General features: G+C 42.3%; 1 long non-coding RNA gene and 1 other non-coding gene across 2 annotated transcripts; one reads left to right on the top strand and one right to left on the bottom strand.

Annotated features, from left to right (window-relative positions):
* The first annotated feature begins 14,776 nt into the window (after positions 1-14,776).
* trnai-aau (transfer RNA isoleucine (anticodon AAU)) lies at positions 14,777-14,850 on the top strand. Its single transcript has one exon. It is a non-coding gene; the product is annotated as a tRNA-Ile (tRNA).
* Positions 14,851-22,683: 7,833 nt separating this feature from the next.
* Positions 22,684-35,362, bottom strand: LOC140493958 (uncharacterized). The gene is made up of 3 exons (XR_011963797.1): positions 35,306-35,362; positions 34,564-34,670; positions 22,684-22,729 (listed from the first exon to the last, which is right to left on the bottom strand). It is a non-coding gene; the product is annotated as an uncharacterized lncRNA (long non-coding RNA).
* Between the last annotated feature and the right edge of the window lie 36,727 nt (positions 35,363-72,089).

A 72,089-nucleotide genomic window follows, 5' to 3' on the forward strand; every position in this document is an offset into this window, starting at 1 on the left:
TTTTAAATGTTGTAATTGTGCCAGCCTCCACACCTTCCTCTGGCAGCTCATTACACACAACCACCCTCTACATGAAAATGTTGCCCATTGGATCCCTTTTATGTCTTTCCCATCTCACCTTAAACCTTTGCCGTCTAGTTTTCGGCTGCATTACCGTAGGGAAAAGACCTTGGCTATTCACTCTAACCATTGCACCCATGATTTTAACAACCTCTAAAGTCAATCCTCATCCTCGGATGCTCCAGGGAAAACAGCCATAGGCTATTCAGCCTCTACCTGTAGCTTAAACACTCCAGTCCTGGCAACATTGTTGTAAACCCTTTCTGAACCCTTTCAGGTTTCACAACATCCTTCCTACAGCAGGTAGAATAGAATTGCATACGGTATTCTAAAAGTGGTCTAACCTTTGTCCTGTACAGATGTAACCCATTCTCCTAACTCACATACACAATACACTGACCAATAACATGCCAAATACTTTCTTCACTATTCTATCTACCTGCAAATCCACTTTCAAGGAACTATAAACCTATACTCTGAGGTCACTTTGTTCAGCACCGCTCCCCATAACTTGACCATTAAATGTATAAGTCCTGCCCTGATTTGCCTTTCCCATATGCAGCATCTCACATTTATCTAAGTTAAACTCTGTCGGCCACTCCTCGGTCCATTGGCTCATCTGATCAAGATCCTGTCGTAATCTGAGGTAATCTTATTTCTTGGCCATTATACCTCCAATTTTGGTGTCATCTGCAAACTTACGAACTATATCTCCGATGTTCATATGCAAACCATTTATATACATGATGAAAAGTAGCAGAATCAGCACCGATCCTTGTGGCACTCCACTGGTCACAGGCCTCCAGTCTGAAAAACAACCCTCCACCACAACCCTCTGTCCTCTACTTTTAAGCCAATTCTGTATCCAACTGGCTAATTCCCCCTGTATTCCATGTGACCTAACCTTGCTAACCAGTCTCCCATGCAGAACCTTGTCGAATGCCTAATTGAATTCTGTATAGATCACATCCAGCGTTCAGCCCACATCAATCCTCTCCGTTACTTCTAAACAAAAAATAATCAAGTTAGTGAGCCATGATTTTCCAGGCACAATCCAATTTGCCTATCCTGATAAAGCGCTTTTGCCCAATACATCTATTTTCCTGCTCCTCAGATGCTGCCTGACCTGCTGTGCTTTTCAAGCACCACTCTAATCTAGACTCTCATCTCCAGCATTTACAGCCCTCACATTGTTCTATCCCTAATGTATCTTTCCAAATACATGTAAATCCTCTACCTCATGATTCCCTCCAAAAACTTGCCTACCACCGATATCAGGTTCACCAATCTATAGTTCCCGAGCTCTTCCTTTCCATTTTGTTTAATAGCACAACTTTAGTCAAACTCATGAATTCCAGCATTTCACCTGTGGCTATTCATGATAAAAACATCTCAGCAAGGAGCCCTGCAATCAATTTCTGATCCTCCTACAGAGTTATTGGGTTCACATTATCAGGACCCGTGAGGTTGTTTTTTTACACAGCATGTGGTTCATGTAGAGAGTGAACTTCCTGAGGATGTGATGGATTATGGGTAAAGTTACAGCATTTAAAATGCACTTGATTAAGGACAAGAATAAGCGAATGTTTGGATAAATCTGGACCAAGCGCAGGCAGATGGGACTGGTTTAGTTTGGAATTATTGTCAGCATGGACTGTATGGGCCGATAGGTCTGTTTGCAAATACCCTGTATAACTTGATGAGTCTATGTGTATTTACATATCCAAGTATGTATCTGCATGTTTCTGTTGTGTTTGTCTATTCCCGTGTGTCTACATATGTTGCTGTGTACCATTGTGTGCATGTCTATCTCTCTGTGCTTGTTAGATGTGTTCCTGCATTAGTGTGTGGATCTCTGTCTCTGCATCTCTGTGGAATTGGAACTCTTGTTGCTTTTGGTGTGAATCACTGAAACGGGGTCAAAACCGTTCTCCCTTCCTCTCCCTTTCCCTCTTTGCTTTAAAGTGATCAATCCCACACTCTGCTAGTCTGGTTTAGGTCTTTTCAATCCTTTCTCACATGTAAGGTTACTTGTAAGAGTAAGACATTAAAAATTGCAAGTTACAGGAAGTGCATTAAAATTAATCTCATCGCCTTGCAATATGGCTACTCGGATTTGCTTGGATATAATTGCAATGGAAATATGCTTTAATGAGTATACTGTGTATTGAAAATACTACCCAGTGACAAAACGTTTCGCATTAGAGAAGGAGAGCAGACATTTGTGCACATTAAACTGTTCCTCTCTGAGGGCTTCAGTCCAATGACAATCCTGTCCACACCAACTGTGTGTGTGTGTGTGTGTGTGTGTGTGTGTGTGTGTGTGTGTGTGTGTGTGCAATCAAAGTTTAGATTGGATTGTGCTGTGAACTACTGCCCTCTCTCTCCCTCCCAAACTGAATCCCTGATGGTTTACACACTTTACCACCACGATTACAGTGACGTCGGAGGTGGGAGGTGGGAAGTGTGGGATGGGGTTTGGAGTGCAACAGAGATTGACAACAACAGAAAGCTCAGCAGCTCTGGAAGCATCTTTGGACAGAAATGAAATTTGACGTTTTGGATCGAGTGACCCTTACTCAGAACTCGTGTCGGGGGACATTACATCACTTGAAACACCACAGAGACTGCCAGATTCGCCACACACAGATACACACACGAATATACACACATAGAGGCACTTGCTGTTCATTGACACTACAGACATGGAGAGTGTCAGTATTTCTCTCGCTCCATGGTAACCTTGTCAATATTTCAGTCGTTTTGTCTGGTGTGTGTCAGTATTTCTGTGTGGAGTGTGACTGTAGGACAATTTCAATCTTTGCAGATATCAAACTTGGAAGAATTGTAAAGTTTGTTGAGGACAGCATGGAAGTCCAACAGGAAAGTTATATTTTGGTGTAGTGTTCAGGCGTATGGCAAATGCTGATCAAAGCAGAACAGTGTGAGGTGATGCTCTTTGGTAGGAAGGACATTGAAAGGTAACATTAAACAGGCTATACTGTTATGAGGGAGGTGCAAAAGCAGAGGGTGCTGGATGTATGAGCACAGATTATCGAAGAAGTCAGGACAAGTGGAGGTAGCGGAAAATCTCACAAATTAGTGTCAGTATCTGAGCTGTTTACAGGAGGAAGGAGTCACCGTGCCTGCTTCCTGGGAGGTGGTGGAGATGGTGTGTTGTGAGTCCACCCTCATGCCCACCGACACTGTGGGGATTCTATTTGTAACAGCTCAACACAAAAGGGAGATGGCATCAGGGCCATGGCTTCCAAGTTGTGCCGGTGGGAAAAGGAGCTGCCAGTGGGTTTAAGGAGAGAATTTCCCTTCACTGAACATTGCTCCTTACTCGATCGGTGGGACGTAGATGTTTCAGAATCTCCACACGAGGCATCCCGGTCCTCTCCGGCTCCTACCAGGGTCCTCCCCACATGGCGGGGGGAGGGGGGTGAGGGAATGGACATCGGGCACTCCACCACACGGCTTGCCCCTTTCTGTCCAATTCCAGGCTGTTTCTCCTAGAATGGGAGAAGGGGAGGGAGCGAGGGTAGGAGTGGGTGGCACTGTTGTTAGTGCTGGTGTAGGTAGGGGGAGATATGGTGAGGTGCCCGGAGGGAGTCAGTCCATAGTGTTGTATCCATGTAGTGTTATTAGTGTCGGGGGGGGGGTGGATAGTGGGGGGAGAGAGAGGGTGTGTGTGTGTGTGAGAGAGAGAGAGAGAGAGAGAGAGAGAGACGGGGGAAGGTGCTGCATGCAGCAGTGAGAGTGGTGGACCATGAGCCTTGTTCGGGGTCGGTGCTATAACAGATATACAGTGAGTGTGAGGGAGCAGAGAGAATAGAGTGACACTGACCCTGACAGAGCGGGGAAGGTTTTCGATGCTTGTCCTGTATTGCTGGTTATTTCTTCAGACCGCAGATACTGCACTGAGCTAGGTGGAGAGCTCAGACCATGCTCGGTGGGTCTGGTGGTGTGGCCTGCCTCTGGGAAGAGCAAGGCCCCCCTCTGTACTAGACCATCCAGTAGGACCTCCGTTCCCCTGTCGACAAACCGTCTTGTAATTTCCCATTATCTGCAATATTCGGGGTAAACTGTGCAGGGCAGCTCCAAACTGAGAAAGCTCAACCTTGTGCCTATTGGCCTTTTAAAGATGGCACCAGTGCCAGGGATCACGGAATATCCAGGGGTATCTGGGCGATGGTGAATACCTCCAGACATGATGGGTGGGAGAATAGGGTTGGCATTGTATGAGAAGGACACCATGGGGTGGGGATTAATGAGAAAAGTTTGATAAGATAGCACCAGGAAACTAGCTCGGCTTTGTGCAGTCGATCCCTCTGTCACACTCAGTGAAAATGGCTAGGGGACGAATTATTGTTAGATTCAATCCAATGAGTCGAATAAACTGCTGACCCCACAAACAGTAACAAAGCTGCATTTGCTTATCCAATACTCTCCATCACACAGAACGAGCTAAACATGAACTACGCTTGGGAAATAAGGCAGGTCAGGTGACTGAGATATCAGTTAGGACGCACCTTTGGACAAATAATCATAATTCCGTTAGTTTTAAAATAGAGATGGAAAAGGAGATTGGAGTAAGGCCAATTTTGATGATATTAGCAAGAACTTCCAAACTGGATTTGGACAGAGTTTCGCAAATAACGGGCCAACTGTGAAGATTGAAGCCTTCAAAAATGAGATGTCAAGAGCCCAGACACAGTATGTCCCTGTTAGGGTGAAGGGTAAGGCTGGTAAGTGTAAGGAATGCTGGAGGACTGGAGAAATTGAGGGTCTGGTCACGGATAAGAGGGAAACATATTTCAGGTAGAGAGAGGAGGAATCGAGGGTTTTCAGTATTCATTCACGGGATGAGAGTATCGCTGGTTGGGCCTGCATTTATTGCCGATTACTAATTGCCTAGAGGGCAGTTAAGAGTCATACACATTATTGTCGATCTGGAGTCACGTGTAACCAATGACAGGTGAGGGTGGCAGTTTACTGACTTCAAGAACATCAGCGAACCAGGTGGGTTTTTTCCAAAAATCGAAAATGTCTTTGTCATCATCATTAGCCTCTTAATTCCAGATTTAAAGTCAATGTCCAGTGAGTCTAAAGCCAGTAGGAGTATACTTAAGCGGGATATAAGGAGGCCATAATGGGGACATGAGATAGCTTTGCCAAATAGGGTTAAGGAAAATCCAAATGTACTCTACCCATACATTTAGGAGAAAAGAGTAACTCCAGAGAGTTTTGGGCCATCTAAAGATTAGCAATGCTGCCGATTTGCGAAACCACAGGAGATGGAGGCGACACTGAACAAGCATTTTGACTGTTCAGAAGGATATGGAAGCCAGAGAACTTAACAGTGGTATCGTGAAAAGTGTTTGCATTACAGAGGAGGAGATGTTGGACTTCGTAAAGCCTGTAAAGGTGGGAAAATCCCCAGGACCTGATCAGGTGTACCCGAGAACTAGGGAAGTGATTGTTGGGCCCCTTGCTGGGATATTTGTATTGTCAATTGCCACAGGTGAGGTACCGGGAGATAGGAGATTTGATAACTTGTTGGAATTACTAAAACCATTTAAGAAGGATGGTAAGGAAAAGCCGGTGAGGCTGACGTCAGTGGAGGGCAAATTGTTGGTGAGGATTATGTGGCACAAGGTTTATATGTATTTTGAATGGCAAGGACTGATAAGGGATAGGTAACAAGGCTTGAAGCATGGGGAATCGTGTCTCGCTAAATTGACGGAGATTTATTTTGAAGAAGTGACTAAGAGGGTTCATTGAGGCCGAGAGGTGCACCTTGTCGACATGGACTTCAGTCAAACATTTGACCCTTTCCACATGGCAGACTGGTTAACAAGTTTAGTTCACATGGAAGACATGGAGAACTAGCCACGTGAATATAAAATTGGCTCGAAGGTAAGAGACAGAGGGTGGTGGTGAAGGGTTGCTTTTCCAACAGGAGGTCTGTGACCAGTGGTGTTCGACAAATATCCGTGCTGGGTCCAGTATTTTCACGATTTATGTAAATCATTTGGATGCGAACATAGCAGCGATAATTGGTAAAATTGCAGATGACATCAAAATTGATGGTTGAGTGGACAGCAAGGTTTACCTCAGAATAAAATGGGATCCTGGTCAGATGGGCTGATGGGCTGAGGCGTGGCAAATGGTGTTTAATTTAGATAAATGTGAGGTGCTGCATTTTGGAAATGCAAATCAGGAAAGGACGTATACACTTAATGGTAAGGTTCTGCGGGGTGTTCCTGATCCATGAGACCTTGCAATCCAGGTTCATAGTTCATTGAAAGTAGAAGCGCAGGTAGGTAGGATAGTGAAGAAGGCATTTGGTATGCTTGCCTTTACTGGCTAGTGCTTTGAATTGGGAGGTCACGTTGCTGCTGTACAGCACCTAGTTGGGACAGTTTTGCAGTATTGCATTCAATTCGCGTTTCCCTCCTATCGGAAAGATATTATGAATATTGAAGCGAGTCAGAAAAGATTTACAAGGTAGTTGCCAGAATTTGAGCAATAGGGAGAGGGTGAGTACGTTGGGGTGATTTTTCCTGGAGCGTGAGGGGCACGTATAGGGTGAATCGCCAAGGTCTTTTCCCCAAACCTAGAGGACATGGATTTCTGGTGAGAGGGGTAAGATTTAAAAATGACCGAAGGAGCAACTTTTTCCAACAGAGGTTGGTGCATGTTTGGAATGAGCTTCCAGTGGCGATGGAGGAGGTTGTTACACTTACAACATTTAAAAGACATTTGAATGGGTACATGAAGAGTAAGGGTTTACAATGATATGGGCCAAATGTTGGCAAATGGGACTAGTTTAATTTGGGATATCTGATCGACATGGACGAGTTAGACTGAAGGATCTGTTTCCGTGCTGCATATCTCCAAGACTCCATGTCCCTGTCTGACCTCACTCCAATATCCCATTAATTATTCATTCCCGGAAATACCAGTTTATGTTGTGAGATGCCATCCAAATGCCTTCACTTCAGCATTCTGAAACCTGTGAACACATCCTCCCATAGCACTGTATCTAAGTCTCTCTCTCTGTCTATTTCCCAAATCCCTCCCATTTGTTGCTATTTAAAACTGTTGCTATTTAAACCCTGACATCCAGTTTTAGTTGTCCAGTTTTAATGTGAATAACTGTTCCATATCTTCCTCTTACCTTGAATGTTGCTCACCCGAGAGCATCAGTTTCTAACATTAAGATGCTTAAAAACAATGTGAAAAATGCATAGCTTGCATTTTCTTTGACTTCCAAGTATCCTTTCCTGTGCTCCATTTTGAATCGTAGGTTTCGAGCAGTTTTCAGGCACATGTTTGTAACTTGCTCTGTGCCTATCCATTGAATGCCTGTGTTAATCACTCGCTGCTGATCGTGTGCTCAGTAACATGAGGAATCCCCTCAACTGTTACTGATTCAGACCAGGTTTCCTACTTGCAGTTGAGTGTCATTTGACTTAATTCTAGTTTTGGTACATTCGTGGAAATGTTGAGCACCGTTTCCTGGAGACTGTGCTTTAAACAGCTGTGGGACATTCAGGAAGACCAGAGACTTTGGTGACCTACTCTGGATGGGTCATGGGGGCTGCAGTTAGGGCATCTGGGTCTGCAACATGAACAACGAATGGAGCAGACGCTGCAGAGAGCGGAATGAGGAAATCACAATCAGATCAGCCGTGGTCTTAGAGAATGTTGGAGCAGGATTGAATGGCTCGCTCATGCAACTTTTTCAGATATTTCTGTCTGAAACAAGACAATTCCCCTTCTCTCCCAGTGACCCATACTGATGGGGAGTGAGTCACCTCCTTGTGTTCCTGCGTAACAGGACCCTGGGGCCTCACTCTCCCTCTGATTTCTCCCGTTCCAGTCCTGAGCAGTTGAGTGACTGCCTCCTGTCTTTGTGTCCCAATCTCGAGCAGGTGAGGGACTGCCTCCTGTTCCTGTATCCCAATATCGAGCAGTTGAGTGACTGCCTCCTGTTCCTGAGTCCCAGTATCGAGCAGTTGAGGGACGGCCTTCTATTCCTGTGTCCCAATCTCGAGCAGTTGAGTGACTCCCTCCTGTTCCTGTATCCCAGTCTCGAGCAGTTGAATGAGTCCCTCCTGTTCCTGTGTCCCAGTCTCGAGCAGTTGAGTGACTCCCTCCTGATCCTGTGTTCCAGGCTCGAGCAGTTGAGTGACTGCCTCCTGTTTTTCCCTGTTTCTGAGCAGCAGTTTTAAAGCTCTGAATGATGTCTCAAGGTTATGCAAGGACTTGATAACAGGGCATTTCCAACTAGGAGCAGCATTACAGAAAGGTATCTAGAATCTTCCCCACCAGACATCTTTTGCAGCCGGTATGTTATTGTATCCCAGTCCCATAAAGAAACAGGGCAAAACATATACAATCCAGCTGTGTTCCAGCAATACTCCCACATTCAGGGAAGAAAGATTAAAAAGATTGGAAGATTTATAATTGATCCCTCAGCAAACCTTATCCATTCCATTCAAACTGAGTAGATTTTTCCTTTCATTGTGATATGTAACATGATGTATGGAATTGGTTAACTGAATGTGATTGTTTGTTGATTGTGATTAATGTCAGTCTCCGTTGATTATAACTATCCCACTGGAGGGTTTCTATCTTTGAATGATAAATGGGCTCTGTTCAATATGTTATCCCATGGTATGAGTGGGAGCAACACGGACAGCACTAACAGGGATCACCAGCTCCAGAGAGAAGGGGAAGAGAGATCAGAATCTGAGAACATTAGACAGGAATGTTCCAACAATGGACAGGAGTTTATCTGGTTATGTTTCAATTCTTTCTACATATTATTGGTAGCTATTATCACCGCGGATCAAATATGCACTTTACATTATTCAATATTTTTATTATCCTATCCTGGCTATTGTTGGAGTCCCTGGTAAGTTTCGCTGTCTATTTATTATTTGCATGAACCATGTGCGACTGTATTACTCTTGTTTTCAATTACTCTACTCTGTAAACATTCACTCTCCAAACCCGCAGGAACAACAACAGTGAACTTGTTTCAGTCTTTCTCTCCGTCTTTAGTTCTGACACTGCACCTTGTGGGGTGACCTACTCAGTTTCAGCTATGAACCAGGATTCATTGCATCACTGCCCTTGCTATTTAAATATTGAAAGCTTGGAGGTCACTATCTTCTGTTCTGGATACAAATTCCATTTCCTTCCTCTGACTCCATCTTACCCCTGGTCAATAACTGAGGCTGAAACAGATGAGTCACATCTATGGTGATGCTTTTAGCCACGAGCTGATTACAGACACCATATCCTAACCATTTCTAATTTTAACTATCAACACCTGCAGAATATACTTCACTGGTTCATCCCATCTGCTATTTTAATTTTGAGCTATGAAATACTCTTAATGAAGCCAATAATCTGCTGCTGACTCTCCCAGCTTCAAACTTGCCAAAGCAAATTTGAGTCTGATACTCCATGGCTTGCATTTAAACGCAGAATAAATCCCATCATTCCTGTACGGATTGATTTATATTGTTTTTGGTTCTGGCAATGCCTTTCCTTTAATATTCACAACATCGACGTCACCTCTGTCTATGACACTGTTCTCAGTCTCCCTCTGTAAATTACACAAACTCCTGTCAGTTGTTCACATTTAATCTGATTTCCTCCATGTCTGTTCTCTCTCAAACAACAAATGCCATATCTACTGTCGCCAATACACACAGACACATATACACACGCGCGCACGCACACACACACACGCGCACACACGAACACACACACAAAATCTCTCGCCTTATACTGGTGCAGTGGAGATGCAGAACCATACATTTGTCATTCACTGCATGGGTTGCAAATCTTCCTGTGCAAGTCTGAAATGCAGTGCACGTATAGTCGTAATATACTGGCAAAGATTTGCAAGGCTCCCCATGCCGAGCATGTATTCGAGTTTATAGAGTAGTCCACTTGCATGGTCGGCACAGCTCTCCATTCTGGCTGGTACCTTGCTCCAGTTTATTGTGTCTGGGATAGTTCTGTGAGGCAGATTCAGAATTTGATATAACTAACCATTTCAACTAATCTGGCAATAATTCTGCAATCATCTGGCTATAATGAATGTTTCCATTCTTGTAATTGGACCCACCATTGTCTCACTTCCCTGTCTCCTTATCCATTTTTTTCACAACATGTTATCAGTTAATTCATTGTTTGTTTTTCTGTGCCTTTCCCTGGTGTTGTTTTGTGGCTCCCGAATGTATCGAGTGTTGGTATTGTGAAGCTCAGAAACAATGAAATGGTATGTGGGGGGCTGTTGTTCCATGTTGTGTAGTGGGATCCAGCAGCGTTGAGACATGCCTTTGAAAGTTGGTCTGTGCCTGTCCACTGAAAGACTGTTGGTCCCTCTCAGATGACCGTGTGGTCAGTAACATGAGGAAGCCCCTTGGGTATTATTGTAAAGGACCAGGCGTCTAACTTGTAGCTGTGGGGCTTCTGACTGACTCCTCTTACTGAAAGGTTAGTGGAGGTGTTGCGGATGGTTCACTGGAGGTTGTGCTGTGAGCTGCCTCAGACATTCAGGGAGACTTGAGGAGTTGGTGACCCAACTCTGGATGGAGGAATGGGAGTGTATTGACAGCATCTGGGTCTGTAACATGAACAACAAATGGAGCAGAGGCTGCAGAGAGGGGAAGCTCTGAAACCATGGTGAGAGTGTGTGTGGGGAAGTGGATCTATCAAATCTGTCTGTGTGTTAACAAGGACACATGCATTCTCTCGCTCTACCCCTTAAATACACCCATGCACTCTCTCCCTCCCCTCCCACCACTCAAATACACTCCCCCCTCTCTCACACGCAGGCATACCCTGTCTCTCACCCCCTCACGTAGACACTCCACCTCGCTGTCAAACACACACATCTGCTTGAATGCAAACACACGCACGCACACACACACACACACATCTGAGCTGAATTTGCATTTGCCGATTTGTATTTGCAGATGCATTATATTTTGTCAAAAAATATATAAATTGTATACAGTCAGTCAATGCGGTATTTTATAAACTCCTACTTTGGACATAAACCCAGACTGACTCCACGTGAAGACACAGACACACTCCAAACAATACCTCACTGTAAAATACATTGCCCGATTGGAGGGTTCACCTCCTTTACATCGATAATACCTGAAGGTGTCTCCAGGCAATGACTTGAAATAAATTCTCTGCTTTGCATATTAAACAATCAAAACCTTAATCTCGATTCTAACTGATTAAAGATTTAGGAACCATTTCGATGTGTTCAATTCATGCACATGAGTTGCACAACCTTTTGATCTTTCCTCATAAATCCTGTTTCTAAGATCTTCTCTCTTTAACACCTGATGAATGAGCAGCGCTATGGAAGCTTGTGTTTTTAACTGAACCCGTTGGACGATAACCTGGTGCCGTGTGATGTTTGACCTTGTCCAACTCAGTCCAAAGCCAGCACTTCCATGTCATGGTTTTTTATTGGTTAGCCAATATTTTCTCCAAGCAAATAAATTTTCCTAACTCCGTGTGCTCTTGTATTTTATATTAATCCTTTGTCAGGCACTTTATGCATTGCCTTCTGAAAGTCCAGCTATAATACATAATTCGGATCCCCTTTGTTCACCTTGTTTGTCGCATTTAAAAAAAATTAAATAAATCATTCAAACAAGATTTACCCGTAATAAAACCATGTCGACTGTGATGGATTGTGCTTTGACTTTGAAAGTCTCTTGTTAATTTCTTCATAACTGAAATAAACAACTTGCCTTCAGTCCCAATCGTTTACTCATACCTTTCCATTCCCGAGTGAAGTTTTTTATTTGAAGTTGTTCCATTTCCATAACCTCGACAGTCCCTTTCACAATTCGTTGTGGCAGGAACGAGGCTTTAAAAGATCGGCTCCAATTGCTGTTTAAGAGGCATGAGTGGCTGATTGGACTCATTCTGTTCCTGCTTTACTCACTCGATGGGCTGAATGTCCTCCTGGTGTTGCTACATTATAAACTCGATGGATTGCATGCCCTGCGCCTATTCCTGACCAAACGGCTCAAGATCTCAATGTCCTCCTCCTGTTGCTCAATGACAGGTTTGGAGATGTATGGACGCTCCCTTCTGTTATGCCACGTTTTGAGGGTTGAATTGTGCAGGCAGGCTGTATTGCCCACAAAGGTAGCTAAGTGGTTAGCACTGCTGCCTCCCAACACTAGATATATGGGTTCAATTTCAGTCTCGGTCACTATCTGTGTGGAGTTTGCACATTCGCCCTGTCCCTGCAAGTAATCCCATCGGGTACTCCAGTTTGCTCCCGCAGTCCCAAATTGTGCAGGTTAACTGGACTACTCATGGAAAATGTCAGGAGTGCAGAGATTGTGCTGGGGGGATGAGGGTTTGCATGGGATGGTTTTCAGCATATCAGTGTGGAGTCGATGGGTGAAATGGCCTGTTTCAACACTATAGGGATTCTATGAATAACACCTTTGTTGCAGAAATCATTTGAGGTAATAATCTCTGAGTTAATTCCAATGTGATTTCCTCAATGAGGAGATTAATTCTAAGCACATCACTGGTTAGAGCGTGGTGCTAATAACGCCAAGGTCGTGGGTTCGATCCCCACACTGACCACATGTAGCGCTTGTGTTGTTGCTGTGTTTCCAAACAACGTGCCCTACAAAGCCGGAAGCGTCATCTGCGCAAGAAAACATTTGACAGGGAGAGACGCACGACTTGATCGCCGTACCCGTGATGACTGGTGGATGTTGTCTGTAGCAAATCAACCAGTCTCAGTTGTTTTCACCAACAAATGCAAAACATGAAATATGTGCAGTATTCGGCAGACCTGGCACAGTCTCGGAGGAGAACCAGAGTTCAGCCTTCTCTTCAAATCAAAGATTCGTTCATGTTATATTCCTGGATCTCTGTTAATACTTGTCACATGACTTCCAGAGGGAATTCCCTCGCTTGCTCACCTCTCATGCATCGACACTGGAGTTATCATATCACCAGCAATATCATAGAGCCATTAATAAAAGCAAATTACTGCGGATGCTGGAATCTGAAACCAAAAGAGAAAATGCTGGAAAATCTCAGCAGGTCTGGCACCATCTGCAAGGAGAGAAAAGAGCTGACGTTTCGAGTCTAACTGATTAAAGATAAAGATAAAAACAAAGGGGGAGTATTATGGAGCTATTTATACCACGCTGAGAGAAGGTGAGTCAAGGCTCCAGATGCAAAGGTGATAATGACAGTGCATGGAGAGATTAAAGGGAGATTAAGAGGCGTGAATGACCCAGGCTGAAGCCAGAGCGATGTGACAAAATATGTGAGGGATGGGTGAAGCAGAGACAAAATGGAAAACAGGGGAGACGGGTAGCAAAGCGGGAAGAGGAGAGCAAAAAGGTATTGAGAGAGTGGGGAGCGAGAGAAAGAGAGACAGTCAAGAAATAAGAAGTACAGAACAGTGAAAAAAAAACACAACTAAAAAAGTTAAATAAAATAATTGAAATAAAATTACCTGAAGTTGTTTGAATTCAACAACTTCAGACAATTTTACTTCTTTTTTTCATTTATCTTTTTTTATCATTTCACCTGCACTATCATAGAGCCATTAGATATGGACAGCACTGAAAACACAGTCTTCGGTCGCACTCGTCCATTCCGAACAGATATCCTCAACTGATCCAGCCGCGATTGCATGCACTTGACCCATTTCTCTCTCAACCCTTCCTATTCAAGTACACGTCCAGATTCCTTAACAGTATTGGAATTATACCATCCATCACCAGCTCGTCTGGTAACTTATTCCAGAAACGCACCACCCTCTGCGTGCAGCCGTTGCCCCTCACTGCCTTTCGAATTCTCACCCTCCCACACCAGATTTATACCCTCTAGTTCTGAACTGCCCCACCTGAGCGAAAGGAACTTGTCTATTTACCCGATTCATTCCCCTCATGACTGAAAAACCTCCGTAAGATCAGCTCCCAGCCTCTGACGCGCCAGGCGAAATAGTGAGCGAGTGTTCAGCCTGTAAACGTTTGCACCTTTTCCATTTACAAATGTAGGATGATGTAGCATGCTGTCTGAAGCAATCATTTTAGCAGCTGACCTGTCGCTGACAAACTCTGCAGGAAGGACTGACAACTTGCGAAATATGCTGTCAAACGAAGATTTCATAAGCAACATGTGTCATTGAGCAAAAAAAGGGAATTGACTTCTGAGCTGTTGCTGACACCAAAGCAACTGCGTCGTTCGGGAGCAGAAAGAACCCCACTGATAGATTACAATTCAAATGCATTTGGCATAAGGTTCGTAGCAGTTAATCAGCAGCACATAACCCTGACTCCAAAGGTCTGTGAGTATCCAGAAGAACAGTGAGCGATCGTTGAAGGTACGGTTCTCCAGACGAAATTTGTCAACGTGAGAAGCTGCAGCTGAGCTGGTGGCGTTGCGATTGAAATTGCATGCGTCCGGACATTGTGCTTAATTTTAGATATCAGAGCAAATGGTTAACTCGAGTATGCGCGTTCCGAAAAGTCAATGTTTTTTTTGTTGAAAAGCTTTGCAACGAAAGGAAATACTTCAGGCTATCGTGCGATCGATGAGAAGCAGAAAATGCAGAGCAGCCGTGGTTGTGGGCACCGGCAATATAGGCATTTGCTTTCGGTGGCTCGCCTGCGTTGGTCGGTTAGCTCAGCTGGTTAGAGCGTGGTGCTAATAACGCCAAGGTCGTGGGTCCGATCCCCACACTGACCACATACAGCGCTTGTGTGGTTGCTGTGTTTCCAAACAATGTGCTCCACAAAGCCGGAAGCGCCATCTGCGGAATAAAACCTTTGACAGGGTTAGACGCACGACTTGATCGCCGTACCCGTGATGACTACAGCAAAACAACCAGTCTCAGTTGTTTTCACCAACAAATGCAAGACATGAAATATGTGCAGTATTCGGCAGACCTGGCACAGTCTCGGAGGAGAACCAGAGTTCAGGCTTCAATGAATCAAAGATTCGTTCGTGTTATTTTCCTGGATCTCTGTTAATACTCGTCACACGACTTCCAGAGGCAATTCGTTCGCTTGCTCACCTCTCATGCATCGACACTGGAGTTATCATATCACCAGCAATATCATAGAGCCATTCATAAAAGCAAATTGCTGCGGATGCTGGAATCTGAAACCAAAAGAGAAAATTCTGGAAAATCTCAGCAGGTCTGGCGCCATCTGCAAGGAGAGAAAAGAGCTGACGTTTCGAGTCTAACTGATTAAAGACAAAGATAAAAACAAAGGGGGAGTATTATGGAGCTATTTATACCACGCTGAGAGAAGGTGAGTCAAGGCTCCAGATGCAAAGGTGATAATGACAGTGCATGGAGAGATTAAAGGGAGATTAAGAGGCGTGAATGACCCAGGCTGGAGCCAGCGCTATGTGACAAAATATGTGAGGGATGGGTGAAGCAGAGACAAAATGGAAAACAGGGGAGAAGGGTAGCAAAGCGGGAAGAGGAGAGGAAAAATGTATTGAGAGCGTGGGGAGCGAGAGAAAGAGAGACAGTCAAGAAATAAGAGGTACAGAACAGTGAAAAAAAAACACAAATAAAAAAGATAAATAAAATAATTGAAATAAAATTACCTGAAGTTGTTTGAATTCAACAACTTCAGACAATTTTACTTCTTTTTTTTTATTTATCTTTTTTATCATTTCACCTGCACTATCATAGAGCCATTAGATATGGACAGCACTGAAAACACAGTCTTCGGTCGCACTCGTCCATTCCGAACAGATATCCTCAACTGATCCAGCCGCGATTGCATGCACTTGACCCATTTCTCTCTCAACCCTTCCTATTCAAGTACACGTCCAGATTCCTTAACAGTATTGGAATTATACCATCCATCACCAGCTCGTCTGGTAACTTATTCCAGAAACGCACCACCCTCTGCGTGCAGCCGTTGCCCCTCACTGCCTTTCGAATTCTCACCCTCCCACACCAGATTTATACCCTCTAGTTCTGAACTGCCCCACCTGAGCGAAAGGAACTTGTCTATTTACCCGATTCATTCCCATCATGATTGAAAAAACCTCCGTAAGATCAGCTCCCAGCCTCTGACGCGCCAGGCGAAATAGTGAGCGAGTGTTCAGATTGTAAACGTTTGCACATTTTCCATTTTCAAATGTACGGTGTAGCATGCTGTCTGAAGCAATCATTTTAGCAGCTGACCTGTCGCGGACAAACTCTGCAGGAAGGCCTGATAACTTGCTAAATATGCTGTCAAACGAAGATTGCATAAGCAACATGAGTCATTTAGCAAAACGTGCAATTGACTTCTGAGCTGTTGCTGACACCAAAGCAACTGCGTCGTTCGGGAGCAGAAAGAACCCCACTGATAGATTACAATTCCAATGCATTTGGCATAAGGTTCGTAGCAGTTAATCAGCAGCACATAACCCTGACTCCAAAGGTCTGTGAGTATCCAGAAGAACAGTGAGCGATCGGTGAAGGTACGGTTCTCCAGACGAAATTGGTCAACGTGAGAAGCTGCAGCTGAGCTGGTGGCGTTGCGATTGAAATTGCATGCGTCCGGACATTGCGCTTAATTTTAGATATCAGAGCAAATGGTTAACTCGAGTATGCGCGTTCCGAAAAGTCAATGTTTTTTTTGTTGAAAAGCTTTGCAACGAAAGGAAATACTTCAGACTAACGTGCGATCGAGGAGAAGCAGAAAATGCAGAGCAGCCGTAGTTGTGAGCACCGGCGCTATTGGAATTTGCTTTCGCTGCGCAGCTCTGCTCCAGCCAGCGCAAGTTTAGTGGGGGGCGTGAACCCACGACCGTGGCGTTATGTGAACAACGGTCTAACCAGCTGAGCTAACCGACGAACACGTGCTACTGCGCGAAAGCAAACACCTTTATTGCCAGCGCTCTCAATCACTGTGTCAAGGATTCCTGCCCGCGGGGAGCCACCAGGCACTCTTGATAAACTTTGAGATGTGAGCCTGTCGGGAAGAGGTCGTCTTTCTAGTAGTTATGGGGGCAGCACGGTCATCGCTGAATTTTAAATAAAAGAAAGTAGGAATGTCAACACAGTCAATTACTGTTTCCGGGGTTAAAGGGGAAGGATTTACTGTTCCAGTATTTGAACCTATGATAATAGAAGGACCTAAGGATACAGTTACAGGGGAACTGTTGTATATCCCTGATATAGGAAGTAACTAACTAGGGAGAGATTTAATTACCCTCTTAGGACCGGAGATTGGCATTCAGGAAAAAGAATTAGTTGTACAAATGGCAATGTTGACAGAAGATGTGGAGAGAGAGGTAGACCCTATTATATGGGCTAGAGAAGGGAATCGTGGAAAAATACAGATCCGTCCCAGAGAAATAAGTTGAAAAAGGAAAGTGGATGTTTTTTATGAGCGACAATATCCCATTTCCACAGAAGGTAAACGAGGACTGCAGCCAGTAATTGAGGTGCTAGAGATGGCCTGTTGGAGCCATGTATGTCTCCTTATAATATCCTAATTCTACCAGTGCGAAAATCCGATCGAAGTTATCGATTGGTACAGGATTTGAGAAGATTGAATTGTACGTAATTAAGTATGATCCCTCATGACCACAATTTAAAGGATGCCTTTTGGGAGGAAAGTAGGAATTTTTTGCCTTTGAATGGAAGATCCCAAAAAAGGACGGAAACAGCAGTACTGGTGGACCGTGCTCTGCCAGGGGTTTACGCAACCCCCGAATTTATTTGGACAGATGTTAGAACAAATATTGGAGAAAGTTAGCAGCCCCAAACCCTGTTGCCATATGTAGACGACCTCTTAGTAACAGGAAAAAGCAGAGAAAGAGTAGTAGAAGCACCGAAAAAAAATTGAATTTCCTTGGTCAGCAGGGACTGCGAGTATCTAAAAACAAATTACAATATGTGGAGCGAGAAGTGAAATACTTGGGACATTTAGTTCGTGAGGGAAGCGAAAGGGAAGCCTGGAATAATAAAGGGAATAGTGGGGATTCCGCTGCCCAGGAATAAACGGGAATATCATAATGTTTGGGTTTTAAGGGGATATTGCAGATTGTGGATTTATTCTTATGCACAAAAGACGAATAAATTATATCTCAAACTATTAGAGGAGGAACCAAAGTGTCTGAGTTGGGAAGAGAAGGAAAAAGAACTATTTAAGAATTCAAAAGAGATCTGATCCATGCCCCCGTGTCCGCCTTACCTTCTCGAGATAAACCTTTCCATCTCTTTGATACCGTAGATAAGTGAGCGGCTTTGGGAGTATTAACCCAGAGGTGGGGAGGAATGAAACAGCCAGTAGCATATCTTTCGAAGCTTTTGGATCCAGTATCACCGGGGGTGGCCTGAGTGTGTGCAGGCCGTGGCTGCTACTGCACTGTTGGTGGAAGAAAGCAGGAAGCTTATACTTGGGGGACCCCAAATAGTAAGCACCACACACCAAGTGAGAACGATCCTAAACCAAAAAGCTGGGTGATGGTTGACACGGATTCTGAAATATGAGGCAATATTTGTAGAAAAGGATGATCTAGTGTTGGTCACGCATAATTGTTTAAATCCAGCTGCCTTTCTTTGGAGAGGAGAAGGAGAATCTCCTCAGAATCCAGAGCACGACTGGCTTGATGTTATAGAATACCAAACTAAAGTCTGCATGGACCTGAGAGATGTTCCGCTTCATGCAGGAGCCGGACTTTTTACAGACGGATCATCCCATGTGACTGAAAGGAAAAGACATAATAGGTATGCAGTTGTAGATGGGATGAAAGGTAGTGTGGTAGAGGCAGGAAGGTTGCCAAATGGGTGGTCAGCTCAGACCTGCGAAATTTATGCATTGGAAAGTGTCCTTAGGGCGTTAGAAAATAAAGAGGGAGCAGCATACAGTGACTCTAAATATGTATTTGGTGTTGTGCGCACTTTCGGAAAGATATGGCAGGAAAGAGGACTGATCAATAGCCGGGGGAAGGAATTAGCACATGAGGAGTTGTTTAAACGGGTCTTGGAGTCCCTATTACTCCCCAGAGAAATAGTAGTGGTGCATGTAAATGGTCATCAGAAAGGAAATGAACCAGAAGTTAGGGGGAATAGATTAGCCGATGAACTGGCTAACGAAGCAGCCCTAAACCCACAAGAAGTGGTGATTCATTCCCTAATACCTACTGTCCCTGATCCCCGGAAGCTCCTGTATTTTCTGAAAGAATTGAAAAAGAATTGAAAGATTTTGGTGCTGCAAAAAACAGCAGATGGGGATTGGAGGTTACCTGATGGAAGGGAAAATGATAATGGGAGAAATTATGGCTGTCCTATATCAAGGCAGCCATTGGGGAGTACAAACAACGTGTCTTTTAGTTCTTAGGGAATATGGATGTAATGGAATATATACAATTGCTAAACACATATGTGATGGATGTTTCATATGCAGAAAGGTAAATAAGAAAGTCTTGAGAAAACAGACCCCGGGAGGAAGAGACCCGGGATTGAGACTCTTCCAGAGTATACAAGAAGATTATCCTGAACTACCCAGAGTAGGAAGACTAAAATATATGCTGGTCATAGTAGATCATCTGTCTGGTTGGGCTGAGGCATACCCCCGAGCTCCTGCCACTGTGAGTGTGGCGTGTAAAACAATATTGGAGCACATAATTCCCCGATATGGGCTAGTGAACCATATACATTCCGACCAAGGAACTCATTTTACCTCTAAAGTGTTACAGGGGGTATTGAAAGGGTTGGGAATTTTCTGGGAGTTCCATACTCCATGACACCCATCATCATCAGGAAGGTTTGAGAGAATGAACCAAACACTCAAATGACAGCTCTCTAAATTGATAATAGAAACCAGACTCCCTTGGACCAAATGTTTACCTATAGCTCTCTTGCGAGTACAAACAGCCCCAAGGAAAAAATTGGGACTATCCCCTATGAAATCATATTTGGATTACCTTACCTGGGAATGAACGGAGAATTGACAATTCCCGAAACTAAAGACTTGTTCTAAAGAAATATATACTGGGCTTGTCCGCCTCTTTGTCTCTCCTCAGGAAACAGAGTTTATTGGCACAGACTCCACCCCTTGAATTCACCGTTCATCCCATCCGGCCAGGAGATTGGGCCTTAGTAAAATCGTGGACAGAGACTAAATTGCAGCCGGACTGGGAAGGGCCATATCAGGATCCTTTGATTACCGAAATTACAATAAGGACAGCGGAGAAAGGCTGGACTCACTACACTCGGATCAAAGGGCCAGTGAATTCTCCAGTTGAGGAAGAAGTCTGGACAGCCGAATGAACGGAAGACCCGCTGAAACTCAGACTGAACAGACTTCGAGTAACTCATTATACAGTGGCGATGCGAGCGTGGGATTATTTCTGTAGGATTGTGAATTCAGTTTTTTTGTGCTTCAGCAGAATTTTTAGAATGCTAGGGATACTTAGAGTTATGATGCTAGCTCTTTTTGGATTGAGATTTTGTCAAATATAATTTCATATGTTTTATTAACAGTCCCTGCGTCTGATAATCCGCAAGAAATAGACGCTGATGCATGCAGTTTAGTAAATTGTGGGATGTCGATAATCAGAGACAGTACCGCAGCTCAGAGATACATCTTAAGTCCTTTGGGGATGGTACTTGGTATAATGGTCTTGTAACAATACACAGGGCCACCTTCTGGTTTTCTCCCACAATCCAAAGATATGCAGGTGAGGTAAATTGGCCATTCTAAGCTGCATGTTCTGTTCAGGGATGTGTAGGTTATATGCATTAGTCAGGAGTAAATGTCCAGTAATCTGAGAGCAGAATGGTGTTGAGTGGATTATTCTTTGGAACGTCAGTGTAGACTTGTTGGGCCAAATGGCCTGTTTCCACACAGTAGGGATTCCATAAACTTAGAATTGTGTTTCGCTAAACAAAACTGACATTTTTTTAACTGTTGCATTTAAAACTTACCTTTAACTATCAATTGTCAATATGTAAAATATCTCAATGTTACTGAAATCAATGTTCAAACAAAACACTGCACATAAAGCCGCACAAAGATCTTCATGACCATCTGATTACTGTTCAGTGGAATAATCACAGTAAAATTTTATTGTTTCTGAGATCAATCCCCACTATCACAGTAAGGATCTGGTTATCATTCCCTTCAATAAATGCAATCGTTGTCCTGTGGTATTTCAGTTCAGTCGTTATACACCATACTGGTTGTGCAAAGCATGGTTATTCTTTATTATGAAGGGCCAAGGGTTCTAACGGCAAGAAATGTTCGATCTGATTTGATGCATGTTCTCAAACAAGCTTTCACTATAAATATTGCAAAAAATGTGTTTATTTGGTCTTGTTCAACTGCTGATGCTAACATTTTCAGTTCATGTTCATTAAGCATATTTGGAGAAAGTGAGGAAAGCTGTGGTGTTGCAAAAGTGCAGGCACATTCAAAGAGCAGGAGTATGGAAAAGATTCCTGATGAAGGGCTTATGCCCAAAACGTCGATTCTGCTTCTCCTTGAATGCTGCCTGACCTGCTGTGCTTTACTGGAACAATGCTCTTGCCATTAGAAATATTTGACTGAATATTCAGAAACAATACTAAAAGTTACCTCTGCCAATTTAATTTACTGTGCTTTCTATTGACTGAACTTTTCATGTTAATTGCTCCTCTTTTTCTTCTTAAATCTGATACAAATTTCAAAATACAGAACACATTTTAATTCACAATAATTATAAATTTACATTCTCGACAAGAAAACCAATGGAAGGTGATATAGAATTCTTGAACAGCTTACACATTTGAATTAAAAAACAATTCCTTCTAAAAAATGTTTCCACATCTGTATCTTTTTCTCAATTCTAATAATCCTGCAAGTTTATAATTGTCAGTTGATCTCTCTGAATGAGTACCTAATCAATGTCAATGTAACAGCTGAAACATTAACAACAGATTGATAACTGGGTGTTAAAGACCTTATTTGAATCCAACGAATGTTTGGTATTTACTAGAATTCCACCAGAAAACATTTTTGAATCATAATACAAGAAGTGAGATATGTAAGAGATGTACAAACCTTATTTTTAAATGAACAAACTCCAATATTTCCAAAGCATTTCATTCTTACGGTCAAAATGAACAGGTGAATGGAAAAATAAAAACAAGTTTCTGACAATTCATAAACTGAACAACAATTACAAACTCACTTTGATCAAAGGACAGAGTAATATTTAGATGAATCACAACATTTAGTTACAAAGTAGGTAATCAGCTGACCGACAAGTAATAGGTGGTAGCATTTGTTAGTTTACTGAAGGAGCTATCAACTTTATTTCCAACTTATAGCACGAGATAATAATGTTTAATGTGTTTCAATTGTTTGAACTTGCCCCTTTGCAACAAACAAAAATCAATCTCATTACTTAGATATCGTAATCTTTAATTCTGCAACATTTTCAAATATTCTCCAGGAACGTATAAGTGACAGAATTAGATACAGGTATCCCCATTATCTGAAAGTAAAGCGTTATTATGAAACCTGACATAAACTGAAAAGGCGTAGATCGAAGAAGCATTAATTTATATGGGAAACACCTCCTCTTTTCTTCGTAAAAGTGAAAATCCTCTTCAGATTTCTTTCTGTTAGAGAAAACAGGGACAGATGTAAATCTTTTGTAAAAGCAAAGTGGCTAAAGCGAATTTTCCAACACATATTTCTTGGTAACGTGATACAAATAAGTATCAGATTTTGTGATTATTGATATATAAGATAAAAGCAGATCTAATGTTGGATTGAATAGCAGTTCAATCTGTGCTTAGGTACTCTCTAATCAACATTCAGAGCAGCTCTTGATATATTTGTGTTGAAGGTGTGATTTGAAACCTTCCCTCGGGTCTAGTAATAGAGACACTGCCACAGCTCCACAGGCTCCTTTCATAATGTTCCCACTCAGGACGGCAGGACAGCAGTATTATGTTTAATGTGGCTTCTCAAATGAAAACTAATCAACTGTTTATTGTAGTAATTCGAATGGAAATTAATTAGGTAGTTACTGTGTGTAATGGACTGGAAATTAAACAATATTTTACAATAACAATAGAATGATGGAATGGTGGATTTAAATAAACAGGAATCTCATTACAATTCTTTGAAAGACAAATTGACAAAACTGCGTGATCATTGTACTTTAATTTTAAAAATGCATCAGTCGTTCAATGTGAATATTCAGCCGAAGAGAAGTTCCCTTCCTTTCAACAACGTACAATTTCCACAATTTCAAAATGAACACTCAGTGATAAAGGAAGGAACAAACAGATGCTAATTCTATTTTCTTCACATAAATGTGCGATGAATTTTAAGTAAGGTTCATATATGCAAAAAGGAAACTCTTATTGTGGTTCTAAATACAATAAATGTTGGCATGAAGTGAAACATAATCAAATCAATTTAACTGTGTTTTCTCAGTTAAAATACCGTTCAATATTCAAAGTAGTTATATTGTACACAGTAATATCTTTACATTAATTCACTGCTGAGACATAATTCCACATTTATACCCCTTATAGTGAAGCAAATTTGTGCCAGGAGCCTGAGCAGGTAGGGGAGGTCTTTACTGAGAACTTTGCTTCAATCTTCACGAGTGAGTGGGACCTTGTTCCTTGTGAGGACAACGTGAAACAGGCTGATATGGTCGAACAGGTCGATGTTAAGACAGAGAATGTGCTGAAAATATTTAAAAATCATGGGGACAGATAAGTCCCCTGGGCCAGAAAGGATATAACTTAGGTTGTTATGATAAAAGGAGGCAAGTGATTACTGTGTTTTGGCAATGATGTTTGCATCCTCACTGTCCACTGGAGTCATACCAGATGATTGGAGGGTGACAAACGTTATTCCCTTATTCAAGAAGGCAATTGAGATGATCCTGGGAATCATCGATGAGTCAGTCTTACATCAATTGTAGGCAAATTATTGGAGAGAATTCTGAGAGACAGGATTAATGATTATTTGGAAAAGCATAGATTTATTAGAGATGGTTAGCATGGCTTTGTGAGCGGCAGATTATGCCTCACAAGCCTCATTGAATTAATTGAGGTTGTGGCAAACACATTGGTGAGGACAGAGTAGTGGATGTGGTGTATAAGGATTTTAGCAAGGTGTTTGATAAGGTTCTCCATGGTCGGCTCATTCAGAAAGTAATGAGGCATGGGATACAGGGAAACCTGACTGGTTAGATAATAAAGTGGCTGATCCATAGAGGACAGGGTGAGATTAAATGGATAGTTTTCAGCTTGGAGCACGGTGACCAATGGTGTTCTGAAGGGATCAGTTCTGGGACCTCTGCTCTTTGTGATTTTTACAAATGACTTGGATGAGGAAGTGTAAGGGTGTGTTAGGAAGTTTGCCAATGACACGAGGGTTTGTGGAGTTGTGGATAGTGTGGAGGGCTTTTGTAGGTTGCTAGAGGACATTGACAGGATGCAGAGCTGGACTGAAAAGTGGCAGATGGTGTTAAACCTGGGAAAATGTGGAGTTATTCATTTTGGAATTTCAAATTTGAATGCATATTTTCAGATTAAATGCAGGATTCTTGACAATGTGGAGGAACAGAGGGATCGTGGGGTGCCCGTCCATACATCCCTCATAGCTGACATCTGAGGTGATAGGGTTATTAAGACAGTGGATAGTGTGTTGGCTTTCATTAGTGGGGAGGTTGAGATTAAGAGCCACGAGGTTATGCTGCAGCTCTATGTATCCCTGATGAGACTATACTTGGAATATTATGTTCTGTTCTGATCACCTCATAAGACATAGGATGTGGAAGCTTTAGAGAAGGTGCAGATGAGATTTATCAAAATGTTGTCTGGACTGGAAGGCATGTCTTATGAATAAAGGTTGACAAAGCTGGGGCTTTGGTCATTGCAGTGAAAGAGTTTACTTGATAGCTTTGTGCAAGATGATGAGAGGCATAGATAGAGTGGATAATGAAAGACTTTTCCCTACAAAGTGGCATAATTTTAAGATGAATGGCGGAAGTTGTGCGGAGATGTCAGAGATCGTTTCTTTATACAGAGTGGTGAGTTTGTGGAATACACTGCCAGTGGTGGCAGTAGATTCAGATCCATCAGGGACATCTACGTGACTCTTGGATAGGCACATGGATGATAGTAAATGAAGGGCATGTTGGTTAGTTTGATCTTAGAGTTGGATAAAAGGTCGGAACAACATCGTGACCAAAGGACCTGTACTGTGCTGTACTGTTCAATATTCTATGGATTAAAATTAACAATTATTATATATTAACAACATATAGATTTTCAAAATTCTATTAGAATAATGATAAATTTCATCTTGCTATTTGACTGTACCTCTGCAAAAATGAACAGGAATTATTGAAGGGAAAAGTAATTAGGTTTTTCTAAATTTATAAGGCTGGGATTACACAGATCATTCAAATGAGCAAAAGTCATATTTTTAACAGTGCGCATTGCATCAGAAATAATGGATTCTTTTGTAGGTGTGTTGATTGGAAATAAAATCGATTTTTATATTACTGTATAGGTACTAGGGAAGATTGCATTAAATTCAAATATAAACTTCACTGTAGTTGTTAGCAAGACTAAACTAAAGCATTCTATAATTATTGTCATGCAAATGCCTTAACAATTACTGTTAGAATCCTGAAAAAACAATATATTGTACCATTTTTCAAACAGTCAATAAATTAAATTGTGAACCTCAGTACACTTGTTACCCAGATCAATTATTATGCAATTTTTGTAATGGTAATGACTTGATAACTAATGCTAAAACCTAAACAGATAAATTGGTTCAATACTTTATCAGCATGTTCCACTGAAATTGATTGGATATTTATGAAGATCGGTAAACTGAGGGACAAAACATAATAGATCGCTTGATTGAATTGAAAAAAAAAGAGACAGTGTTTATTGAACAGAATTGTTTTTGTTTAAAATGGAATTGATGCAAGAATAATATATTTTCTTCCACTGGTTTTCTTGTAGAGACATGTTTTTTTTTAATTGTCATGATTCAACGTTGAGATACTTGTGTCAGAGTCGGCAAAGGGGAGAGTGAGAGAGAATGAAATTCTAAAAAAGCAGAAAGGAAAGGAACTGGCGAGCAGAGGAGCTCCAACTGTACTGTCTCACCCTGCCCACATCTTATTGGGTAAGTTGGAACGCAGACTAGTCAAGCAACAAGCTGACAGTCATACGCACAGAATCATAGCTTACAATGTTCTAGACACCACCGTCACCATCCCTGTATGTCCTGTTCCACCGGCAGGACATGGATGTAACTGAAATGCTGGAACATGCAGGGTAATGGAGTAAGATCTGCAGAATATGATCAATGTGATTTATTTGACATTTCTCCAGAATATTAAACTCCAGTACAATTTTGAAAAGTTACTAGCATCATCAGACTTGAACTACAAATGTCAGAAAAAGAAATATCAGAAAGTTACTGCACACTTGGCCAATCCTGAGTATGTGTTGGCTGTAATAGAACTCCCCAGGCTTTACAGCTTTTTGTACTCACCATTGAGAGCAAAAGTTTCAGACTGAACTCTGCCCTCTATGCTTTTATAATCAGTTTTTTAGCATATTTCTTTGGCAGCTGCACACACCTTATGACCTTGTTTCTTTCCCAGCTCTAACTCCATTCCCTGTGGCCTTGAGGGACAACCATTTCTGCTGTTTATTCTCTCCTGCCTTCCCCCGTGTGACAGACTGTCTTTATGTCCTTGTCTCCCCCACCACCCCCCCCACCAACACCCGACCTTGCTCACAACCTGTTACATTTCTAATGTTTCCCAGACTTCTGTAACTTTCATAGCGCCCCCTGGGTCAATGGCACGAGTTTTGAGTTCTCTTCCTCCTGAGATAATCAGAAATTTTTCTGGTTGCAGTTTCCCCCAGACTTTATTTTGAAAAGCAGAGCATTTGTGTCAGAGTCAAGAATTTGTGAGCCTTCATCCACAATTCCTAGCATTTGGATTTCTACTCAGGGAAAAGACCTTGTCTGTTTACCCTATCCATGATACTAATGATTTTATAAACCTCTACGGAGGTCATCCCTCAGTCTCTGATGCTCCAGGGAAAGAAAGCCCCAGCCTTTTTGCTCTCTTCCTGCAGCTCAAACACTTCCAACCCTGGCAATATCTTTGTAAATCTTTGTTGACCCTTTCAAGTTTCACAACATCCTTCCGATTGATGGAGAACAGAATTGCACACAATATTCCAAAAGAGGCCTAACCAATGTCCTGTACATGACCTTCCAACTTCTATACTCAATGCTCTGATCAATAAAGGAATGTATTCCAAACACTTTCTTCAATATCCTATCTACCTGCAACTCTATGTTCATGGAAATATGACCCTGCACTGCAAGATATCTTTGTTCATCAACACTATCTAGGAAAGTGCCACTAAGTGTATCAGTCCTGTTAAGATTTGCTTTTCCAAAATGCAGCATGTCACATTTATCTGCATTAATCTCCATCTGCAACTTCTCACCCATCTGAACAACATCCTGTTGTAATCTGAGCCAACCCTCTTCGCTGTCCACTATACCTCCAATTTTGGTGCAATCTGCAAACTTACTAAATATACCTCCTATGCTCATATCTAAAGCATACGTATAAACGACGAAAAGTAGTGGACCCAGCACCGATCCTTGCGGCACTCTACTGGTCACATGCCTCCAATCTTAAAAACAACCCTCCACCACCATCCTGCCTTCTACATTTGAGCCAGTTCTGTATCCAAACGGCTAGTTCTCCCTGTATTCCATGAGATCTAACCTCGCTAACCAGTCTTCCATGGGGAACCTTGTCGAGCGTTTTACTGAATTCCATAGATCATGTCCACCTCTCTGCCCTCAACAATCCTCTTTGATACATCTTCAAATGTATCTTCAAGTAACTCAATCAATTTTGTGAGACATGATTCCCCATGCACATAGTCATGCTGATTATCACTAATGAGTCCTTGCTTTTCAGAACACATGCACATCTTGTTCCTCAGGATTCCCTCCAATAACTTGCCCAGCATCAATGTCAGGCTCACCGGTCGATCGCCCCCTAGCTTGTCCTTACCACCTTTCTTAAATAGTGGCACCACGTTAACCAACCTCTCGTCTTTTGGCATCTCACCTGTGATAATCGATGATACAAATATCTCAGCCAGAGGCCCAGCAATCACATTCCCAGCTTCCCAGAGTTCTCTGGTTCACCTGATCAGATGCTGGGGATTAACCAGTCTTTACGGGTTACAAGACACCCAGCACGTCCTCGTCTGTAAGATGGACATATTCAACATGTCGACATCTATTTCCCCACATTCTATATTGCCTATGTCCTTCTCCATAGTAAACACTGATGCAAAACATTCAGTTACTATTTTTCCCATCTCCTGCTGCTCCACACATAGGCTGCCTTACTGATGTTTGTGGAGCCCTATTCTCTCTCGAGTTACCCTTTTGTTCTTAATGTATTTATAAACACCCTTGGGATTTTTCATATCCCTATTTGCCAAAGCTATCTCATGTCCCCTTTTTGCCCTCCTGATTTCCCTCTTAAGTATACTCCTACTGTCTTTAATGCTCAGGGTTCTTTGGGATCTTTGGATTGGAATAAATGCAAAATATTACATCTTGAAAAAACAAACGAGGGTAGACTTACATTAATTAAAAACAGGGCCTCAAGTTGTGATATGGAACAAAGAGGCTGAGGGGTTCGGGTCTTTCAAGTCTGTGTCACATGTAGACAGGGTGGTTAAGAAGGTGCTTAGCACAATTGCCTTCATTGCTCAGACCTTTGAGTACAAGAGTTGGGACATTATTTTGGATGTTGGGGAGGCCTTTTCTGGAATTCAGTGTCCAGTTCTGGTCATGCTGACATCAGGAGGACATTATGTAGTTGGAGCAGATTCAGAAGAGATTAACCAGGATGTTGATGGGAATGGTTAGTTTGAATTATAAGCAGAGGCTGGATATGCTGCGACTTCTTTCACTGGCGCGCAGGAGGCTGAGGAGTGACCTTATTTGACGTTTCTCAAATCATGGAGGGGTGGTATCAGTAATTTGAACAGCAGGTGTCCTTTCTAGGAAGGGACGCGATTCAAGACTGGGTACATACCTTTTAAGGTGACAGCAGAACGGCTTTAAAAAGACGTTCGGGATTTTTTAAATTTTTGTTCAGACAATGGTTTGTGTGTGGAATGAACTATCAGAGGAAGTGGTAGTTGTGAATCAAATTACAATTTTAGGGGGCACAGTGGCTCAGTAATTAGCCCTGCTGCCAGGGCCCCAGGTTCGATTCCAGCTTTGAACAACTGTCTCTGTGGGACTTGAACATTCTCCCAGTGTCTGCATGGGTTTCTTCCAGGTGCTCCAGTTTCCTCCCTAATGAGAGAGCAGCCCTATGGTCTGCTAGGACAATGCTGCCTTTACCTTTTACACATTGATGCCACTGTGTCTCTGGGATGGGGAGAGGAAATGCTGAAGGTAGTGGATGGGACACCACTCAGGCACAGTGCTTTGTCCTGGAGGATGTTCACTTTATTTAAAAGTGTTGGGGGCTGCACTGATGCAGGCAAGTGGACAATGTTCCAACAGAATCCTGATGTGTGCCTTATAAACAAGCAGACATTGGGGAATCAGGGATTTGGGGAAACTGAGGTGTTCTCCTTGTAGCAAAGGCAATGAGAGGAGCTGTGACAGAGGGGTTTAGAAAAGTTACACGTTATAATAATAAATCTTATACCCATCAGCTCATTATACAAGGATTACAGGACACACATTAGAGGTTTGGGAAGATTCAAAGGAGAACTTTTATGCAGCAAATGGGATTCAGATGGAATACAATGCTCACACACAATGTAAATATCCAGGTCCTGATGAATTGACTAATTCAATCAGAGTTAGGTGTTACAATGACTGAGATTACCATCTGAATATGCACCTGTAGTATCCTGTCATACAAGTTTATAAAATCTGTCACTGTCAGTTCAGGTTAGAAACTCGCACCATCCCCTCCTCCTGGCCCAGGATGACTGGACACATTACCCCTTGTGGAGGTCAGCAGTCAGTTCAGGTGGAAATCTATGTGGGTTTCTAGGAGTTTCCACCTTGGAATTTCATGTGACTGAACAGGGCAGATCTTTGACACATGGGACTGAATATTCCAAGAGTCAGTGAGATGTGAAGAGCAGGATTTGCTTCTTTTTTACTGTTCCGTGTTGCTGCTGTGGTTCATCAATAAGACATGGGGGGTGAAAGGCTCATGCAGCTCGATGGGCAAGTTGTCTCCATTCTGACCAATGGGCAGCAAGCACCTCCCATCGAGTATCTCTAAAAACAGAGCAACTATGCATGCTTCACACTGCCCACTGCTCCCAGTAAATGTTTAGAAGAATGGAGGGGGAGGGGCGGGGGGAACTCCTGGAAAAGGCATAACTGTAAAGTTCTATGAGGATTGTGAAGAGAGAGAGATGCACAAGAGAAGGGGGCAACAAGATGTCAGATGGAGTATAATTTGTGAAAAAGTGAAGTCGGTCATTTTGGAGGGGATGATAAGAGAACAGAGTGCTATTTTCATGGTGAAAACTGTAGAAAGCTGCACCACAAAGGGATCGGGGCGGTAATTGTGCAGGAAAACACTGAAAGCTCGCAGATTCTGGGTCAGTCATGAAATCAAGGGTTCATTTCAGATTCGTCAAGTTTAAGGTAACACCGACATGGGTAAGGGGTTTCAGTAACAATGGAGCTAGGGTGAGGTGGAGACAAGCAACATTTTAGAGATTGGAATTCCTGGTGTTTGTGATTGCGTAATGTCTGATCAGAAGGTCACCTTGGGGTTACAGATATGACAGCAATTTTGTGAAGAGTCTAGTTCTATCTCAGACTGCACCCAGAGAGAGGGAGGGGCTCAGCAGTAAGGGAAAGGAATTTGTAATAGCAACTGAAGGTAATGGGTTTAACCGTAACAATGTTTCTTTGAAGGAAATTGCAGTTAATCGAGTAGTGGGAATGTGATAAGCAGTTTGGTAACTGAGCAACAGTGGAGCAATGGAGAGGGATGGTGGGGAAGGAGAGCTGGACATCGTCAGTGTACATGTGAAACCTCACACTGTGCTTTTGGACAATGTCACTTCCTGGCAGTGCGTAGGTGAGAAACAGGAGGGACCAAGGATAGATCCTTGAGAGACACCAAATACAAGGAATTCAGAAAAGAAAGGGAGAGTGGAGATGGAGCAGGATTTACAAATGATGGTGAGGTCAAATGTTAGTTTTTTTTGCAGAATGGTTGAGAAGGACATAACCAGAAAAGACAGACAGACAGAACAAGGAACAATACCTGTGAATTGGGGAGGGGGAGTGATGAGGAGGAAACAGAGTTGGAATGTCTGTAGTTTAGTGAGACGAGTAAAAGATCAAGATGAGCTCTGATAAGGCATGACAAGAGACTGGAGAAAGATGTAAGTTTGGGACAAAAATCAGGAACACCATGTGAGGCAGTTAGTCTCGGTGGGCTAGTGGGAGGGAGAGAAGCAGCAGAGGCAGCTGATTGGATTGTCTCAGTCTTAGTGACAGAGATACTCAATGTGCTCCTTGCTCTTGTTGTTGGAGGGAAGGCTGAAGGAGACAGGATAATGGACAGTGTTTTACAAAGAAACAAAACCAGGGTTAGTGATATTTAAAATGAGTGAACAAACCTAATGTATTTAAATTTTATCCAGAATATTAAAATGTACAACTGAAGTCCTTGTTTGAATCTCAGCTCGGCAGATGATAGAATCTGAATTGAAGAAAAAAATAACTGGAATTAGGAATCTCCTGATCTCCATGGAACTATTGTCAATGGCGAAAAAAATCCTGCCAACCTGACAGTCGCCCAACAAACTACTCACTGTATTAATCACTGCAAAGTCTCAACAAAGGAATGAAACTGGATGGACCACTTGGCATCTAACAAGGCATTAGGAAATACAACCACAGAATCAGCCCTCTCGACTCTGCAACATCCTGCTCACTAACATCTGTTTTTTTTTGTGCCGAGCTGTCTCACAGACTAGTCAAGGAACAGCCTGACATCGTCATACTCACAGAGTAACCCCTTACAGATAATAGCCAGACACCACAATAACCATCCTTAGATAGACTGTGATGATGGAACAGTACAACAGGTCAGGCAGCATCCGAGGAGCAGGAGAATCGACGTTTTGAGCCTAAGCCCTTCATCAGCCTGACCTGCTGTGCTTCTCCAGCACCAGACCCTTGACTCTGATCTCCAGCATCTGCAGTCTTCACTTTCTCCTGAAATCTCTGGATATGTCCTGTCTCACCAGCAGGACAGACCAGGCAGAGGTGATGGCACAGTGGTGTACACACAGGAACCATTTGCCTTGGGAGTACTCAGCATTGACTTTGGACACCAGGAAGTCACATGGCTCCTGCCGATTACCACGTACCGTGCTCCCACAGCTGATGAATCAGTGCTCCTCCATGTTGAATAACACTTGGAGGAAGCACTGAGGCAATAAAATGGTGACAAGGCTCCTCTGGGTACAGGATTTCAATGTCCTCTACCAAGAGTAGCTCAGCAGCAGGATTACTGACTGAGCTGGTCGGGTCCTCAAGGACATAGCTGCTCAACTGGGTTTGCAGCAGGTGGTAACGGAACCAGCAAGTGGGAAAAACATACTAGATCTTATCAGTATGAATCTGCCAGCTGCAAATGCATCTTTCCATGACAGTATCGGTAAGAGCAACCATCCCACAGTCTTTTTGGAGACAAAGCCTCACCTTAAAGTTAAGAAAAACCTCTATTGTGCTGAGTGGTACCATCACCGTGCTAAATAGGACAGATGTAGGAACTCAAACTGGATCTCTCTGAGGCATTGTGGGATAACAACAGCAGCAAAACTGTACTCCGGCACAATCTGTAATCTCATGGGTTTGTAAATCCTGCACTCACCCATCACAATGGACAGGAAAGGACAGCATGCCATGAGCAGCACCAGACAGACCTAAAACTGAAGTGTACACCTGGTGAAGCTACCAAGCAGGACTATCTTCACATCAAACAGCATCAGCAGCAAGCAACAGAGCTTAGTGATCCCACAACCAATGGATCAGATCAGAGCTGTGCAGTTCTGCCACACCCAGTTGTGAATGGTAATGGACAATTAAACAACTCTTTGCAGGAAGCACCACAGATATCCCCACCCTTACTGATGGAGGGGTCTCACACATCCATGCAAAAGACAAGGTGACAGCATTTGCAGTAATTTTCAGCCAAATGCAAAGTGAGATGATCCAAGTCAGCCTTCTCCACTGGTTCCTAACGTCACAGATGTGAGCTTTAAGCCAGTTCAATTTAGGTCGAACAATATCGAGAAATGGTTAAGTAGTGTAAAGGCTGTGGGTCCTGCTAACATTCTGGCAATAACACTGATAGATTGTGCTCCAGAACTTACCACCCCCCAATTCACGTACCGCTCCAGCACTGGCATCTACCGACAATGTGGAACATTGCCCAGGGATATTCAACACAAAAACACAGGGCAATCCAACCCAGGCAATTTCCATCGATCAGTCAACACTCGATCAGCAGTAAAGTGATGGAAGTAGTCATCAACAGGGCATTCAAATAGCAGCTGCTCAGCAACAGCCAGCTGAGTAACACTAATTTTAGGCTCCACCAGGGCCACTCAGCTCCCGATTGTGTTACTGCCCTGATTCACAACCTGACAACCAGCTGAATCCCAGAGGTGAGGTGAGAGTGACAGCCCAGTCCCACTCCAACACCACTATTTCTAGGTGATTCCACCCTCATCTCAACTCATATACTGAAACTCTCATCCATTGTGTGTCATCTCAAAACTTAATTATCCAAACACACTCCTGGCCAGCCTCCCAAATTCAACCTCCCTGTAATCTCAAGAAAAAAATGAAAGCTCTATCACCTACGTGTTCACTTCTCTCAAACATGTTCATCCATCAAAAGGCTCCTATTCATAAGCAACAACAATTTAAAATTCTCATTCTTGATGTGATTCCTGGCTGTTATCATCCCTAGCTCCCTGCACCACACATCCTTTGTCGAGGTCTCAACCCATTTTCTTCGAGACTCCCAACGATTTGTTAATTCATTACTTCAACTGTGTAGCTGATTCTACAGTTACTAAAGCAACATGGTCTGGAATTTGCAGACAAAACCTCACAGGTCTGCTTTTTACCTTTAAGAAATCCCTCAAAGCCTGCTTTTTGGCAATGCTTTTGGTCACCTGACCTAAAATCTCCATCTCTGGCCTTATTTCTAAAGTTCTCGATAGTATTTTTGTAAAATTATAAGCATGATAATAAAACTACAAACAGTTCTTGATTTGGACATTATCTTCAAATAATCACTTTTGCTGAATGAATACTCTGTAATGTCTCTTACCCAACCACATTGTGGGAGCACCTTCGTCACACAAACTGCAGCTGTACAAGAAAGTCAAACATCACCCTCTCCACAAGCAATAGGGCTTTGGCATTAATCACTGGTATCTGTGGAAGGAGAAACACAGTTCGTGTTTCAGGGAGTGCAAAATGGATCACAGGGAATGAAAATGGTGCAGAATTTGATAGTCAGAAATGGAAGGAAAATACACTTGCTTGTTGGAAAAAAGAATTCTTGATTCAAAAATATTCAAGAAAAAAGTAATCTGATAATACAGCAGTACATGGTCAGGGGCTGGGCCGCAGTGAAAAACTTATTTACAAAGGGTCTATAAAAGTAATAATAGAGTAGTAAACAGACCAAAAATACACCCATGGTTCGAGACTGAGGAAGCTAGATATTGACAAAGTGGTTATGAGGGAGCCCAGAGGTGAATCAGAGCAGTATTGGCTGTTATGATCACAATGACTCGACCCCAGAGAAAGGCTGCACATGCGCCTTGCTGCACCTTGCCCCCTACAAAGATGGCGGCGGTGCACATGTCCAGTGAATCGTTGTCCCGAATAAAAATGGCGGCGCTCACTCAGGCCTGCAGCCGCTGAAGCAAACTCTCCATTTACTGCAAACCCGGGACTGGGGCGTTCAAATTTGTGTTTTCCGACGTGCACAATTTGTTTGGAAAACCTCTCCGCTCATAGCAACACAGTTTTTCTCCCGTTTCCCTGTTTATTTCTTTCCTTACCGTATCCTTTCCCGAGCATTCATTTCATCAACTCTGCGCCGCGCGCGAGGGTGATCACATGCTTTGGTTTAGCTCCGCCCTTCATTCACTTTGATTGGTTGGAGGACCAACATCACGCTCGGTCCTCCAGCTCAGCCCACCGTCCTTTCATGGGCCCGGTGCTGACATCAATCACCCGCGGGTCACTTTGTTGGCTCGAGCAAGCGCAGTGCGTCCTGCTTTAGCTGCTATGTTGGGTAATGTGATGGGAGTGTTCACTGAGGGCAAGAATTCCCTTTGTGTGAGCTCTGCAGTAGATTTCCTTTATTCATGGAGGGAATTGCCTTCCTACTCATGACTGCATAGCTGTGATTGATGAATCAACGCTATCTGAACCAGTACATAAACACCCCATTTTCACAACATCTGTGATCTTTAGCACATTGTATCACACTCTTCTTTGGAAACAAAAAAACATGAAACGGAGCCTCAAGGAATCGGAGCAGGAGTAGGGCATTCATCGCCTTCAGCTTGTTCCCCCATTCTATCAGATCATGGCTGGGCCAATCCAGACCTCAACACCTCTTTTATGCTTGATCCGCATAGCCCTCAACTGCTCAATATTTCAAAAATCTATCTGCCCTCTTTTAAAATAATTTGAAATAGTAGGGAATCTGTGATTATATGTGGAAACAGGCCCTTCAGCCTGAAGCCAGAACAACACTCCAAAGAGTAACCCAACCATTCCCCTCCCACATTTAACTTTCACAATTGTTTGGGTGAGAAAATTCTAGTCATTCACTGAAAGAAAAAAATCTTTACTTTTTCTAAAATGAATGTTCCCTTATGTAATATCCCCTGGTTTGAGACTTCACTGGTGCTAGAAGATCTAGTCAACATCTACCCTGTCAAGCACCTCAGAATCTTGTTTTCATAAGATCACCCCTGCTTATCTATTCTTGATAGCTCAACCCTTTTGTCGTCAAAGCAGCTAACTGAATCTTTTTTGAATGGTCTCTGATGTTAGTTTATCCTTTATTAAATATGGGAGCTAACACTGCATACAGTACTCTACGTGAGTACTCAGCAACAGCCATTGTGGTTAACCAATCCTCAGTCCATGCTAATACATTTCACCGATACCACGAGCTCCTATATTGTGTCGTTAACTTTTATGTAGCACCTTATCATTTGCATTTTTAAAAATCCAAACACAGAACATCATTGGATTGCCCTTTATCACCCCTGCTTGTTATCTCCTCAATGAACTATCGCAAATTTGTCAAATATAGTTTCTCTTTCACAAAACCCAGTCTACCATGTTTAATGATAAGCTTTTCTAAATATCCTGCAATTTCTTACTTTAATATTCGACTCTGTAGATTCTTTCAGTAGATTTGCTAAGTATAATTCCCCTCTCTTAAATCCATGTGGACTCTGTCCAATCCTGTCACTGTTCGGTAAGAAACTTGACTGTACTCCAATGTAGTTAGTAAATGTATCTGTATTTATTTTTAAAAATTGATTACTTATAAATGCTGGACCCATGCAATATCAATGAATTAGTGACTCTGAAATTGGGTTATAATTTTTTTTCTGTTAATTTTTTTTCGTAGTGTGTTATGCAGACAGCACCAAGTGATCACTCTAAATTGTGAGTAACTTTGAAAATGTGAGAAACAAAGCCCACTCACTTCAATAATTTCAGTCCGAGACAAGATCTGAATCAGTAGTGTCATTTATTTTACACTTGCAAGTGGGTGTGATGTCCACTGTCTACAAGGCAAGGGACATACACACACCAAATTCAATTCATACACAACATTTATATGATTTGATGTCTATTGTTTTACACTGCTCCCTCCCCTGTTTACATCGTCCACTTCCCAAAGACCGGCCCTCATTACCCCTGTTTATCTCTTGCCTTATCCGGCCTTGTCTGTGACAACATGCTTATTCCTGGCCTCACAAGGCTGTTTGACCTCATCCTGCTGTAGGTCATTGTTAGGCATATTCTTTCTTCATCATTACTCACCCCCTTCATCTGTGCCTTTCCCGAGGCCGTTCTGATCCCTATAACCCTTTTAATTGGGGTTTGTTCCTGTGTTTTTGTAAAATTGGGAAGCAGATGTTTATAAGTACTGTTTGTACAGGCGTATCTCGCTTAACTTCATCCCCTCACAACATCTTATCTACTTGCCCATAATGTCTACCTTCTGACATACAGTTTTAGCTAATGCAAAAACAATTATATATTTCCTCCACATCGTTTCCATTCTTGTTGACTCAGCTCTTGGCTAAAACAATTACACACTGGTGTGAGTTCATTTTACTTTGTAAGATGGAATTGCGGAATTGCAGAAGTAACATTAATTTACCTATATCTCACAATTTCCCCCTTTTCGTTAATTACCATTTGTTATCTTCTGCATTTTTCTTTTAGGGGCACCTGTTTCATCAAGGCTGTTTCAATCAGTCTTTGGGTGAGCCCTCGTATACAGGGTATGATCATTTTTATTAATTGTTACCCACCAAAAGAGAGCTGACTCAAAGCCTGCTGCAATCTGGTTACAAGCCTTGAATTCATCAGGTACGCCCCTAGGGACTCCTACCGAATCGAGATAAATCCTGTCATCGAAAGAAGTGTCTAACAGTAATCTCTTACCCCTTCCCTTTTTCCCTCCTATCTTTTCCTTCTCAAATGCCAGGGTAAATGGAATTGCCAATTGTACAATTGCACATATCCCTCTCCAATCTGGAGGTAGCGTGGGTCTCAATATTTTGCCTCCACAGTCCCACCACAGATCCGCTCGGGGAACCTTCAGAGCTGAGTAGTTCCCTCCCTTCTCCATTTCGGTTACATTCTTAATTTCTGTACATAATTTCAGCTCCCCCAAATCTTTCGACTTACTTGTACCTCGTCTACGCACACACGACGTGTGATTTCCAACTGCGGCAGAAAACAGGGACAGTGCCGCAGCTCTGAGATACATCTTAAGTCCTATGGGGATAGCCTTGGGGATGGTACTTAGTATAGTGGTCTCATCACAGTGCACCAGACCACCTTCCATCTTTCTTTTACAACTTTTACATCTTTCTTCTCCAAGGGAGGGAACATCAGAGATAGGGAGGTACAATTCCTATCATTCCACGCAGTCTCATCCTGATACAGGGCTATCATACATTTCATGCCCTTCCTGTCTCGCTTCCACCCGAGCGGAAAGGGAAGCCCCTGGGCCACTGTCCGACCGGAGGCACATGCATAATAATTGGTCTTGTACAGACTTTTCACAGTATACTTTACCCATTCAACCCAGGCATTTGCATCCCCGTACCCAGTTTCTATTTCAATGGTCTGTTTCAAGTCCTTTACCTCTATAAATTTTACTACTTTAGGATCAGTGGGAGGGGTGAAAGATTGTATCTTATTACCCAGTAGTTCTACCCGTTTTCCCTGTCCTACGCTAATTCCAAAAACAATAGCCAAAGAAATCCTTCCCATTTGCTTTCATTTCTATCCCAAATGTTTCATTTCATTGTATCTCATAGGTGCCCCCCCCCCCCCCACCCACCAGGATTGTTTCGTGCCATGTGGTTTTCCTTATCATTAGGTATATTGGGTTACACTTTTTATCGGGACAATCGCGAGCTGGTCGGAAGGGGGTCTGGTGCACTGTGATGAGACCACTATACTAAGTACCATCCCCAAGGCTATCCCCATAGGACTTAAGATGTATCTCAGAGCTGCGGCACTATCTCTGATTATCTACATCCCCACAATTTACTAAGCTGCATACATCAGCGTCTATTATTTGTGGATTATCAGACTTGGGGACCGTTAATAATACATATGAAAATGATATTTGACAAAATCCCAATACTAAAAGGGCTAGCATCATATCTCTAGCAGCATTCCCAGTATTCTAACCATCATGCTGAATATACAATTTTACAGAAATAATCCCGCGCTCGCGTCGCCACTGTATAATCAGTTACTCAAAGTCTCTTTAGCCTGAGTTTCAGCGAATCTTGCGTTGATTCGGCTGTCCAGACTTCTTCCTCAACTGGAGGGTCCACTGGCCCTTTGATCCGAGTGTAGTGAGTCCAGCCTTTCTCTGCTGTCCTTATCGCTGTTTCAGGGGTCAAAAGAGCCTGGTACGGCCCTTCCCAGTCCGGCTGCAATTTAGTCTCGGTCCATGATTTTACTAAGATTCAATCGCCCGGCCGGATGGGATGAACGGTGAATTCAAGGGGTGGAGTCTGTGCCAATAAACCCTGTTTCCTGAGGAAAGACAAAGAGGAGGATAAACCCAGTATATACTTCTTTAAAAACAAATCTTTAGTTTCGGGACTTGGCAATTCTCCATTCGTTCCCAGGTAAGGTAATCCAAATAAGATTTCATAGGGGGATAGTCCCAAATCTTTCCTTGGGGCTGTTCGTACTCGCAAGAGAGCTATAGGTAAACATTTGATCCAAGGGAGTCTGGTTCCTATTATCAATTTAGAGAGTTGTCGTTTGAGTGTTTGGTTCATTCTCTCAACCCTTCCCGATGATGGCGGGTGCCATTGAGTATGGAACTCCCAGGAAATTCCCAACCCTTTCATTACCCCCCCGTAACACTTCAGAGGTAAAGTCAGTTCCTTGGTCGGAATCAATATGGTTCACGAGCCCATATAGGGGAATTATGTGCTCCAATATTGTTTTAGACACTCCACTCGCAGTGGCGGTAGCTAGGGGGTATGCCTCAACCCAACCAGATAAATGATCTACTATGACAAGCATATATTTTAGTCTGCCTACCCTGGGGAGTTCAGTATAATCTACTTGTATACTCTGGAAAGGTCTCAGTCCTGGGTCTCTTCCTCCTGGGGTCTGTTTTCTCAAGATTTTCTTATTTACCTTTCTGCATATGATACATCCCTCACATATTTGTTTAGCAATTGTATATATTCCTTGACATCCATATTCCCTAAGAACCAAATCACACATTGCTTGTACTCCCCAATGGCTGCCTTGGTGTAGGACAGCCATAATCTCTCGCATCATCATTTTGTTCAACATTCTCCTTCCAGCAGGTAACATCCAATGCCCGTCTGCTGTTTTTACAGCGCCTAAATCTCTCAATTCTTTTTCTCCGCTTTCAGTAAATATAGGAGCTTCCCGAGGACCTGGGACAGTAGGTATTAGGGAATGAATCACCACTTCGTGTGGGTTTAGGGCTGCTTCCTTAGCCACTTCATCGGCTAATCTATTTCCCCTAACCTCTGGTTCATTTCCTTTCTGATGACCATTTACATGCACTACTGCTATTTCTCGGGGGAGTAATAGGGATTCTAAGACCCGTTTAATCAATTCTTCATGTACTAATTCCTTCCCCCACCTCTGGGTCAATACTCCCAAAACCGCTCCCTTATCCACGGTAGCAAAGAGGTGGGAAGGTTTATCTCGGAAAGGTAAGGCTAACACAGGGGCATGGATCAGATCTCTTTTTCCTCATCATCCCAACTTAGACATTTTGGTTCCCCCTCTAATAGTTTGAGATATAATTTCTTAGTCTTCTGTGTATAGGAATCAATCCACAATCTGTAATAACCCATGAGACCCAAAGATTTGAGTAACTCCCATTTAGTGCTGGGCAGCGGCATTCCCACTATTCCCTCTATCCGTTCCGGGCTTATCTTTCGCTTTCCCTCACTAACTAAATGTCCCAAGTATTTCACTTCTTGCTCCACATATTGTGGTTTGTTTTTAGATACTCGCAGTCCCTGCTGACCCAGGAAATTCAATAATTTGTTAGTGGCTTCTACTACTCTTTCTCTTCTTTTTCCTGTTACTAAGAGGTCGTCTACATACTGCAACAGGGTAGTCCCCTTGGGGCTGCTAAATTTCTCCAAAGTTTGTTCTAACATCTGTCCAAATAAATTCAGGGATTCCGTAAACCCCTGGGGGAGCACAGTACACCGGTATTGCTGTTTCTGTCCTGTCTTAGGGTCTTCCCACTCAAAGGCAAACAAATTCCTACCTTCCTCTGCCAAGGGACAAGCCCAAAAGGCATCCTTTAAATCTATCACACTAAACCATTTGTGGTCATGAGGGATCTCACTTAATAATGTATAGGGGTTTGGCACCACTGGGTGCCTGATCTGTACTATTCGATTTAATGTTCTCAAATCCTGCACCAATCGATAAGTTCCATCGGATTTCGGCACTGGTAGGATTGGGGTATTATAAGGAGACATACATGGCCCCAACAGTCCATCTCTCATCAATCCCTCTATTACTGGCTGCAGTCCTCGTTTACCTTCTGTGGAAATGGGATATTGTCGCTCACAGACAATGTCCACTTTCCTTTTTAAATTTACTTCAAGGGGAGGGATCTGTAGTTTTCCACAATTCCCTTCCCTAGCCCATACAATAGGGTCTATCTCTCTCTCCACATCCTCTGTCAACATTGCCATTTGTACAACTAATTTTTTTTCCTGAATTCCAATCCCCAGTTCTAAGAGGATAATTAAGTCTCTCCCTAGTAAGTTACTTCCTATATCAGGGATATACAACAGTTCCCCTGTGACCCTATCCTTAGGACCTTCTATCATCATAGGTTAAAATACTGGAAGAGTAAATCCTTCCCCCTTTTACCCCCGAAACAGTAATTGACCGTGTTGACATTCCTACTTTCTTTGGTTTAAAATTCAGCGATGACCGTGCTGCCCCCGTATCTACTAGGAAGACTACCTCTTCCCTACAGGGTCCCACTTTCAGGTTTATCAAGGGTTCCTGATGGGTCCCTGGGGGCAGGAACCCCTGACACCCCTATTCTTCATCAAAATTCATAAGCGGAATTGCCCTCTCTTCCCTTTTCAGAGCAGGACACTCCCGCTTAAAGTGCCCTATCTTTCCGCAATCATAGCATCCTGCCTGTGGAGACCTCCAGCTCTGCCCCTGTCTCTCGAACCCTCTATCAAACGCTCCCCCTTGTCCTCTCTATCGGACATGCTGCCACCCACCTCTCTGGTTGCTCACTATTGGTTCCATTCTTTTCTTAACTACCTCATCAACTGTAGCTACCATCATTTTCACCTTCTGTTTTTGTCTCTCATCCTCTCTCTTTACAAACACTTTCTGTGCCTCTCTTAACAATTTATCTAATGGCTTTTCCATCCACCCTTCTATCTTCTGTATCTTTCTCTGTATGTCTGGCCATTCCTTTGTCACAAAATGTACTTTCAAAAGAACCTGTGGCACTGGGTCCTCAGGGTTCATTCCAGAATATTTCTGCATTGAGTCTCTTAATCTTTGCAAGAAAGCTGAGGGAGTCTCACCTTTCTCCTGTCTAACATAAATACTTTAGTCAAATTCTGTGACTTCGGAACTGCCTCTCTTATTCCTTTTAGAATCAGGTCTTTCAATTCCCTCATTTCCTCTTAATACTCCGGGTTTTGATCTTCCCACTGGGGGTCTCTGAGGGGAAACTTCGTCTCTCCCTGTCCAGCATCCCCATCTCCAATGGGGTGTTCCCTGTCCCATATTTAATGGCTGCTCCCCGTATAAGTCTCCTTTCTTCCCTAGGAAATAGTATATTCCAATAGACATTAACTCAGCCCAGGTATACAGACTGGGCCCCGAAAATTGATCAATTTGTTCAGACAACCCTACCGGATCCTCAACCAGGACCTTCATTTCCTTTTTTAAATGTTCTGACCTCCCCACTGCTGAGGGGGACACTTACAAACCCAATCCGTATTTGTCCCCTATTGGTACCTCCCGAAGGGGATAAATCATTACGTTCTTCCTTTTTTTTTCTTTTTTAAAGAAATATTGCAATATTTCTAGCTCCCCATAACTTCAAACACCAATTCATCAATTCATGCTTGACTAACTTTAAAGCCTGTTCCAAACTTGTAAATATATTTATATATTTACGTTCATTTATTCAGTATTTAATATTCAAAATGTAAAATGCATACAGTTCCCAATTTTGAAATCCACTGTAATCACCCAGTTTTAGTCCCTTAATTTAAATCCAAAATTAGTTTTCTTAAGTAGTCCTGACCAATCATTGCTCAATTACAATACTATAGGTCGTAAAATAATCAGATCTGCCTTAAAAGAATTTGTCTACTCAAGTTTAAAAAAAAACTTCTAATGCATGAACAATGGCCGAATCCAAGGTCACAGATATTAACCATAGGATCTTGTTTTTACTACAATCTAATGTGGAACGGAAACTTCAACTGTCCTCCATAAATCGCTTTTATGTAAAAATAGAAGAGATTAGTTAGAAACTGATAGTAAGGCAGTCATGACCTGTAAAAAGAACAGGAGTTTTCATTCTATTTTTTTCATAATCTCTATAGGATCCTTAACCTTAAAAGAAATCATGTTAAGTTTCCATAATAAAAATCAGATTCAAAACAGTCCCGGAACTCAAACTCCAAGGAATAAAACGCAAACATTCAATGACCAACAAACAAATGTGCATTCAAACCAAATCACAAAGGGTTAAACTTTCTACCAGCTGTTCAGCTCTTTTTATTCTCTCTCTCTCTCTCACTCATTGACAAATAAATTCAGATATTTACAAACCCAGTCTTTGTCAGACCTGTATTTTGGCCAGAAGTGGCGGGATGAAGAATGGATCCCTTAGTCCATACGAAGCAACAATATTTAATCATCTGTTTCCCTTGTACAAGTATTATTTTGCCAATTCCACAACATCTTGCCCAAAGGACTTTCTGGAGGTATGTTGTAAGGGACCCCGTCTCCATTTCCATTGCCTCTTCCTTCTTTTGTTTTCCCGGGGGCCTTTTCCTTACCCACAGCACAACCCATATTGAGTTCCTTCGTTAGTCCCTTATTAACTACTAAAACTCAATCCCGGCCACCAAGGCAATACTTAAAAGTCAGGTTTCTTACCTTGGTCTGTGCTCAGAGTTGCCTGGCCCCTTTGTGCCGTATTGTCTATCGAGCTTCTATCACTGTCTGATTCAGATGTCTCTCTTGTGGGATTCGTACCAGTCGGCCAAGGGAGCGGACCAAACCAGGACAAGAGACCACTCCTCAATGGGGAATGGGACGCGTCTTCCCAGTGTCCAAGGCCAGCCACTCCCCCCTGGCGATGGAAGAATATCCAGGACGAGCCCCCAGTTGTGAGAAACAAAGCCCACTCACTTCAATAATTTCAGTCTGAGACAAGATCTGAATCAGTAGTGTCATTTATTTTACACTTGCAAGTGGGTGTGATGTCCAGTGTCTATAAGGCAGAGGACATACACACCAAATTCAATTCATACACGACATTTATATGATTTGATTTCTATTGTTTTACACTGCTGCCTCCCCTGTTTACATCCTCCACTTCCCTAACACCGGCACCCATTACCCCTGTTTATCTCTTGCCTTATCCGGCCTTGTCTGTGACAAAATGCTTATTTCTGGTCTCACAACGCTGTTTGACCTTACCCTGCTGTAGGTCATTGTTAGGCATATTCTTTCTTCATCATTATCTACCCCCTTCATCTGTGCCTTTCCCGAGGCCGTTCTGATCCCTATGACCCTTTTAATTGGGGTTTGTTCCTCTGTCTCTGTAAAAATGGGAAACAGATGTTTATACCTACTGTTTGTACATGCGTATCTAGCTTAACTTGATCCCCTCACAACATCTTATCTACTTGCCCATAATGTCTACCATTGTTTTGAAGTCACATTTCATTCTGACATACAGTTTTAGCTAATACAAAAACAATTATATATTTCCTCCACATTGTTTCCATTCTTGTTGACTCAGCTCGTGGCTAAAACAATTACACACTGGCGTGAGTCCATTTTACTTTGTAAAATGGAATTGCAGAATTGCAGAAGTAACATTAATTTACCTATATCCCACAGCCGTCATCTGCCCCCTTGTTAACTTCAGCTTTTATGGCTACAGTTCTCTTCTAACCTCTCCTTCAATTGCAAATATTTTGAAAGCATACTTGTTCTTGCCTCTCCGGCTGTTTCATAATATGGATCCCATGTCAGAGTAATAATCACAGTGAGGGGCACAGGTTGTAACCTGAAAGACATTGTTTCAAATCCTGTCACAGCTAATGACAGAACTTAAATTTGAATGACAAAAATTGGAATTAAATCTCATTTTACTAACGGCAACCATAAACGATCAAGATTTCTTTCATTATTTCACTTATAGACTTTGGTAAAGAAACTGAATATGACTTCAGTCCCACGACAACATGGTTGGCTCCATACTGCCTTAACAAATGATCTCACGGACAAGGGCAGCTAGTGATGGTCATCAAATGCTGCCCTTGCCATTGATGCTGTCATCCCGTGAAACCGCAGCATTAAAGCTGAAATAAACCAATGAACTGTGAATGCTCGAGATTTGAAATAACATTCTCCAGTGTATGAAGATGTTGGAGAATCTCAGCAAGCATGGCAGCCTCTGTCATGAGAAGAACAGAAGAAGCTTCAAGTCTGGAGACCCTACATCAACACTGAAAGCAACCGAGAAATAATATTATTTATATCAGGCTGGATGAGTGAGGGGGAGATTAGTTAAATGGATGGAGAAATGTCCAGCAAGAGAGAGAGAAATGAAAAGCAAAGGGACTGCTGATAATGAAGTAGAAGGAAAATAAAATGGGAATTTCTTCTAACATAACCCCTTTCCCCATATTCCTGAATGTTACGTCAATCTAGATATGCCCCTGTTTAAAGTGAGTTAAATTCCCACTCTCACTCTTCTCTGAGTGTGGTGGTCAACTACATCGGTAATCCTGATGCTGCTGTTAAAGTTGCTGAGACAGAGAAACGTAATGTTACATTGTCAACTGCTTCTTTGGACAAAGAAAATTTTACTGTGTGTCTGCCAGAGATATAACAGATTTCTCAGCCAGGAAGAGAAGCATTTTCAACATGGAATGGAGGCACTGTGTGTGTGAGGATTTGACTTGCACCTGTCAGCAGTCAGTAAAGGCAGGTTCTGTGGATGCTTTTCTTGGGTGTGTATTATCAGCTGCTGCATCTACTCAGAGAGACCAAGCGTCTGGTGATCCCACACTCTTGACACTGCATTTATAGAGTGTTTCAGTCAATGGGAAAAAAAAATGGAGCTGAGACTACATAGACAGAAATCCTTGTGCACGGTGAGGGGCTGGGTATTGCATTATCCTCGCTTGGATTTCCAAGAATATTTTTCTTTGCTGAACCAATTCCAAACATAAAATGTTAACCTTTCAAAAATGAGGTGATCACTCAGCTGTGTCCCCTCCATCAGTATAACCTGAGCCTCACACCAGGGACAGAACTGTGCTGACACTGACCTTGAAGTGAACTGGATTAATTCTGGAACTTTCCAGGCAGGAGTTGTTAAGATATTAATCATCTATAAAGTGCAGTCCTCCGAAATATTCACTGGCTGACAGAAGTCATCTGCCAGCTGAGAGGAATACATTGAGTCTATGTCCCTGAGGAAGGTACAGAAGCAAACTCCCAGATAAACTAGGGAACAGTGGGACTGGCGAAAATGAGGAACTGCACGAAACTAAAATTAATGAAGAGCACATTTTTCAAAATCTAATCATTGAAGGTTGGTAAGATGCTGCTTCTGCTGAGCTACATCCCAGAATATCGAGGAGGTGGCAATAGAGCTAACGAAAGAATTACTGATTATTCTTCAAATCTGGTTTCATACGAGAAAGGATCCTGCAGACTGGAAAGCAGCTATTGTAAAACTAAACGTTTAAAACAGGACGGAGAGGGCAAACAGAAAACTAAATAACTTGATCTCAGCTGTGAGAAATACGTGGTGACCTTTTATAAAATGTGGCAACTGGACACTTGGAAAATAATGTTATGATTTGATAGATATGGCCTAGATTCAGTGAAGGCAAATGAGCTTTGCTAAACGTGCTGGAGTTTGTGGACACTGTCCGTTGTGTCTTTGACAATTGAGAACTAGCAGGAGTGGAGTAATTGAATTTTCAGACGAAGTTTGACATTGTTGAATGCAGGTTGGTGGAGAATGTTAGAGTCATGGGTAGGTAAGGGTGGAATATACACCATATGTATTAAAAATTGGATAATGGACAAAACGAACAGAATAGTATTTTTTTTCTGGATGGAACGCTTGTGGGGTCTCAGAAGGATGAGTTCCTGTGCAATAGCTGTACACAAGGTATAAAAATGATTCAGAGGGAAACAAGAAATACCATGGTTGACATTTAACTTTATTAAATGGTGAGAGGTTGGGCGGGGCTGTTGTTGAAAAGGACCTGGATGTCTTTGGTCATTGGTCACTAACAGAATTCTTCCGAGATAGGAAGTAAGTATAACCGTAAAGGATGTGTGGTCTGCCATTGAAAATTATTAAAGTACCAGAATAAATGTATCTTACTCAATTGTAGTGTTTTATTAAGCCAATATTTGGGTAATGTGTACAGGCTGAGTCTGCTTTATAAATAATGATCTCTATGTCACCGAGACAGCGCAAAGGATTTTCACCAGACTGAACCCTGGCATGGTGTTACCATAAGGAGAGAATGTAGTAATTATGTGTTTAATCTGCAGCGCTGTAAGGTAATAAGAACTTGAAACTTGATGATTATGGACGGACGCTCATTATGCCTCAAGCAGCCGTTGAGAAGGTAAGAAATTCCATACTTTCCGTAGGATGGTCGATTCTTGATAGTTTCCGTATCTGTGCAAAAACCTCATTTGGATTGACAGTAAGATACGGGCTCTGAATAAACTCTGAACACTTTCATGCACAGTTACTGTGTGACTCTGCAATCAATGTTACGTTGTACACAGTCCTGTCAAAAGCCGTAATTCCTTCACTGTACAACAGTTAGCCATGCTACATCAGTTTCTGACTTCTAGAGAGAACATGGCTCTGCTTTCTCAGCCATAGAAGATGACTTTGAACCTGCTTTAAAAAAACGTCGTCATTCCTACTCCCAGGAAACCATGTTTAAGTAACACATATGTACTGTGAGTAGTAAAGCCACGAGGAACAAAGTGGAGCAGGCTATCTGTTCAGTCCCTGTTCCATTTGTTTGTGATCTTGGACCATCTCTGACACCTTCCTGTTCCTGGGTTAGTGACTTGAAAAGCTGAATGACCTCTTCTTGTTCCTTTGTAAATGACTCCGAGTGTGAATTTGTCTCATTCTGATCCTGTGTAAGTGACGTGCGATGTTGGACAGAGAGCTTGTCTTCCTGTGTAACAGGCAGTAGGGACGGAATGGGCTGTCTCTCTTTTTGCAAATTGTTTTGATGGGCAGAATGACTTTCCCATATTCTTATGAAGCCAAACTGAGATGCCGAGTGAACTCCTTCGTTTACTGTCGAAATGTGCAGTGTCTGGCAGCGCTGTTACATAAATGTTAACGGCAGTTAAACAGTACAGGCTTGAATGCTGTCCAGGTCTTGTTGCGCATGGACACAGACTGATTTAGGACCTGAGGGATGGCGAAGTGTTCTGAATATTGTGCAACCTACAGTGAATATCCCCACTTCTGATCGGTGTGAACTCAGTGGGCCGAATGGCTTGCTTCCACACTGTAGGGTTCTGGAGATGCCTGGGCTGAGGGAGCTACACTGAGGATCTCCTGCAGTGATGTCGCACAGCTGAGATGATTGATGCCCAATGATGATAAACAACTTCAATTGAGCTGTAAATGACTCCAAACAGCGCAGAGTTTGCAACGGATTCTGATGAAGTACAATTTTGCTAAGGGTCCTTCATGTTATCCTGAGTTAAATACTGCCCTGATACCAGGGCCAGTCGCACTTAGCTAAGCACTTGTATTCACCTGTCTCACTTATATCAATAGGTCATGGTGTATAAGCAAAGCAATGGTTTCTTCAAAGAGAGAGAAGTGAATGTCAGGACTTTTCTATTCGAGAGAGTCAGGGGATCTAGATCACTGAAAGACCTCTGAATGGTCTTCCTTGTTTCTGTGCACCAGGTGATACAGTATGTAGCCTCCAATTGCTACTGTCTAGCAGATTGGAGGGGCTGAATGGAACAATGGAGCATCTCATTCAGGAGCAGGGTTAGGTCGTTCGACACTAGGAAACTGTTCCACTAGGCACTAAGATTGTGGAATAACAGGTTGTGGTCTCAGCCCTAATGTCCTGTGTGTATTCCATTATCCATGACTCAATCTCTGTCAAATATTAATGAACTCAGTTTGAATAAATGTGAACAAAGAGAAACTACATACCTCTGGGGAAGAGAATTCCCACTCAAATGACCCTTTTAGCATTTCTCTTCATCTCCCTTACAGTGTCGTACAGCAGGGAAACCTGTCCACTAACGCAGACATCCCAATCTGATATCAACCCATTTGTCAGCATTAGGCCCATATCCCTGTCAATCCTTCCTATTAATATGCATAGCCAGATGCCTTTTAAATGTTGGATGAAACTTTGGATGAAATAAATTAAAATGAAATCCACAATCTGGATGAAAATATTGTCCCTTTACTATCTTTCTCGCCTCACCTTAATCCTTTGTCCTATAGGTTTGGATTCCCCTATCCTGTGAAAAATACTTGGCTATTCAGACTCTCCATGCCTCTCATAATTTTACAAATGTGCACGATGTCACGCCTCAGCCTTCGATGTTCCAGAGTAAACAAGCCCCAGTTAGTTCAGCCTCCCCCATACCTCAAACCCTCCACTCCTGGCAATATCCTTGTAAATCTTTTCTGCACCCTTTGAGGTTTAACAACATCCTTTCTGTAGCTGAGCGAACTGAATTAAACACAGTATTCTAAATCTGGCCTCACCAACTCCCTGCCCAATCGCAACATGATCTCCCAACTCGCATACTCAATGCACTGACCAATAAAGGCAAGCATACCAAACTCCTTCTTCACTATCCTGTCTACTCACAAGAGCAAGTAAAGAGAAGCATATTTGAAAAATTTCAAAAGCAGTTTGTTTTTAACTTCAGTGGAATTACAGCCTTGCACAGTACATCAGGTATGGTCCGAGCAACGGCCTGTACAGATGCAAAGAAACATCCTTTCGATCAGTCCCAATACTCTTTGCACGAAAAAGTATCGTTTCAGTTAATTTTCAAATCACGTGCTGCATATGTGATTTGTGTACCAGGACACACGAGTCCCTTTGTGCTATGGAGTTCGGCAATCTGCCTCCAGTTATATTATTTACAGTTATATTTGTCTTCTAAAACACAGACTTCCCATCACCTACATTAAACAGTTTTCTTTTGGCGAAGCTTTACTCACTGCCCTGCCCTGTCTGTATCCCATTACAGAAGCTCTGCCCTCCCCTATCTATATCCCATTGCAGACGATCTACCTTGTTGAATGACTATCCTGGTGTATGAGCAAATTGAGCTCCAGTCCATTCAGCCCCTTCATCCAAATCATTAATCTGGACTGTAAACTGTAGATGGCCTCACACTGTTTCCAGAGGAATTCCACGAGTCACAGCTTTCCAACCTGAAAATAAGTAATTATCTCGACTCTGTATTTCCTGGTAGCAGACCAGGGCTTTCCTGTTCCTGTTTAACAGCCTAGAAAGGTTGCATGGCCTCCTTTGTAGCTGATAATCGATTTGTTTCTGATATCAGCGATCCTCCATTCGGGCCATTTGTTGTCAGATGTTCACGTGGAGTTCGTACTGACAATGATCCTGATCCCTGAGAGTTTAAAAGATGAGCACAGAATATAGACTAACATTTGGGGTGATCGCTACCCAATCAAAAATGCTGTCTTTCTATTGCAACGATAGAACCATCTGCAGTGTCAGTCATTTGCTCAATGTTGACGTTCAGACTCTGAGGAGGGGGGAGAGTTCCTATTAGAGTGATGAATATGCGACCCTTTAACAACACAACCAATAATCTTCATCATTAATTTCATTTTTGGCTGTTGTGTTGAAAAATTGCTGCAGTCACTACACATTAAAATAAGGGATTGTCTTTGAGAGATGACCTTATTGCGGTTTATAAAATCATGAAGGGCTTGGATAGGGTAAATAGGCAAGGTGTTTTCCTTGGAGTAAGGGAGTCCAGAACTAGAGGGCATAAGTTGAGGGTGAGTGTAGAAAGATATAAAAGTGACCTAACAGGCAACGTTTTCATGCAGAAAGTGGTACGTGTGTGGAATGAGCTGCCAGAGGAAGTGGTGCAGGCTGGTACAATTGCAACATTAAAAGGCATCTGCATGGGTATATGAATAGGAGAGGTTTTGGAGGGATGTGGCAATTGGGACTAGATTGGGTTGAGATATGCGGTCAGCATGGGTCAGTTTAACCAAAAGGTCTGATTTCGTGCTGCACATCTCTAGGACTCTATGACTATATGGCCCAATCTTCACTGTTCCCTGGCGATGAGAATACTACAGACAGCACAACCCTAGGAAGATAGGAACATTGGTATCTCAATCATAAATGGGGAAACCTCTAAATTTGAAAGTGTATGAACCTCACAGCAAGTCAGCTTCCCATTTCAAAAATGAGGGCACAACCAATAGGAAAGACAGAGACCAATCAGCCCCTCAAACCTATCGCACATTCCCATTGACTCTCTTCAGTAAAGTATTTATCAAATTCAGCCTCCACTGTTCTCTTGGTTAGACATTTCAGACAGCGTAAGCATAGAGCGCATGAAATTGGTGCAGAACTAGACTGTTTGGTGCATCAAATCTGTTCTGTTGTTTAATCATGGCTGACATTTTTCTCAACAAAATTCTCCTGCCTTCTCACTGCAACCTTTATCCCCTTATGAATCAAAATGTATCTATCGCTGTCTTAAAGACAGATTGTGTCTGTGTCTCTCTGTCTGTATGCGTAAGTGCGTTTCAGTTTATTGTCAGGAGGCAGAGGGTGGTGGAGGAAGGTTGTCTTTTGGATTGGAGACCTGTTACCAGTGGCGTTCCACAGGGATTGGTGCTGGATCCACTTTTGGTTGTTACTTACATCAGTGACTTAGATGAGAATTATGCAATGCATGGTGAGCAAGTTTACAGATGATGCCAAGTTTAGTTGTATAGTAGAAGGTAAAGAGTGTTACATAAGATTACAAAGAAATCATTTTTAATTGGATCAATGAATCATAGAAATGTACAGCACAGAAACAGGCACTTTGGTCAAACGCATTTTTGCCAACAAGATGTCATAAATTAACTTAGTTTCATTTTCCAGCATTTGTACAATATCCCTCTAAACCATTCCAATTCATGTCCCCATCCAGCTGCTTTTAAATGTTGTAATTTGTACCATCCTTCACCACTTCGTCTGGCAACTCATTGCATACACATACCACCTCTGTGTGAAAATGGTCCCCTTCGGTCCTCTTTATATATTGTCCATCTCACCTTGATTCTATGTCCACTAGTTTTGGGCTTCCCTACCCTGGGGTAAAGACCCTGACTAATCATCCGATCCATGGTCTTCATCATTTTATAAACCTCGAGAATGTGCAAATGTGACTCCAATCAACACGAATGGCTGTGTTTTCAGTAACCCTGGGCCTAACTTCTGAAATTTAATACTGACTCCTCTTCCTTCTCCATCAAGTCACAATTCTAAAATCATTTTAACAAATTGTTCAGCCAAATTATGAAACACTCCGTGGGAGTTTTATTTAGACTTTTGTGCTGAGATACTACCACCACTTGGCAATAATCCCAAAAGTTGCAACATTATTCTCCTATGCGTTTGTTTATCAGTCAGTTTTAGAATACTGTGACATGCCTCCGTGACAGGCTGGACTTGAATCCAGACCTTCTGCTCCAGAGTGACAGACACTACCACGTAAGTTCAGGTATTGGAATCTAACCCAGAGCTCTGGCTCAGAGGCATGGGCGTTGCCACTAACAAGACTTAAACCATACTCAGAATTTGGGTCACATTTTAAATGTCAGCTTTCAGCTTTGTGTGGGTTCATTAAAATTTGGTTAACTTTACTGAATTACTCAGTTGAAAGAATCACTTTGTTAAGAATATGAAAGGAACTCAACTCAACTATAGGATGTTCAATTTATGTGTTTTGCCTTCGAGAAAAACTATGAGGAGCTTTAATCGTTTGGCTCTGATTTCCACCTGAAGTGGCTATTTTCTGCCATCTACAATGTGAGGAAAAGACATCCTGTAGACACACTCTGCACGAGAAAGTACCTGGAATAGAGAGTTATTACTGAACACCAGAGACGAAGGAAGAACATACTACCTGGATCAAAAACACCAATCACACTTGCCCGCCTCTAACGTGTGACTGTTCTCTTCTTAAAACCACGAAGGAATCCAAGGCAGATGGTTACTGTCGTGCCTTTCTTCCCCAGTCCTATCACTCACTGGGCTGAGGAGTGGCACATGGAGTTTAATTTCAATAAATACAATGTATCGCAATTTGGTGAAACAAACAAGGAGAGGACATACACAATTAAACGTCGAGCCATTGATAGCGTTGTAGAACAGAGAGATCTAGGGTTTCTGGGATATTTCTTGGAAGTTTGCATCATGTGTAGGCAGGGTGGTTATGAAGGCGTTTGGCTTGCTGGCCTTCATTGCTCAGACCTTTGAGTACAGGAGCTGAAACATTATCTTCAGGCTATGCTGGACATTCGTGAGGTCTGTCCTGGAGTACTGTGTAGTTCTGGACACCTAGTTACATTGAGAATATTATTAAACAGGAGAGGGTTCAGAATAGATTTACCAGGCTGTTGCTGGGAATGGAGTGTTTAAGTTATAAGGATTGGCTCGATGGACTGGGACCTGTTCCACTGAAGCATAGAAGTGGAAGAGTTTATCAACCTTACGGTCATTTCCATAGGGTGGTGGATTTAAAGATAAGGGGGTAATTTTAAGATGACAGGAGAAAGTTTTACAGAAGATGTAGTTTCATTGAGCTATCCAGCATGGAAACAGACATTTCTATTCAACTCGACCCTGCCAGATAGACGTCCTATATTAATGTAGTTCCATTTGCCAGCATTTGACCCACATCCCCCTAAACACTTCTTATTCATTTGTCCATCCAGATGCCTTTTAAATGTTGTAATTGTCCCAGCCTCCACGACTTCCTCGGGCATGTCGTTACATATAAAGCATCCTGTCTTTGAAAACGTTGCCCCTTAGATCCCTATTAAGACTTTCCCCTCTGACATTCAAACTATGTCCACTACTAGACAATGATGTTCCTTAAAGGGCCTGTACTGCGCTGTAATGTGTTATGTTGTATTGATCTAATGTCCCGTATTAGCCGAATGGTACCACAAAGGGCCTGTACTGCGCTGTACTGTGCTATGTTGTATTGATCTAATGTCCGGTATTAGCCAAATGGTACCACAAACGGCCTGTACTGCGCTGTACTGTGCTATGTTGTATTGATCTAATGTCCGGTATTAGCCAAATGGTACCATAAACGGCCTGTACTGCGCTGTACTGTGCTGTGTTGTATTGATCTAATGTCCGGTATTAGCCGAATGGTACCATAAACGGCCTGTACTGCGCTGTACTGTGCTGTGTTGTATTGATCTAATGTCCGGTATTAGCCGAATGGTACCATAAAGGGCCTGGACTGCGATGTAATGCTGTGCGTTCTGTCAGTCTGACTTCCTTGATGAGCTGAGTTGTTCCTTAAAGGGCCTGTACTGCGCTGTATTGTGCTCTGTTGTATTGATCTAATGTCCGGTATTAGCCGAATATTACCATAAATGGACTGTGCTGTGCTGTAATTCCCTACTCTCTATGAATCCATATACCTTTATTAGCCGAGCGGTTTCATAAAGGACCTGTACTGTGCTGCAATGTGCTATGCTGTACAGGTCTAATGTCCCGCATTAGCCGAATGGTACCATAAACGGCCTGTACTGCACTGTAAACTGCTGTGTTGTATTGATCTAATGTCCGGTATAAGCCAAATGGCACCATAAATGAACTGTGCTGTAATTCTCGAATCTCTTTGAATCTATATTCCTTTTTAGCCGAGGTGTTTCATAAATTCACTGTACTGCGTTGCATTGTACTATTTTGTATTGATCTAATGTCCCGTATTAGCTGAATGGTACCATAAACGGATTGTACGGCGCTGTATTGTGCTACGTTGTATTGATCTAATTCCAGTATTAGCTGAATGGTACCATAAAGGGCCTGTATTGCGTTGTAATGCTGTACGTTCTGCCTGTCTAACTTCTTTTATTAGCTGAGTTGTTCCTTAAAGGGTCTGTACTGCGCTGTATTGTGCTATGTTGTATTGATCTAATGTCCGGTATTAGCCGAATGGCACCATAAATGGACTGTGATGTGCTGTAATTCTCTAATCTCTTTGAATCTATATTCCTTTTAAGCTGAGGTGTTTCATAAATGAACTGTACTGCGTTGCAATGTGCTATGTTGTCTTGATCTAATGTCCGGTATTAGCTGAATGGTACCATAAACGGCCTGTACTGTGCTGTACTGTGCTGTACTGTGCTATGTTGTTGTATTGATCTAATGTCCAGTATTAATGAATGGTACCATCAAGTGCCTGTTCATATCTGTAATGCTGTGTTTTCTATCGTTCTAACTTCCTTCGTTATCCGAGGTGCTCCATCAAGGGGCTGTACTGTGCTTCAGTGTTTTGTGTTGTTTTTGTCTAATGTCCCGCATTAGCTGAATGGTACCATAAAGAGCCTGTGCTGCGATGTAATGCTGTGCGTTCTGTCAGTCTAACTTCCTTGATTAGCTGAGTTGTTCCTTGAAGGGCCTGTACTGCGCTGTACTGTGCTGTATTGTATTGATCTAATGTCCGGTATTAGCAGAATGTTACCATAAATGGACTGTGCTGTGTTGTAATTCCCTACTCTCTATGAATCTATATACCTTTATTCGCCGAGCGGTTTCGTAAAGGACCTGCACTGTGCTGCAATGTGCTATGTTGTATCGGTCTAATGTCCCGCATTAGCCGAATGGTACCATAAACGTCCTTTACTGCGCTGTACTGTGCTTTGTTGTATTGATCTAATGTCCCGTATTAGCCTAATGGTACCATAAATGGACTGTGCTGTGCTGTAAATCTCTAATCTCTTGGAATCTATATTCCTTTTTAGCCGAGCTGTTTCATAAATGAACTGAACTGCGTTGCAATGTGCAATGTTGTAGTGACCTAACGTCCTGTATTACCGAATGGTACAATAAAGGGACTGTGCTGCGCTGTACTGTGCTCTGTTGTATTGATCTCATGTCCGGTATTAGCCGAATGGTACCATCAAGTGCCTGCTCATATTTGTAATGCTGTGTGTTCGATCAGTCTAACTTCCTTCATTAGCCGAGATGCTCCATCATGGGGCTGTACTATGCTTTAGTGTTATGTGTTGTATTGGTCTAATCTCCCGCATTAGCTGAATGGTACATAAAGGGCCAGTACTGCGGTGTAAAGCTGTACGTTCTGTCAGTCAACCTTCCTTTATTAGCCGAGTTGTTCCTTAAAGGGCCTGTACTGCGCTGTATTGTGCTCTGTTGTATTGATCTAAAGTCCAGTATTAGCCGAATGGCACCATAAATGGACTGTGCTGTGCTGTAATTCTCTAATCTCTTTGAATCAATATTCCTTTTTAGCCGAGCTGTTTCATAAATGAAAGGTGCTGCCCTGCAATGTGCGATGTTGTATTGATCTAATGTCCGGTATTAGTCGAATTTTACCATAAGCGGCCTGTACTGCGCTGTATTGTGCTATGTTGCATTGATCTAATGTCCAGTATGAGCCGAATGGCACCATAAATGGACTGTGCTGTGCTGTAATTCTCTCATCTCTTTGAATCTTTATTCCTTTTTAGCCGAGCTGATTCATAAATGAACTGTACTGCGTTGCAATGTGCAATGTTGTATTGATCCAATGTCCAGTATTAGCTGAATGGTACCATAAACGGCCTGTCCTGCGCTGTACTGTGCTGTGTTTTATTGATCTAATGTCCGCTATTAGCCGAATGGCACCATAAATGGACTGTGCTGTGCTGTAATTCTCTAATCTCTTTGAATCTATATTCCTTTTTAGCCGAGCTGTTTCATAAACGAACGGTACTGCGCTGCAATGTGCTATGTTGTATTGATCTAATGTCCCATATTAGCCGAATGGTACCATAAACGGCCTGTACTGCGCTGTAATGTGCTATGTTGTATTGATCTAATGTCCGGTATTAGCCGAATGGTACCATAAACGGCCTGTACTGCGCTGTACTGTGCTGTGTTGTATTGATCTAATGTCCGGTATTAGCCAAATGGTGCCATAAACGGCCTGGACTGCGATGTAATGCTATACGTTCTGTCAGTCTAACTTTCTTTATTAGGTGAGTTGTTCCTTAAAAGGCCTTTACTGCGCTGTAATGTGCTATGTTGTACTGGTCTAATGTCCAGTATTAGCCGAATGTTACCATAAACGGCCTGTACCGGGCTGTAATGTGCTGTGTTGTGTTGATCTAATATCCGGTATTAGCCGAATGGTACCATAAATGGACTGTGCTGTGCTGTAATTCTCTAATCTCTTTGAATCTATATTCCTTTTTAGTCGAGCTGTTTCAGAAATGAACTATACTGCGCTGTATTGTGCTATGATGTATTGATCTAATGTCCGGTATTAGCCGAATGGTACCATCAAGTGCCTGTTCATATCTGTAATGCTGTGTGTTCTATCAGAATAACTTCCTTCATTCGCCGAGGTGCTCCATCAAGGGGCTGTACTGTGCTTTAGTGTTCTCTGTTGTATTGGTCCAATGTCCCGCATTAGCTGAATGGTACATAAAGGGCCAGTACTGCGATGTAATGCTGTACATTCTGTCAGTCAACCTTCGTTTATTCGCTGAGTTGTTGCTTGAAGGGCCTGTACTGAACTGTATTGTGCTCTGTTGTATTGATCTAATGCCCGGTATTAGCCGAATTGTACCATAAATGGACTGTGCTGTTCTGTAATTACCTACTCTCTATGAATCTATATACCTTTATTAGCCGAGCGGTTTCATAAGGGACCTGCGTGGCGCTGCAATGTGCTATGTTGTATCATTCTGATGTTCTGTATCAGCCGAATGGTACCATAAAGGGCCTGTACTGCGCTGTAATGTGCTATGTTGTATTGATCTAATGTCCGGTATTAGCTGAATGGTACATTAAGGGCCTGTACTGCGCTGTAATGTGCTATGTTGTATTGATCTAATGTCAGGTATTAGCCGAATGGCACCATAAATGGACTGTGCTGTGCTGTAATTCTCTAACCTCTTTGAATCTATATTCCTTTTTAGCCGAGCTGTTTCATAAACGAACGGTACTGCGCTGCAATGTGCTATGTTGTATTGATCTAATGTCCCGTATTAGCCTAATGGTAACATGAACGGCCTGTACTGTGCTGTAATGTGCTATGTTGTATTGATCCAATGTCCGGTATTAGCCAAATGGTACCATCAAGTGCCTGTTCATATCCGTAATGCTGTGTGTTCGATCAGTCTAACTTCCTTCATTAGCCGAGGCGCTCCATCAATGGGTTGTGCTGTACTTTAGTGTTCTGTGTTGTATTGGTCTAATTTCCCGCTTTCGCTGAATGGTACCATAAAGGGCGTGTACTGCGAAGTAAAGCTGTACGTTCTGTCAGTCTAACTTCCTTTATTAGCCGAGTTGTTCCTTAAAGGGTCTGTACTGCGCTGTATTGTGCTCTGTTGTATTGATCTAATGTCCGGTATTAGCCGAATGGGACCATAAATGGACTGTGCTGTGCTGTAATTCCCTACTCTCTATGAATCTATTTTCCTGTATTAGCTGAGCGCATTCATAAAGGACATGTACTGCGCTGCAATGTGCTAAGTGAGATAGGTCAAATGTTCTTTCTTAGCAAAATGGTACCATAAAGGGCCTGTATTGCGTTGATATGCTGTATGTTTTATTAGTCTAACTTCCTTGATTAGCCGAGTTGTTCCTTGAAGGGCCTGTACTGCGCAGTATTGTGCTATGTTGTATTGATCTAATGTCCGGTATTAGCCGAATGGCACCATAAATGGACTGTGATGTGCTGTAATTCTTTAATCTCTTTGAATCAATATTCCTTTTAAGCCGAGCTGTTTCATAAATAAACTGTACTGCGCTGTAATGTGCTATGTTGTATTGATCTGATGTCCCGCATTCGCCCAATGGTACCATAAACGGCCTGTACTGCGGTGTACTGTGCTATGTTTTATTGACATAATGTCCGGTATTAGCCGAATGGTACCATCAAGTGCCTGTTCATATCTGTAATGCTGTCTGTTCTAACTTCCTTCGTTAGCCGAGGTGCTCCATCAAGGGGCTGTACTGTGCTTCAGTGTTCTGTGTTGTGTTAGTCTAATGTCCCGCATTAGCTGAATGGTACCTTAACGGGCCTGTACTGAGATGTAAAGCTGTAGGTTCAGTCAGTCTAACTTCCTTTATTAGCCGAGTTGTTCCTTAAAGGGCCTGTACTCCGTTGTAATGTGCTATGTTGTATTGATCTAATGTCCGGCATTAGCCGAATGGTACCATCAATTGCCTGTTAATATCTGTAATGCTGTGTGTTCTATCAGTATAACTTCCTTCATTCGCCGAGGTGCTCCAGCAAGGGGCTGTACTGTGCTTTAGTGTTCTGTGTTGTATTTGTCTAATGTCCCGCATTAGCTGAATGGTACCATAAAGGGCCAGTACTGCGATGTAATGCTGTACGTTCTGTCAGTCAACCTTCCTTTATTCGCTGAGTTGTTGCTTGAAGGGCCTGTACTGAGCTGTATTGTGCTCTGTTGTATTGATCTAATGCCCGGTATTAGCCGAATTGTACCATAAATGGACTGTGCTGTTCTGTAATTACCTACTCTCTATGAATCTATATACCTTTATTAGCCGAGCGGTTTCATAAGGGACCTGCACGGCGCTGCAATGTGCTATGTTGTATCATTCTGATGTTTTGTATCAGCCGAATGGTACCATAAAGGGCCTGTACTGCGCTGTAATGTGCTATGTTGTATTGATCTAATGTCCGGTATTAGCTGATTGGTACATTAAGGGCCTGTACTGCGCTGTAATGTGATATGTTGTATTGATCTAATGTCCGGTATTAGCCGAATGGCACCATAAATGGACTGTGCTGTGCTGTAATTCTCTAATCTCTTTGAATCTATATTCCTTTTTAGCCGAGCTGTTTCATAAATGAACTGTACTGCGCTGTAATGTGCTATGTTGTATTGATATAATGTCCCGTATTAGCCTAATGGTACCATAAACGGCCTGTACTGCGCTGTGCTGTGCTATGTTTTATTGACATAATGTCCAGTATTAGCCGAATGGTACCATCAAGTGCCTGTTCATATCTGTAATGCTGTGTGTTCGATCAGTCTAACTTCCTTCATTAGCCGAGGCGCTCCATCAAGGTGCTGTACTGCGCTTTAGTGTTCTGTGTTGTATTGGTCTAAAGTCCTGCATTACCTGAATTGTACAATAACGGGCCAGTACTGCGATGTAATGCTGTACGTTCTGTCAGTCTAACTTCCTTTACTCGCTGGGTTGTTCCTTGAAGGGCCTGTACTGAGCTGTATTGTGCTCTGTTGTATTGATCTAATGTCCGGTATTAGCCGAATGGTACCATAAATGGACTGTGTTGTGCTGTAATTCCCTACTCTCTATGAATCTATGTATCTTTATTAGCCGAGCGGTTTCATAAAGAACTTCGACTGTGCTGCAATGTGCTATGTTGGATAGGTCTAATGTTCTGTATTATCTGAATAGTACCATCAAGGGCCTGTATTGCGTTGAAATGCTGTATGTTTTATTAGTCTAACTTCCTTGATTAGCCGAGTTGTTCCTTCAAGGGCCTGGAGTGCACAGTATTATGCTATTTTGTATTCATCTAATGTCCAGTATTAGCCGAATGGCACCATAAATGGACTGTGCTATGCTGGAATTCTCTAATATCTTTGAATCTATATTCCTTTTAAGCTGTGCTGTTTCATAAATGAACTGTACTGCGCTGTAATGTGTATGTTGTATAGATCTAATGTCCCGCATTGGACTCATGGTACCATAAACGGCCTGTACTGCGCTGTAATGTGCTATGTTGTATTGATCTAATGTCTGGTAATAGCCGAATGGTACCATAAAGTGCCTGTTCATATCTGTAATGCTGTGTGTGCTATCAGTCTAACTTCCTTCGTTATCGGAGGTGCTCCATCAAGTGGCTGTACTGTGCTTCAGTGTTCTGTGTTGTATTGGACTAATGTCCCACATTAGCTGAATGGTACCATGAAGGGCTTGTATTGCGATATAATGCTCTATGTTTTATAAGTCTAACTTCCTTGATTAGCCGAGTTGTACCTTGAAGGGCCTGTACTGGGCTGTATTGTGCAATGTTGTATTGATCTAATATCCGGTATTAGCCGAATGGCACCGTAAATGGACTGTGCTGTGCTGTAATTCTCTAATCTCTTTGAATCAATATTCCTTTTTAGCCGAGCTGTTTCATACATGAACGGTACTGCGCTGCCATGTGCTATGTTGTATTGATCTAATGTCCCGTATTAGAATAATGGTACCATAAACGGCCTGTACTGCGATGTAATGTGCTGTGTTGTATTGATCTAGTGTCCGGTATTAGCCGAATGATACCATAAAGTGCCTGTTCATATCTGTAATGCTGTGTGTTCGAACAGTCTAACTTCCTTCATTAGCCGAGGCGCTCCATCAAGGGGCTGTACTGTGCTTTAGTGTTCTGTGTTGTATTGGTCTCATGTCCGGCGTGAGCCGAGTGATTCCAGAAATGGACTGTGTTGTGCTGTAATTCTCTAATATATTTGAATCTATATTCCTTCATTAGCCGTGCGGTTTCATAAACAAACTGTACTGCGCTGCAATGTGCTATGTTGCGTATGTCTAATGTCCGGTATTAGCCGAATGGTACCATAAAGGGCCTGTATGCGTTGTCATGCTGTACGTTCTGTCAGTCTAACTCCATTTATTAGCTGAGTTGTTCCTTAAAGGCCCTGTACTGCGCTGTAATGGGCTATGTTGTATTGATCGAATGTCTGGTATTAGCCAAATGGTACCATAAATGGACTGTGCTGTGCAGTAATTCCCTACTCTCTATGAATCTATATACCTTTATTAGCCGAGCGGTTTCATATTGGACTGTACTGCGCTGCATTGTGCTATGTTGTATAGGTCTAATGTTCCGTATTAGCTGAATGGTACCACAAAGGGCCTGTACTGCGCTGTAATGCTGTCTGTTTTATTCGTCTAACATTCCTTTATTAGCCGAGTGGTTCCTCAAAAGCGAATGTATTGCGCTGTAATGTGCTATGCTGTACAGGTCTAATGTCCAGTATTAGCGGAATGGTTCCATAAACGGCCTGTACTGCGATGTAATGTGCTATGTTGTCTTGATCTAATGTCCGGTATTAGCCAAATGGTACCATAAAGTGCCTGTTCATATCTGTAATGCTGTGTGTTCTATTAGTCTAACTTCCTTCGTTTGCCGAGGCGCTCCATCAAGTGGCTGTACTGTGCTTCAGTGTTCTGTGTTGTATTGGTCTAATGTCCCGCATTAGCTGAATGGTACCATAAAGGGCCTGTATTGCGTTGTAATGCTGTATGTTTTACTTGTCTTACATCCTTGATTAGCCGAGTTGTTCCTTGAAGTGCCTGTACTGCGGTGTATTCTGTTATGTTGTATTGATCTAATGTCTGGTATTAGCCGAATGGCACCATAAATGGACTGTGTTGTGCTGTAATTCTCTAATCTCTTTGAATCTATATCCTGTATTAGCCGAGCGGTTTCATACACGAACTGTACTGCGCTGCAATGTGCTATGTTGCATAGGTCTAATGTCCGGTATTAGTCGAATGGTACCATAAAGGGCCTGTATTGCATTGTAATGCTGTACATTCTGTCAGTCGAACTCCCTTTATTAGCTGAGTTGTTCCTTAAAGGCCCTGTACTGCGCTGCAATGTGCTATGTTGTATAGGTCTAATGCCCGGTATGAGCCGAATGGTACCATAAAGGGCCTGTATTGCGTTGTAATGCTGTATGTTTTCTTAGTCTAACGTCCTTGATTAGCCGATTTGTTCCTTGAAGGGCCTGTACTGCGCTGTATTGTGCTATGTTGTATTGATCAAATGTCCGGTATTAGCCAAATGGTACCATAAATGGACTGTGCTGTGCAGTAATTCCCTACTCTCTATGAATCTATATACATTTATTAGCCGAGCGGTTTCATAATGGACCTGTACTGCGCTGCATTGTGCTATGTTGTAATGATCTAATGTCCCCCATTAGCCTAATGGTACCATAAAGGGCCTGTACTGCAATGTAATGCGGTACGTTCTGTCAGTCTAACTTCCTTTATTAGCTGAGCTGTTCCTTAAAGGGCCTGTGCTGCGCTGTAATGTGCTATGCTGTACAGGTCTAATGTCCAGTATTAGCCGAATGGTACCATAAACGGCCTGTACTGCGCTGTAATGTGCTATGCTGTATTGATCTAATGTCCGGTATTAGCCAAATGGTACAATAAAGTGCCTGTTCATATCTGTAATGCTGTGTGTTCTATCAGTCTAACTTCCTTCGTTAGCCGAGGTGCTCCATCAAGGGGCTGTACTGTGCTTTAGTGTTCTGTGTTGTATTGGTCTAATGTCCCGCATTAGCTGAATGGTACCATGAAGGGCCTGTATTGCGATGTAATGCTCTATGTTTTATTCGTCTAACTTCCTTCATTAGCCGAGTTATTCCTTGAAGGGCCTATACTGCGCTGTATTGTGCAATGTTGTATTGATCTAATATCCGGTATTAGCCGAATGGCACCATAAATGGACTGTGCTGTGCTGTAATTCTCTAATCCCTTTGAAAATATTCAATTTTAGCCGAGCTGTTTCATAAATGAACGGTACTGCGCTGCTATGTGCTATGTTGTATTGGTCTAATGTCCCGTATTAGCCTAATGGTAACATAAACGGCCTGTACTGTGCTGTAATGTGCTGTGTTGTATTGATCGAGTGTCCGGTATTAGCCGAATGATACCATCAAGTGCCTGTTCATATCCGTAATGCTGTGTGTTCGATCAGTCTAACTTCCTTCATTAGCCGAGGCGCTCCATCAAGGGGCTGTACTGTGCTTTAGTGTTCTGTGTTGTATTGGTCTCATGTCCGGCGTTAGCCGAGTGATTCCAGAAATGGACTGTGCTGTGCTGTAATTCTCTAATCTCTTTGAATCTATATCCTTTATTAGCCGAACGGTTTCATAAACGAACTGTACTGCGCTGCAATGTGCTATGTTGCATTGGTCTAATATCCGGCATTCGCCGAATGGTACCATAAAGGGTCTGTATTGCGTTGTAATGCTGTACGTTCTGTCAGTCTAACTCCCTTTATTAGCTGAGTTGTTCCTTAAAGGCCCTGTACTGCGCTGTTATGGGCTATGTTGTATTGATCTAATGTCCGGTATTATCCGAATGGTACCATAAATGGACTGTGCTGTGCAGTAATCCCCTACTCTCTTTGAATCTAAATACCTTTATTAGCCGAGCGGATTCATAACGGACCTGTACTCCGCTGTATTGTGCTATGTTGTATAGGTCTAATGTTCTGTATGAGCCGAATGGTGCATAAAGTGCCTGTACTGCGCTGCAATGCTGAATGTTTTATTCGGCCAACTTCCTTTATTAGCCGAGTTGTTCCTTAAAGTGCCGGTAGTGCGCTGTACTGTGCTGTGTTGTATTGATCTAATGTCCGGTATTAGCTGAATGGTACCATAAAGGGCCTGGACTGCGATGTAAGCTGTACGTTCTGTCAGTCTAGCTTCCTTTATCAGGTGAGTTGTTCCTTAAAAGGCTTTTACTGCGCTGTAATATGCTATGCTGTACTGGTCTAATGTCCAGTATTAGCCGAATGGTTCCATAAACGGCCTGTACTGCGATGTAATGTGCTATGTTGTATTGATCTAATGTCCGGTATTAGCCGAATGGCACCATAAATGAACTGGTCTGTGCTGTAATTCTCGAATCTCTTTCAATCTATATTCCTTTTTAGCCGAGCTGTTTCATAAATCAACTGTACAGCGCTGCAATGTGCTATGTTGTATTGATCTAATGTCTCGTATTAGCCGAATGATACCATAAACGGCCTGTTCATATCTGTTCTGCTGTGTGTCCTGTCAGTGTGATTTCCTTCGTTAACCGAGGTCCTCCATCAAGGGGCTTTACTGTGCTTCAGCGTTCTGTGTGGTATTGATCTAATGTCCGGTATTAGCCAAATGGTACCATAAAGTGCCTGTTCATATCTGTTCTGCTGTGTGTCCTGTCAGTGTGATTTCCTTCGTTAGCCGAGGTGCTCCATCAAGGGGCTGTACTGTGCTTTAGTGTTCTGTGTTGGATTGGTCTTATGTTCCGCATTAGCTGAATGGTATCATTAAGGGCCTGTATTGCGATGCAATGCTCTATGTTTTATTAGTCTAACTTTCTTGATTAGCCAAGTTGTTCCTTGAAGGGCCTGTACTGCGCTGTATTGTGCTATGTTGTATTGATCTAATGTCTGGTATTAGCCGAATGGTACCATAACTGCACTGTGCTGTGCAGTAATTCCCTACTCTCTATGAATCTATATACCTGTATTAGCCGAGCGGTTTCATAATGGACCTGTACTGCGCTGTATTGTGCTATTTTGTATAGGTCTATTGGTCTGTATTAGCCGAATGGTACCATAAAGGGCCTGTACTGCGCTGTAATGCTGTATGTTTTATTCGGCCAACTTTCTTTATTAGCCGAGTTGTTCCTTAAAGAGCCTGTACTGCGCTGTAATGTGCTATTTTGTATTGATCTAATGTCTCCCATTACCCTAATGGTACCATAAAGGGCCTGTAGTGCGCTGTAATGTGGTATGTTGTACAGGTCTAATGTCCAGTATTAGCCGAATGGTACCATAAACGGCCTGTACTGCGCTGGAATGTGCTATGTTGTATTGATCTAATATCCGGTATTAGCCGAATGGCACCATAAATGGACTGTGCTGTGCTGTAATTCTCTAATCTCTTTGAATCAATATTCCTTTTTAGCCGAGCTGTTTCATAAATGAACGGTACTGCGCTGCCATGTGCAATGTTGTATTGATCTAATGTCCGGTATTAGACTAATGGTAACATAAACGGCCTGTACTGTGCTGTAATGCGCTATGTTGTATCGATCTAATGTCCGGTATTAGCCGAATGATACCATCAAGTGCCTGTTCATATCCGTAATGCTGTGTGTTCGATCAGTCTAACTTCCTTCATTAGCCGAGGCGCTCCATCAAGGGGCTGTACTGTGCTTTCGTCTTCTGTGTTGTCTTGGTCTAATGTCCGGCGTTAGCCGAGTGATTCCAGAAATGGACTGTGCTGTGCTGTAATTCTCTAATCTCTTTGAATCTATATTCCTTCATAAGCCGAACGGTTTCATAAACGAACTGTACTGCGCTGCAATGTGCTATGTTGCATAGGTCTAATATCCGGTATTAGCCGAATGGTACCATAAAGGGTCTGTATTGCGTTGTAATGCTGTACGTTCTGTCAGTCTAACTCCCTTTATTAGCTGAGTTGTTCCTTAAAGGCCCTGTACTGCGCTGTAATGGACTATGTTGTATAGGTCTAATGCCCGGTATTAGCCGAATGGTACCATAAAGGCCTCTATTGCGTTGTAATGCTGTATGTTTTCTTAGTCTAACTTCCTTGATTAGCTGAGTTGTTCCTTGAAGGGCCTGTACTGCGCTGTATTGTGCTATGTTGTATTGATCTAATGTCCGGTATTAGCCAAATCGTGCCATAAATGGACTGTGCTGTGCAGCATTTCACTACTCTCTATGAATCTATATACCTTTATTAGCCGAGCGGTTTCATAATGGACCTGTACTGCACTGTATTGTGCTATGTTGTATAGGTCTAATGTTCTGTATTAGCCGAATGTTACCATAAAGGGCCTGTACTGCGCTGTAATGCTGTACGTTCTGTCAGTCCAACTTCCTTTATTTGCTGAGCTGTTCCTTAAAGGGCCTGTACTGCGCTGTAATGTGCTGTGTTGTATTGATCTAATGTTCGGTATTTGCCGAATGATACCATCAATTGCCTGTACATATCTGTAATGCTGTGTGTTCCATCAGTCTAACTTCCTTCATTAGCCGAGGTGCTCCATCAAGGGGATGTACTTTGCTTTAGTGTTCTCTGTTGTATTGTTCTAATGTCCGGCGTTAGCGCGAATGGTACCATACAGGGCCTGTACTCCGTTGTAATGCTGGATATTCTGTCAGTCTAACTTCCTTTATAAGCTGAGCTGTTCCTTAAAGGACCTGTCCTCCGCTGCAATGTGCTATGTTGTATATGTCTAAAATCCGGTTTTTGCCGAATGGTACCATTAAGGGCCTGTACTGCGATGTAATGCTATATATTCTTTCAGTCTAACTTCCTTTATTAACCGAGTTGTACCTTAAAGGGCCTGTACTGCACTGTAATGTGCTATGTTGTATTGATCTAATGACCCGTATTAGCCGAATGGTACCATCAAGTGCCTGTTCATATCTGTAATGCTGTATATTCTCTCAGTCTAACTTCCTTCATTAGCCGAGTGCTCCATCAAGGGGCTGTACTTTGCTTTAGTGTTCTGTGTTGTATTGGTCAAATGTCCGGCATTAGCCGAGTGTTTCCATAAATGGACTGTGCTGTGCTGTAATTCTCTACTCTCCATTAATGTATATTCCTTTATGAGCCGAGCGATTTCATAAACGACCTGTACTGCGCTGAAATGTGCGATATTTTGTTATCTGTGTCTGTTTTTATTTCTGAATATCCCGTCCAGATAACAACCTGTATAACCTGTGATTACGCATTCTGTATATAAGATATAAATCTGCACATCACATGTAAAATTGTCCTGTTCTATTCACATTGTTGCTCAGCATTCGATTCAACAAAAGTCATCAGTTATCTTGCTTGGCATTGCATTTCATTCCATTTGTCAGAAACAGTGATGGCTGAATATTCGTGATTGGAAGATATTACTGTACACCCCACAGGTCTCCTCAGTGACTGGTTGCAGCCCTTTCTGTCTCATAGCCATTATCATATTTATTTTGTCACTGACTCATTAATTCATGACTGTTCATTATCAAAGTTATTGTACATTGTTATGGACCAGGCCCACCCCTCAAAACATTCTTTAGCACGTTGCCCAGACCATAATGTTGCGTTTGTTGAAGTTAAGTGTATACTGGATATTCCCAGAGTGAGGTAGCTGGCCCGACTGGCGACTTTAAAAGAAACAAAATTTATTTACAAAAATAAGGAATGAAGCACAACGAACTGAAAATACTGTACCTGAATAATTCATCCTTTCAATTCTGACAGGCACACTCTAATTAATGATGCTGAACCAAATTACTTATTAATCCCAATAAAGAAACCCCTGAGCACAAAGAGTAAAAATTACACCCAAAAAAAGCTTATAGGTTAGGAGGTCAGAGGGCTGAAGGAGGGGAACAGCATCCAATTTCAACAGTGACCCTGACTCAACTAACCCTCAAACTGAACTGACCCATGCAGCCGAAAGCTGGCCACATCCCCTTGATTAAACCAGTTTTTTTTTAAAGACTTGAAAGCCTTCATTCTGAAGCATAATCTGTGAGGTAAAACCAAAGGACCCCAATGAAGCATTCAATATTGAGACATGTTGGAACATTGGATCATTTAGAACCTCTCTGAAAACAATTCAAAGACAACATAACCTTATAAAGAGACCGCCTATGTGACTGCTCCCCCGATATACAATTGAATACCCAAAGATGGCTTTGGTTTTCAAAACACCAAAAGTAGAAGTTCAAATTTGCATGTACATTCGTTTACTATAAACGTGCAAATGTGCAAACTCCATCCGGATTCACTGTGTGGTACTCCCATCATTAAGTCGATCCATTTGTCACTCAAGTCTCAACAATGCATTGGCAATCATGTTTTCAAGATCTGCCCTGAGCACAATTTTCTAATTGAATGGCTGGATCAACAGGCTCCAGCTAAACAGTTCAGCATTTTTGTCCTTAAATTTCTCCAAACAAATTCTCAGATACGTTGCTGACAATATAAACACTGAAATATTGTAGTGTCAGCACAAAGCTCACAATCTCTTTCTCAACTGTTGAATATTTCTGCCAATGAACGTTCAACTTCTTGGAGAAATGCCCAATAGGTCTTTCTCTCTTGTCATCATCTTCCTGCAAGAGCCTAGGACCAATACCCACATCACTCGCAATTAAAGCCACCTTGAATGGTTTTGCATAATCAGGTGTGGCTGATCGTGGGGCAGTTACTAACAAATATTTCATGTCAAATGCCTTCTGACAGTCCTCTGTCCACTGAAAATTCTTGCGTTTCTTTAACAATTCAGTAAGTGGAGCAGCCACACTGCGAAAATGAGGCACATACATTCGATGAAATCCATTCAGTCCCAGGAACTGCTCCATGTCGACGGTGTGGGAAATTCCCAAATTACCTCAATGTTTACAACTCAGGGACTGTTTATCTATGTCCAATAGCACAGCCAAGGAAGACGACTTTTGCTTTGACAAATTCACATTTCGCTATGTTTACCACCAAGCCTGCCTTCCGAATTCGGTAGAACAAGTCTGATATATGCTGTAAGTATTCCTTCCATGAGTCACTAAAAATCACCAGGTCAATCAATGTACAGCACATTTTGGATATTCTGGCAATTTATTGGTTAGTTCCTGAAATGTGTCTGGTACGTTTTTCATACAAAATGTAAGTTGCTTGTCCCTCATTTTCAACACAGTTTTCCAACCATGGAACTGGGTATACATCAATGTTTTTTACTACATTGACGTTACGATAATCGTTGGGGAACATTTGGCTTTAGCACTATGCCTTTGGGTGATTTCCAGTCACTGTAATACATGTTGATTATGTCATTTTAGAGCATGCGTGAAATCGCCTTCTGAACCTGTGCCAACTTTAAAGAATTATCCCTGTAAGGATGTTGCTTAAAGCGTAACAGCACCTCTTATAGCTACATTATGCACAATTAGGTTAGTACTTACAAGTTAATATCTGCATATATCCCCATGTGATAGTAATAACTCTTTCTGGTCATTTCATTTTTTCTCAGGGAGGTAACTTAATAATTTATCTCAGTTTTATACAATTACCTCATTGTCCACTTTAATTTGAGGAATGTCCAATTCAGAATCCTCTGAACTTGGTTCTTCCTTGTGTGCCATAATCATTAACACCTTGTTCTCTTGCAATCCTTTCCTGTCAAAGTACATTTTGAGCCTATTCACATGACATACACTGTGAGATTTCTTTCTGTCTGGAGTCCTTATCAAGTAGTTACCCTCACTCAATATCCTTTGTATTTGATAAGGTCCACTCAACCTTGCTTTTCAAGGTTCACCTATCCCTGGAAGTAACAGTAATAACTTATCCCCAATAGTAAAATTGCAAATTTTTGATTTCCTGTCTGCTTCCTGTTTTATTGCATGCTGCAATACTTTTAAATGCTGTCTAGCCAACTCCCCAGCACTATTAATCATTCTCTAAAATTTCAGACCTAGTCCAACTGTGTGACGTTTGAATTCTGATTTACAATTTTCTGTTTAATCAATTTTAACGGTCCTCTCACTTAATGCCCAGAAACTACTTCGAATGGAGTGAATTTGCTCTGGGTTCATTGGGTGCATCCAATTTCACATAAAGCACAAATGGGATTCCCTTACCCTAATCATCAAGATAACCTTGACCATAAACCCTCAACATGGTCTTTAATGTTTAATGTCACCTTTCTAGTGGTCCCTGCAATTTTGGACAGTGCGAAGTCGACTTGAATTGCTTTATTCCTATGACATTATAGTGAGTAATTTGGATGTGAAGTTTGAACCTTGATCTCGTTGTATCAGTATTGGTAGTCCGTATCTCTTTAAAAAGGTTAATTCCTCTGCAATTCTGGCTGTGATATTGCATCTCGGGATAGCCTCTGGAAATCTAGTTGATGCATCCATTATTGTTAACAAATACTGGTGCCCAATTTTTTTGTTTGAAGTCGGGGACCTAGCGGATCAATTAAGACTATTGGAAAAGGTTCCTCAAAAGCTGGAATAGTTTAAAAATAGTGCAGGTTTTATTATCGCTAGTGTTTTTCCAATTACCTGACATGTGTGACAAGCCTGGCAAAATTCAACTACATTCTGTTGCAGTCCAGACCAGTAAAAATGTCTCTGTATTTCAGCCTATGTTTTTCTCATTCGTGAGTGACCTCTAGGTGGTAGCTCATGTCCCATTCGTATCACCTCCTTTCTGTCTCCTATTTGAAATAAGATTTGATGAACTTTCGCCGATTTCTCATCTCCTTGAATATGTGATATTCTCCATTTCCTCATTTGGACATCATTTTAGGGTAATAACACTCAGGGATACATTCAAAATTTCTAACGTAAATGCTTTTTGATACAACTGTTTTAACTTTTTTATCTTCCTGTTGTAATTCAATTTGTTTAGCTGAGCTAAAAATATTTGCATGATGCCCTATTTGTTCTTGTTTTGTCTCAACTACCTGATGGAACAAAGTGTCTGTTAATGCCACTTCAGCTTCCTTATTTTTACATTTTTGATCTCTCCTGTTTCTCCTGGTGACATTATGACCTTATTATCCCACAATCAGGAAAGTTTCTAGGATAAGACCCCTGCATTGCTCCAGTTGCCTGCGTCTCCACTGGCTTTTCAACCAGCGTAGACAGTATTCCCACCGGTGAATCAGCTACATTTTTTGCAAGGATAAATTGGAT

Source organism: Chiloscyllium punctatum, chromosome 23 (genome assembly GCF_047496795.1).
Source record: "Chiloscyllium punctatum isolate Juve2018m chromosome 23, sChiPun1.3, whole genome shotgun sequence".
NCBI lineage: Eukaryota > Metazoa > Chordata > Chondrichthyes > Orectolobiformes > Hemiscylliidae > Chiloscyllium > Chiloscyllium punctatum.